The sequence below is a fragment of the Fistularia commersonii genome, chromosome 17, assembly GCF_037954325.1.
Source record: "Fistularia commersonii isolate RoL2024-O1a breed Wild chromosome 17, RoL_Fcom_v1.0, whole genome shotgun sequence".
NCBI lineage: Eukaryota > Metazoa > Chordata > Actinopteri > Syngnathiformes > Fistulariidae > Fistularia > Fistularia commersonii.
This window is the reverse complement of record NC_141300.1, coordinates 9,626,774-9,687,721: the sequence shown is the minus strand read 5'-3', so window position 1 is coordinate 9,687,721 and position 60,948 is coordinate 9,626,774. Positions and strand designations below refer to the sequence as shown.

General features: G+C 38.7%; 3 protein-coding genes and 1 long non-coding RNA gene across 8 annotated transcripts in view; 2 read left to right on the top strand and 2 right to left on the bottom strand.

The window, feature by feature from the left end:
• Nucleotides 1-1,739: 1,739 nt before the first annotated feature.
• On the bottom strand, nucleotides 1,740-8,986 carry tcp11l1 (t-complex 11, testis-specific-like 1). 2 transcript variants are annotated; one of them, XM_086163818.1, is made up of 10 exons: nucleotides 8,701-8,986; nucleotides 8,282-8,428; nucleotides 6,027-6,159; nucleotides 5,819-5,939; nucleotides 5,351-5,571; nucleotides 4,927-5,063; nucleotides 4,609-4,778; nucleotides 4,302-4,483; nucleotides 3,024-3,196; nucleotides 1,740-2,941 (listed from the first exon to the last, which is right to left on the bottom strand). In XM_086163818.1, exons 2-10 carry the CDS (start codon nucleotides 8,418-8,420, stop codon nucleotides 2,718-2,720), a joined length of 1,500 nt encoding a protein of 499 aa, XP_086019944.1. In that variant the 5' UTR covers nucleotides 8,421-8,428; nucleotides 8,701-8,986; the 3' UTR covers nucleotides 1,740-2,717. The 2 variants fall into 2 exon arrangements, with proteins under 2 accessions (XP_086019944.1, XP_086019945.1); XM_086163819.1 differs by lacking the exon at nucleotides 8,282-8,428.
• A 1,099-nt stretch (nucleotides 8,987-10,085) lies between these two features.
• On the bottom strand, nucleotides 10,086-15,954 carry LOC147224997 (DEP domain-containing protein 7-like). The gene is made up of 12 exons (XM_086163816.1): nucleotides 15,777-15,954; nucleotides 15,454-15,630; nucleotides 14,562-14,703; nucleotides 14,380-14,475; nucleotides 14,072-14,247; nucleotides 13,426-13,641; nucleotides 13,124-13,254; nucleotides 12,814-12,976; nucleotides 12,571-12,713; nucleotides 11,933-12,058; nucleotides 10,957-11,032; nucleotides 10,086-10,380 (listed from the first exon to the last, which is right to left on the bottom strand). Exons 1-12 carry the CDS (start codon nucleotides 15,841-15,843, stop codon nucleotides 10,181-10,183), a joined length of 1,713 nt encoding a protein of 570 aa, XP_086019942.1. The 5' UTR covers nucleotides 15,844-15,954; the 3' UTR covers nucleotides 10,086-10,180.
• Nucleotides 15,955-32,451: 16,497 nt separating this feature from the next.
• On the top strand, nucleotides 32,452-35,241 carry LOC147224996 (uncharacterized). The gene is made up of 4 exons (XR_015107421.1): nucleotides 32,452-32,559; nucleotides 33,061-33,154; nucleotides 34,766-34,854; nucleotides 35,225-35,241. It is a non-coding gene; the product is annotated as an uncharacterized LOC147224996 (long non-coding RNA).
• Nucleotides 35,242-55,811: 20,570 nt separating this feature from the next.
• Nucleotides 55,812-60,948, top strand: part of wt1a (WT1 transcription factor a) — a 21,016-nt gene continuing 15,879 nt past the window's right edge. For all 4 annotated transcript variants that reach the window (XM_086163064.1, XM_086163063.1, XM_086163062.1 and 1 more), the window contains exons 1-2: nucleotides 55,812-56,598; nucleotides 60,217-60,339. In XM_086163064.1, the coding sequence (XP_086019190.1) occupies nucleotides 56,124-56,598; nucleotides 60,217-60,339 (598 nt within the window). In that variant the 5' untranslated portion in view covers nucleotides 55,812-56,123. The remainder of the gene's footprint in view (nucleotides 56,599-60,216; nucleotides 60,340-60,948) is intronic.

The following is a 60,948-nucleotide window of genomic DNA, read 5'->3' as shown; positions in this document are numbered from 1 at the left end:
ACATTTAACGTGGTCATAATTCTTTACATATTTCTATAACTATATATGATAATAGGCCTTTTATCGTGCTTTTGTACCATGTGAACAGCTTTAGCTGAAGTGTAATTTTATTTTGTTTTCTTCTCATATGCTCACTCAATCTTTCCACTCCTGCACATCAGAGCGTGCACAGTGGGAGCAAGGACAGCCCCTCATTACTGTTTCTCATAAATGGGTAAGATGTCTTTACCATCGAATGCTAGATTTTTTTATTCCTGTTTTACCTAAGTGGAAGACCATCCGAACCTGGAAAGAAAACGTACTGTGTCCACTCTATTCCCTGGGATCATAGTAAATTTTAAATAAAGGAAGCTACCAGAATTTGATGGATGAGGGTCTTCTCAAGGGATGGCATGCAACCATGTTTTCCCATTAACGTCAGCTGCTGTGGCTTCCCAGCAATGCCTGTGTCTTTCGAAAGGTAGGGTAGGAAACTAAACAGCTGAAGAACACCAGTAGAGAGCCTGCCATTTGAGCACACATGAGGTCAACATGATTGCTATTCATGAGAAGCTGCAGTTTCAGCCCCTCCACAGACAATGCGACAGTTACAGTGAACTAAAAATCCCTGTTGCACTTAATCCAGCTCTGTATTTCTGTAAATCCATTAAATTTTACAAGCTGTGATGTCACGGGAGGTGCTGGAATAGCCCTGACATCACATAGAATAGAAGAATCAGCCTGTGTTCTTCCAAGAAGGAAGGAGAAGCTTTGTTCTGCAAGGTGAAGGACGGAAGTGACGTCGCGTAGGTGAAACTGTAAAGGGAAACCCACAATTGGGAAGCTACAAAGGGGGAGGTACACATAATCTGAACAGGGGAAGATATTTTGTTTTTCTGTGTTCCCAGTTACGCAATGCAAATAATAGAGTTGCCATGCCCTCTCTATGTGGGTTGGAAATTTGGTTTGGACTGGCAATGAAAACACATAAACTCTGGTTGGAGGGCTGCTGCTTTGTATCTTTTCTAGAGAGCCCTGAGTCATTAGAGATTCAGACCATACCTTCCTAATGCCGCTGGAATCCTTCATGGGTTGAAAAGTGATTTGTTGGAATCGTAACCTACTGGCTGTGATGTGTGCCAGAAATGCTGAATATTTTCAACGCACTTGGATAAGCAGTTTTTGTCATATTTTGTCTTATAGCACTGAGTCTTTTTTGGTCAACTTTACATGTAAATCCAACTATATTTATATTATTTATTACGCACAGCATAAAAGGCTCATTTCATCTACCCCTTTGTGACAAAAAAGGGCTGTTAAATATGGAGTTTACAAAACACAAACTGTTTGTTTGGCATGTGGCACAGTACACCAAGCAAGGCACTGTATCATTGTCATCTTTAACGAAAAGTAGTTTGTGGTCAAAGGAAAGGCACTGAAGGGTACAATCCCTTACACCAATGTTCAGTCTTGCTCCATCTAGCTCTCTACATGTGTACTACATGCTACCAACTTGGTAAAATGATAGGCTTCCAAGCTGACAGATTTATGTCACGCCATTGCAATTTAATAATGTGACTGTGAGCAAGTGTGTGTGAAATGACCTCACGTATTACCACTTTTCAGTTGTCGATCTGGTCTCTGCAGTTAATTTAAAAAGCACCAAATGAAGGTTATTTGTGACTCTTCGCAATGCTCCTGTGAAAACCACGTTTTAAAATAATTTCAATGCCGAAAGCTCTTGAAATGATAAAGACAAGTTAAATGTGTGGGACAAACTTTATTGACATTATTTTTGATGTACATTCGAAGACATATATCTATGTAACTGATGCCAATGGACATTAATCGTTTGGAGAATGCTTTATGTTGAAGAAATGTCATGAACACTTATTTCACAATTTTAACTAGACTGAGTAAGTAAAATGTTAGATTCAACTTCGAAATTGCAGTTCAAAGAAAATGACATAAATAACTCACAAAACATCAAAGCGATGCTATTTATATAAGTTAACTTAAATATTAAAAGGAACAACAGCCTCAGCTGGTCCACAACTGTCTATTCTCCCTTCGATGCCCATAATTCATCAAGGGATGTTCATTCAATTCTAATACTGGACAGTACTAATAAAACCCTACAAGTCTAACCCCTTTATCTGATGCTGTTTGATTAAAATCTCTGTAACCTTTGTGAACGGTGTTCATAAAACAAGTGGTCTCACGTTTATGACGAGGTATATTGATTAGTTGCTATGTTTGACTAGAAACTGTTATAACATCCGGTGAAACTACAGGACTATAAACCTTGTACATTTTTCTGATGTAATTTTTTTGATTGATCCGGTATGTCACGGTTAATATCTGTCTGACTACCTGTCAGGCAGCACGCGATTAAAAAGGAGGCTGTGACGTTACATGGAAGAAATACTGTCTGAGATGTCTATGTGAACATGTGTTCCAAACTCCCTTGCCACAGTTTTCTATGTCCTTTTCTTTTGTGAGGTCTAACAGCTCTCACTACTCGAAACGCAGTTTCATCACTTCCATCTTCAATATTTTTTTTTACATCAGTGCTGACTGTCATTATTTTTATTTCTAGTCCAGTTGTCCTTTTTTTTGTTTTTCTTGTTACTCCTCTCTTTCCACCATGTGCGTTAACTCCAGTCGTGTTTAGAAACTGAAAATACATTTCAACATCACAGGAACAATCAAATTGCTACATCGCCAATCCATGCAACCTAAGTCTCAGAGCTGGTACACTCTCCTGAAGAAAGGATTTTCTGGAGAATCCTTTGGTAGAATGGCGAGAAGACCAGCTTGTTGAAGTTGACAAGGCGACTGAAGCAAACAGCGAGCTCTTTCAGCTCCTTACTGACTGGTGCCAAACCTCCTGGAAGAGGTGGAGGGGTCTTGTGTTGACTGGAATCAAGGGAAGCCAGGAGGTAATGCTGTATTCGAGAATCTGAGAAGAGAGGAGAGAAGAGGTGATGAGATGCCAGCTTAGCTTCTGCTCCCCCGACAAAGTCATTACAGGTGCAGCCTACCCATCAGCTTGCGGACTGTGTTGTCTGGCTGGATTGTTGCCGAGATTTGACCCTTGAGGGTGTTATTTTGGTCGGCAGATAATGTAGAGTAGCCATGCTGGCTTAAACATTGACACAGCTCAGAGCTCAGTTTCTCCCCAATGGTCGCTAAGGCCTCTGAAGCGCTAAAAGACCTGTGGAAAATGCAGCAAGAAAAATTCAATTGAGGCAACATAGCAAGTACAATATACACATTTAGTGAAGCTACATGAGGTTGTTTTTAATCACTCGAATATTTGAAAAATCAAGCTATCACCTTTGTCAATGTCAGATGTAAAAGAAAAAAGGTTTGAAAAAAATCGGCACAGCAAGAGTGCTCCAAAAATGAAGAATTTATTTTACATAGAGTAAAGATAATTTGTTTTAGCATGAGGTTTTGAGCAACAATTAGCTCTTCATCATTACATTACAGTCATTTGGCAGACGCTTTTATGCAAAGCGACTTACAAAAAGTGCAATTCAGTCACCAAAGATCCCAAGTACCAGTAGTCGGAAGTTAGAAGTGACCACTCAACCAAATAGCCATCTCAGAACCATATACATACATACATTCTTTCTTCCTCCTTTCTACTATTATCTATTACTGTTATGTTTTTTACTTGAAACTCTGGCACAACAATTTCCTTGGGGATTAATAAAGTTGTTCTCATCCCTCCCATCTCTCTCTCTCATCTCATTTCATGGGGGCTAAGTGTAACTAGATACTTACCAAGTATGCTTTAATAAATGCTTTAATGAACTTCAGATACTTCCCAAATATGTTTGATGAAAATATGCTTGGTAAGCATCTGAAGAAGAGCAAATTGTAGCTTTAAACATAATGCTAAAATAAATCATCTTTACTCTAGCTGAAATAAATCCTCTTTAGTTTTGGAGCACTATTGGTGTTTGGATTTTTTCCCAACCTTTGTTTAGTCCACATTTTTGATCCAGTACCCATCCCTTACTGGGGAGCAGATATGCATGTTTTTCCTTTTTTCTCAAGATGTGATATAACATCATACTATTTTATTTGTTTGTGGAGGAAGAAAAAGAAGAAAATTATATAGGTACCAAAATTATAATTTTGGTACCTTTGGTATTCAGGATGCATGGAATTTCATGATATGCTGGTACATGCAGTAATATGTCTATACAATCCATCAGGGTGGACGAAGTCCCCAAGTTGTATTATCTCATAACCTCATTTTTGTCTACTTCAAAAGTTAATAAAACAGCAACTGAAAGATGTCTACTTACGATGTGTGCATGTCAGCAAGCATGACATCAACAGTGTTTTTAAGAGTATCCATTAGTCCCGGCAGGCCTGAGATAGCCTCCCCGGTTGTAGTGTAGACAATGAGGAGGACAGACGAGAGAAGTACTAACTGATCGGCCTTTTGCTGCATCTCCTGAAACCGAACCTGATCCATTAGCACTGTCTGGAGTGAAGAAAAGATGGTTCGAGGAATAAGATGTGAGCAAAGAATGGAAAGCCAAACGAAACAAACAAACGAACAAAAAACCCCACAACACATCAATGCGCCTCAGAGTTGAAGGGGTTCACCTCAGGGAAGGGGTCTGATGTGTGGTCCCACCTCAGCAGACGCAGATAGGCATGATTATGGACCTTGTGAGGGAGGAGTGAACCGGGGCTAGATGAGGCATCGTCACAAGAAGCATCTCTTAAACATTTCATTGTGTCCTCAAGCCATTTCTCAGTGTAGTCTAAGGCGTCTGAAAAAAGGTTACATCATTTTATTCCTTCAAGAAAAGACTTTTGAAACAGACACTGCTCTTAGATTAACTATTAAGGACATCTTTGCACTATCTCTGTACGTAAAGGTTGACTGGATAATGAAGAGATTCTCAACAGTCTTCTTACTGGGTTGTTTTTCCAGAAACTCCTGGAACTTTTTCCTCTCATACTCAACTGACTGCTGCATTAAATGAGGCCTGATGCTGTTCAGGGCAAAGTTAGCCATGTCCACCTTCATCATGTCCAACACGGAGAATATGGCCCTAAAATAAAAAGCATGTGATGAGAAATGTAGTAAATATTGTCGTGAAATAATATTAAAAAAGAACAAACATCAGTAGGAATGACAAGTAAAATGGAGCTCGAGCTCAACTTGCTATTCGCTTCTGCATTACATTTTGGGGTTGTGCTGGCTGTCTTGGTAGCTCCTAAGATAGTTCTTCCAGAACAAGCCAATTTTGCAGAGTAATAAAATGGAATTAGATTACATAATCTAAAAATAAACAAAGGCCTGGAACCGACAAAAAAATAATAAAATCTCTTGGCTTACTTCAGCAGAGGCACAATATCGGTGATCTCCTTTAATTTATTAATGTCGTCATCTCTACAGGGGGCGCATAGCGAGCCCATCATCCCTACAATAAACTGAGACAGTCCATTGATGTCGATTGCACCATTCTCAGCCTGCTGCTGAATTAAAGGCATGTCCAGAACCTCTTCAATACAGGACCGCAGTCGCCCTTGCCCTGGCAACAATAGAGACAGCAGGCTCTGCAGAAGCAAGGTGATTGAAAACAGTAAAAGAAAGCCAGGGTGAGTAATTAGAGGGGTCAACCAGAGGGTGGTCAGTGTCCCTATGAAGAATCCTGGAGCTATGACCTTCTCAAAATACAAATAACTCCAGGATCATGTTCTAAGAGAGAAGATTTCAGCTATAATTAGAAACAGACTTTTGAAGAGTGATTAGTGGTAGTTTATTTACTGAATAAAATTACCACCTGGTCTGTCACAGCATTACCTCCTTGACCTCGGCCAGCAGTTTGATGGCATGGTTGTACTGCGGTGGATCCTCCTGCAACTGTGCCTCCAAACAATCCCAGAAAGCTTTGTGCATGATTTCCTTCACCATGCGCTCCAAACTTTGAAGGAGTACAAGAGGGACATGCAGGTCTACTAAAGACAGTCCATACTCAAAGGAAAATTTAAAAACCCCAATAAAATCTCACCTTCCTTCTGGAAGCTCTGTCGGTTTAACTTGGAAGGCCTGGTTGACCACTATTTCATGAGCCAAAGCCATGTTGGTGACCCCTTTAGCTGTTTCCATCAACTCCTCCACAGAGACAAATCCAGGAGGACTGGCTGCAAGGGTAGGGAAGTTCTTCTTTACAGACAGTCTTTATTTCTTTCACACAATCGCCGGTAACTTTACTTTCATTTTGAACTCACTTTGAAAAAGGGTTTTATTTCCTAGTTAAAACAGACAGTGTGACTGTAGAGACAGCAGGTACAGAATGCTGTGGTAACGGCTATGTATTGGTAGACAAAGCTGCATTAAAAATAATCCTCTAATTTTTGGCAAACCCTTAAGTGTCTTCCTTGCGTGTTGATTATCTTCAGTGAAAATACATGTCTGTGGAGCCATAATAAAATCTTTTTTTTTGTATTATTGCCCCACTTGTGGAAGGTTTTCTTGTATTTTCACAGCTGAACACCAAAAAAAGGCTTGGTCCTAAAATGTATCTTAAACCAGAACATTGAAACAAAAGAAAAAAGAAATTAGGCAACTATTATAATCATCTGTATTTGTAAGTTAGGAGAAGGGTTGTTTACATACTAGAAAAAAAAACAATGAAATAAATCTGATTTAGTGGTAAAGAAAATATTTGGTGGGGTGTCTAAGACTCGTTTAAAGCAATTGGAGTAATGGTTCTTGTAAAATCACTTCATGACAACTGGATTTGCTAATTTTTTAAGATGTTTCCCCTGTTATCCGAGAGTCTTCTTCAGTTCTAAGCGAGAGTATTTTTCCCCTTTTTTGAGTGAGCATGAACAGTGACAATAAAATTCATCAATACTAACATTCCCTACATTTCCGCTGTGGATCAAGAAGACCAAAAAACTGGATAGTTATGTATAGCAACATCCTCCTGTAGTTTGCATCCTGCCTCCAGAATCATTAAGACTTGATCACACCGCACAACTTTCAATCCACCAGTCAGAAATTGATATACATAGCTAACTGTCTGCATTATCTGCACACATTATGAGGCACAATCAATATTACACTGACTATAAGCTTCTCATCTTACTACTCACTTCTGACCTCCCTATTATGAACCCCCTTGATCCTGTTAACCACTGGATGGCAGCAAATATTCTTCAGCAAAATAACAGTGTGATTTTTGAAAAACACATCATTGGCATCGAGAAGGTTAAAGGTCTCCAAATCAAAAACATTCCCAGAATACGTGCAGACTTTCCAAGTCCGAAATCCATAATTTTAATTTTTTATGAGCTGTTCAAACATCTTCTGGACTAATGAATACAACGATTACGAACGATTCAAAATGCAACGGTTAGCTCTGCTCAAAATCTGAAATAAAAATTAAATTCCCTAAAACCTGAAATAGCTACCTGTTGTATTTAAAGTGTCTTAAATTACAAATTGGGAAATGCTCTGGCCTCACTGCAGTTTTAAGATATGCTCTTCGTGCCAAAACCTGGTTGATCTATCTAGTCACAAGGTTTCTTCCTTGAGCCCAGAGCATTTTCTAATTTGGGTGAGATGACATAGAGCGTTTATGCACGCAAACTAAGGAATGATTTGTCTGTTGATCCTAGACTTTCACAATGCCAAAGTCTTCTTTAAAAAGCAAACTAAGAAACCATAATAGATAGGAGCTACAAAGGATCTGTACAAAGAAATATGTATGGATTGACTTTTTTATACATATTTCTGTTTCTGTTGTTTGTGTTGCGTTTAAATGGCTGTTTCTATTCACAAATACATTCTCATGCTTTTACTTTTTCCCTTCAAATTACTTTTGTACATAGTAATATAATTAAACTAGAATTGCACTGCTTCTTTCCCTGCCCAGTTAAATCATATTAGGATATTAGGACAGTTGTGACACTATGATTTTCAGTATACTATTATTCTAGACAAAAAGACTGCTATTCTATTCTAATCCATTGATGGGAAATGCAACATTCTTTTAATACAATTGGTCATAACATTTCAAGTTTTTTTTAATCTTTTTTTGAAAATGAATGACTTAAAATTTAATTTGTAGTAAGCTGAAGAGTGTGCAACTTTATTATTCATTAGTATATTGTTAACAATGTATTGGAAATCTTTGTTTGTTTGTTTGTTTTTTTGTGGCAATTGTCGAAAGACCAATTGCAGTGAGCCTACCCTTTTATTTTGATGAGCGCTGCCGAAAAAGAATTTTTCAAAGAAAGGCTTATTGTTTGTTTTTACCCTGTGCAGGGAACCCTCTGTTTGGGCTTGGGGTATTGGCTCGAACCCTTTTCCTCACAGACTGCATGGCAGCATCCTGTGCCCTCTCCTCAGGATCCTTGTCTCCTTCACCTTCATGGTGTCCGGACCCATTTGGCATGATAATACCTTCCATCCACCAAGCAGGTAATGTTAGTAAGCAGTGATTAAATGCTAATATAAAAAAATTAAGAAGGTTACAGTAGCTGGAAATGAAATTGGTGGGTTTTAAAATAATGCATCCTTGTTTGGAACAAAGGAGGCTAAGATTACAGTTGGATCAGGAATAGGGAAGGGGCAGAGGGGTGTGACAGTCTCTGATGTAAACACTGAGGTAAACAAGTCAAAAGACTTAACATTTTAACCGTTAGTGTAGTCACCTCCTTGGAAACGTGACTTACCTTTAAGTCGAAATTCCCGAGGATGTAAATAGAAGTCAATGTTTGGATCAACTTGTCTGCCTTTAGCTGGGAGGAGAGACTGTAAACAACAACGACTAAGGACCCTCCCTCATAACCTAGTCACATCGGAAAATCCGCTGTCAAAGATTTATTTCCGGATATACCGCTGCCGGAAGGCGTCTTCGATACCGCTAAAAGCTTTATTCAATCCGAGAAATCTGATGATTATTATGCCGTAGTCATCTATCAATATGCGTCGCCATGTTAGCCGCTAACACAGATGCTTTTCCGGTGTGGGAGGTGCTAGTATGACGTTTCGCTCGAGCCCCTCTTATAGAAATGGGAAGGTCGGATCTTTTCAGAGAACCGGTTATTTTTGCTCAGCTCCCACAGAAGAACCGACTCTTTCGACCCCCATTCGGCTCTTTTTATCTTCACTTCGAAAAAATCAATGCCTTGTATGTTAAAACCCCTTTTGCATTCGGTGTTTTAGGAAAAACCTTATAGCTGCCTAATTTTGTGCATTTCGTGTGCTACAAAACCATTCTTACTTTTGTTTGATTTTTAAATAAACTATTATATTGCACAAAATTAAAAAAACAAACAAAAACAAAACAAAACAGGAACAGAACCAGAATCAAACAAACAGTATTAATGTCAACAGAAGAGGATGGCATTGGAAAAATCAGATGCGTCAGCATGGATGATCAGATTTTTTTTCTTCATGATCATCTGCTGTTTTTGAGGAGATTCTCTCAGAAGAAAAAAGATGCTGCAACATTAGTCTCCCCTCCATCACCTTCACCAGGCATGGAAAAACTGAGGCCTTGGCCTGCCACCAGCTTGGTGGGTCTTCTGCTAGCTGGATGAGGAGCTTCTGTCCTCTAACTGCACTGTGTGGTATATAGTTAGTTATTATGATTTTGCAGTGAGGGCACTCACTGGGCATCATTATTCCCAATATTTTTACACTACAGCCAGATGCTGATTTGCTCACGGATGTCACTCAGTTATAGTACACAACGTGACGCAAACACACACACACACTCCTCGCCACTGTCTGCTGTCTCACTCGCAGTGGAACGTCTGCTCCCCTCTGTTTTCACATAATGGTATGATTGTACTGACCTTTGGGTTTTCTTTTAAAGTATTTGCTCATTTTGAAGAGCACACAAATATTATTCTGAATAGTCTTCATTCATGTTACACGCAATTCATCATGTGACAACACTGAAAAGTTCATGTTTTACCGTCCCCAAAATTATACCATGGCTAATAAGTCATGCAATAAGTCTGCAACGACCACGACAAAGCCAAGAATATATAGAATGTTTATTTAGATTTTGTTCAACACATAAATCATTTAAACAATCAGCAAACAGGGGCTTTTCAAATAGCACATTTTAAACACTATCAACTTATACACAAAAACAATCACAATTGACAGCCAATATGCTTTTCACGGACCTATACCACTGTTCTACAAAGCACTTACAGCAGATTCACCAAAGAACTTGTTGAATATCTCTGGGTGGGCTTGGTAAAACTGTCCGAGTAGGCGCTTTCTCTCCTTCGCTGAGATCTTGGTGTCCAGGTGGATGTTGTTTAGCAAAGCCCAGAGTTCCTGGTTTGTCGTATTCTTTGCAGAGGCAGTATATGTCTTGTTGGACACCTGGCAATCTGAAGGGTGAAAGAAAAATGTGAAAATGAACAGTATTAACTAATTTAGTTTGACTGTCAAGAACTGTCTCTTTTTTTAGTGCTTGTTTATTGTTTTCTCAGTTTTGCTTTTTGCCAATGACCTTTATATGAAAATGTTACATTGATAATTATTTGCCTAAAAATAATCACTTATAATGAATTCTTTTGAGAGGTGGTTTCGGCAAAGTGGATACCTTAAAACTATTAGTGTTAACACTATTTCATTTTGATACTAAGAGTGGCGATACAACTTTTAAGTGGACACTTAAGTTATCTGTAGCTGCTTTAATTTATATGAAATAGCACCAGAATGCAGTGTATTAATATGTTCAATTGATGATAAATATTGACATTATCTAATCTCAAAATAGAATTTTTTTTTTTTACTGTCAAACATTGTGATTAACATAAATGCATAAAATGCACCTTTGCAGTTTTAACTTGCAGTTTTAAATTGCAGGATGTAAAATGAGTGTCCAAATCTGACCCAATTCATAGTTAACAATATAGTTTAAGTTGTTTGGTATAGGCCTGCATTTGATTTAAAACATTTACCAGTAACATCGGGCTGCCTCCCCTGAACCAGGTTGGCCAACTTGTCACTCACTCTCTTGTGCAAAGCTTCTGGTACCTGTGAAACATGGAAAAACAAAAAAGAAAAGAAATCTTGTTAGAAAACAGTGGTTACTATTTACTTTATTATGCTTGAAAATTGCCTTCCTGTTTTTGCTCTTTTAGAATTGTCACTATTGCAAATTAAATTACGCACTTTGATCAAAAAACAGGGAATTACAGCACAAGTCAATCTCAAAGTTCAAACCCATTTAAAAGTCACTTCTAAAACCAATAAATTAAATCCTTTGTATAGAATTGTTTTCATGTTCACCCTTTTTCCACCGACAATAGATGCTGTTCTTAAAATTGTTCTATTCAGGAGTTTTTGCGGTTTGGGGCTATTTAGACAAGAGGACTGTGTTTCCAACCATTTAGAGTGGAACTATTGAAAATCAAGGATGTGTTATAAATGGAGACTGTTACACAATACACACTAGAAGTGCAGAATCACATGCCCTATGATGTCATTGTTTTCCCCAGGGAGGGGCGACAACAAAAAAAAAGCCTGATTTTCGGTCTATACAATCAGAACATGATTGTTTTTCCTTCTTGGTGTGGATGGAATGTATTTTAGGCCAGTAAACACCAGTTATAATGACACAGTATGACTGTAAATTAAAAGATAAATAAAGCTTAACAGATGATGTCGCAGAAAATGTCAAAGTTATCATGATCCAGGCCATAAAATGTATAGCCACATTACTTACAGGGGTTGCGAAATTTGAAAATGTACATATAAATCATGTATTCTGGGTTGTGAACCACACTGAGGATTAAAAGTTACGACAATTTTGCCTTGGTTGCTTTTCGTCTCCAATCTACAGTATATAAAAGTACAGCGCTAAATTACTTGAGTACCCATAGCATCAATCAGGGTTAAAAATGTATTTACTGGTAAGATTAGCTTTATTATTACCTTAAAGATTTCCTTTACATTGCTGAGCATGAAGACCACCATTAGCTCCTCTTTCTCCTTTGAAAGAGCTTTGCTTGGAAAGATTGCTCTGGAGAAAGACGCCTTCACTGCCACTCTGTTCTCCATCTACAGGGTCACCATCAAATGTAAAGTCAAAGCCATTTCATGAGAACAGTCTTTGAGAAGGATGGGTTTTGCAACCAATGTACGTGGTTCTTTTACATTCAGGTCATTTGATTTATGCATCTGTATTGTTTTACATAGTGTGATATAAAGAAAGTGTAAAATTGATTAATTCAGAGTTATCTCAAGACATGTTACCCTATTTTTTGCTTTCTCAATTGTGAATATCTGAGCTATTCAAACTTCTTGTATCATGACTGGGGTGTTTGATTATGCCTCTTAAGACCTATCATCTCAAGTTCTCCATTTATCTATTCAGTGATATTCATTTTCCAGTTTTTTAATTTGTACTTATGGACATGCTTGACTATATAATTTTATGCAGCATACTGTATATGACAATAGGATTTCCTCTTATTCAAAATAGAAGTTAGCGGGATTATGAAAACTTTAAACAGAAGTGGCTAGCGGATGGTACCTTGGTGAAATCCACATTACTGGTCATCACATCTTACCTCCTTGTCCAGTTTTATCGCGTTTGTGTCAGCTGCTACAGCCATGAATGTGAGCAGGCTGCGCAGCTCCTCTCTGCAATTTGGTGGCAGCAGCTTCACAAAGAGCTGCAGAGCCTCAAGAGCACTGCTTAACTTGGCAGTCACTGGTGGCGAGAGTAAAAGGACACGGTGACATGGAGGATAGAAATAAAAAAAATAGGATGAGAGTAATGACATTTTCCAAGTACTGGTATTGTTTCCTACCAAGTAAGTCATTGATGGCTATGTAGATGTCACTCAGGCGCTGAGGCAACAGAGGAAGTCTGTCTGTGGCGCTGTAGTGCTTAACCAGTGCCCCATACAGCAGAAGCTTACACTGAATTAACCCACTTTGGTCATTATGGAGGGCTAGACATAGAAATAAATACTTCATTAATTAGTTGGCAGGTCAAGAGCATGCATTTTTTTTCCTAACACAAAACCCTAAGGTTAAAAAAAAAAAGCGAGCATAGAGAACCTGCTACAAAGGACTTATCCCCTGATAATGCTTATGCTAGTACTTGCCTCCATCTGCAGTGCTGTTATCATTGGTCTCACTGCTTTGCTCCTCCTGAGGAAAACAGTAAGGAAGTTCTCTGCTCACATTTACCACTGGTTGGTCAGGGAGGAAGTCCAGACAATCCAGAGCTGCACATAGCCATTCATCTTGAGAGCTATATAAAGTAACCAATATTTGCACATGAAATTAATACAATAAAAATCCAAGTGGCACCAAGGAGGAAAAAATACGATGAGATTTTTCTTTTTCTATATATATAACTATATCCTTCGCAAGCTGTATGATAGATGTTTTCCCTTAACATTAAAAATCTTGACTGTGGCAAACATACTGAGAGTCTCTGAAGGCCTTGAGGATTTTCCTGTCCAGGTGGTTACTGCAGTAGATTAGGTCTGGGTTACTATGTGCCAGTGAGTGTGAGGGCGGGGAAGAGGATGGATTCTGGCAGCACTGCAGCACCCCTTCCAGGATGGGGACCTCCACCAGGTTCAACAGCATAAGCAGACTCTGCTCCTGCCAGACTGCATCAACCACTGTAGAAGGGAGAAAAAATGCAAACACAAAAAGGACAGCACAACCATCTATTCCAAGTGGATCAATGTAACAATAAAAAGACATATTTCCTTAACTTTGTTATTTTCAATCTTTTTCAGACAATATCACCAAAACATTGGGGAGAAACTACAGTTGTAAATACATTTCCAAAGAGAGATTATATATAAAAAATTAAAATAAAAAGGACTTGAAAGTACTATTGATAAAGGGCTAAGCCAGACTGGCATTCAGGAAAAATCTGAGTCATGATGGTAAAATTTGGACTAAATTAAATAACATAAGTGAAGCTACCAAAATAAAATTTGACAATGATTAGTTCTATAATTTTGAGATAATATCAATCTTATAAGGTATTGGACAGACTCCAGAGCAGACCAGAGGTCACAAACAGGATGAGGCATTGCTTACATGACTGTGGTAAAACAGAGTCTGTTTGTACTTTGCCTGGACTCAGACTCATATTGTCCACCACGGTCTCTTGTGACAGACTTGCAGTAGCATGAGTGTTAATGGGTACGTGAGTGAAATTGACTTGAGTGGTTTTCAGACCATGTGACCCGGTGGGAACTGCAAGCTCATCCTGCCTGAAAGAAAAATAAGAACACAATGCGCAAGCTACTCATTCACTTAAATAGTTACGTTGGGGGAAAATAATGTTCTTATGTTCATATCACATGGCTGTGTTCCATTGAATTTCATGTCACTTGAGCCTATACCTGTCTGAGGGAGCATCAGAGGAGAGTGTCTTGATCCTGTTTCTGAGCAAACCTGTCTCCAACTCATCAACTGATGGCGTGTGTATGTTTATGAACCTGTTTTTGACAATTAAAGACAAATAAACAGCTGTAGGAGAGTAGCACAGACAGACCTTTATTTTGATATTGATATTATCACTGACCTATAAAGAGCACTTTTGCTGTCCTGGAAAACATCAAGCTTCTTGTCTTTGCCAAACACCTTGGTTCCAACTGCCTCAAACACACTGCAGTCAAGCAGAGCCTGGCAAACAAGTACTACTTTCTCCCGTGATGTGGTGGCTCCTTAAGAATAAAACAGAATGTGCCTTTAATTGTTCCACAATGGGGAAATTTCAGTTCACACAGCAGAAAGTGGACAGTGCAGTAGAGTTAGTTAAATAATTCTTTCTGCAAGCAGGAATGCTACCGCAGGTCCTTCATTCCATAGGCTGTTCAACGTGACAAGCACATAAACACTTGTCTTGCATGAAGCGCAATACCCATGCTTCTAACAAGCATCTCCAATGCTGTTTTTGCACTACCTCCCTATTTCCATCTCTCTTTTTCTTTTTTAATCGCCCTCATCCATGCAATACTTAGATTTATATTATGTACATGTTCCCCAATCTGCAACTGCAGCCACTCTCCTGCATAAGACATTCATTTTGAGATATTTTCTTATTTTTATATCACGTTTTATCTTGGGCATTGTATATCCATTTAATAGTCTGCAGTACCAATGTCTCCTATGCGCACTCTTCCTGTCTACAATGCTGCTGAGACAATTGAATTTCCCTGCTGTGTGATCGATAAAGTCTATCTTATCATATTAAATAAGTTAAAACAGTAGCATTAAAAAATGACAGAAAATATAAAAAATATTAACACTTGTTCCAAAAATGGACACTAGCAGCAGCAACAAGGGTGTGTGTATGGATGAGTGGATGTATGTAAGAATGAAATCTATTGCTGGTAGAGCTGGGTGTTGAGGTTTAAGTGATAAAGTTTCTTTAGAAAAGGAAAGCAAGGGGACTTAATAGTGCCACACTCAACCCTGTTCACGACTCAAGTGTTCCGCCACCGCATCCACGGCCTCCGAGCCCAGGAAACAGTCGTTGTAGGACCTGAGGTGAACTCGTCGACGCTTGATTTGCAGAGAAGCCCTAAGGTGGGAGATCAGGCCGCTGTAGGAGGACGTAGACCGCCCCGGTTTCAGGGCCTCACTGTGAACTAAGATGAAGATACATAAGACCCTTAATAGGAAAGCCCTTAAGGTAACTTCGTATTTTACAAACGTTATTCGTTTTGAATAAAGACAATGAACAACTCGGGCAAAGCAGGTAGCAGCCGCTGACGATGCTAGTTTGATAAATTACCTTGAGGACGCACACTCAGTTTCTCTGCCAGGTTTAACGCAGCGGCTCTTTCCTTAATGGACGCCATTTATTTATTTTTTCCTTCTCAAATGAAGGGGAAAAACACAAGGTGAAACGTCGGGGTTGAGAGCAGGGTGGTGGGAGAGCAGTCAAACAAAGCGTCCCATGTTCACGCTTCCACACCTGCCCGGGTGTATTTGTAGCCTCCTAATGGAACCGCTAGATGGCCTCAGTCAACTGAAAACTCACGAAACGAAAAGTTTAATGTTGTTTTCTACCTCATTTGTGTCTCCACAATCTCTCGGTATGTACATGAAAATATACGTTAGAATAGTGGAACTCTATTCCCATTTGTCCAGTCCGTTTTGAGCATTTTAACACGAATTGGTTTTCCGGATAAGAACTTTAATGACTTAAAAAAAGCCTGGGCATGCCTTTAGGACTTCAGATAATACGTGAATACTGCTGCATAGACAAACTTGATAAGGCAGAACATTTAATATTACTTTGAATATGATTATTTTAATCGTAAAAATATACGTGGGGATTCACTGATTGGCACTAGGCCTCCAGCAACGTCTAGGGTGATGTGATATTCTAAGATGGATAGACTGTTAGTGTGTTAGTGTGCGGTGAAGGTGAGTTACTGCCAGGTAACGCGCTAAAAGATAACTTTCGGCTAGTAAGGCAAAAGTTTTGTCGTTTATTTCTATTTCCTGTTAGAGCTTGTTAACAGCAAACTTTCAACGTTTAGGGGTCGGTTGTACAATTTCAGCAGTGTCATGAAGAAAGACTAAAAACACATTTTTTTAGTATATACATTTTCCAACGTCATTTATTAGCTAAAAATGTTAAGTAAGCTAGTGCTAGCTAATTAGATCTCTGATAGGTAAATGAATCTGCTGCAGTTAAAAAGAATGCGTAAGGTAATAATAATACATTTTATTTAATTTCATAATGACAATGGAAGATATGCATCTTAATAATACATAATAATAATTCTGTAACTATATTACCTCTCAATTTTTTTTGGATGCGTGTTTTTTGTGTATGTGTTCATACTTGCTCTGTGTCCTTGAGTGTCTTCTAGCTTAGTTTCCATACATTTGAATAGCAGCTATAAATAAGAGGACGTATCTAAATTTGTCATTTTGTGTGAAATATTTCTGTTGTAGAGGAAAATACTATGTTGAATACAATGAATTGGAAGAAAACACCTTAGCCTTATGGATTCCATCTGTTAAAAAACACTTTTAGAGGAGTATTTCTCTTCACTGCTGATGGCAACATTCTGATTACGTGTGCTATTATCTCAGGCCCGAAAAGTTCACATTCAATGAATGGCAGTTATTTTAATTTGTCTTTTCATGGCTCAGAGATGGTGGTTAATACCTGCTCAACTGAATCACAAGAGAAGCGAAAAATATTGTGGTTTACTCCCTCAGTGTGTGTGCGCCCTCTCACACACACACACACACACACACACACACACACACACACACACACACACACACACACACACACCTACACGGTGCTAAAAAGACTTACACTAACACTTTGACACACTAACACACTGCCATGTTGCCTCCCTCTTCAGCTAGGGGTCATGGTGTCATTTTATGATACTGGCCAATTCTAGCAGGGATCATTTAATTCTCCAACATGATTGATACATGTGCAGGTTAAATGGGAGAAAAAAAGTCTGTTCTATTAACAGATTAGTGGTGAGTGGAGACCTCCCACATAAATAGTCATATTTTGGAGCCTGTGTGTGTGTGCCAGTCAGTTTCTAGGTTATTCTCCGGGGGACAGAGACACTTGCAACGGACCATCCTTGGGACAAAGTAAATAACTTAAGAGAATTTGAAAGCCATTGACAGTGTAATTTGTCCACTCAGTGTTATTGCTCTGACCCCTGTTAGTGTCAATGGGCGGCTTCATTTTTAATCTAGATGGCTTATCAAGGTGTTCTTGGAACAGTAAAGCGGAACTGATGTTAAAAAAAGAAAAGAAAGAAATACAAGACCCTAATGAAGATTTCAAAGTTATTAGGTTAGATTGTGGTGATTGAAAAACATTATGAGGCTTTAATGTGCAAGCCTATTATTTCTATTAAAATAATTTAGCAGTAAAAATTACAGATGAGGGAGTAATTATAAGCTCATAAGTGCAAAAGCTCAATTTTACTGCTTATTAAACTGCCTATTCTATTAACCTTTTCATCTAAAGGATTTCTTTTTCTTGATTAACAGGGAGACGAGGCCCACGGGGACCTTTGCCTGGCCTGAAGCACTGCAATGGATCTGAGTACAGACCAAGAAACACTCTCAACCCCCAATGTTGTAAGTCATGACTTATACCTATATTTATTGTTTTTTTTACTAACCGTCTTCTAATTTGTATGCAATATTGCAATTGATGAAATTATCAACATGTTTTTTATCACTTACTATACAGAATGAGTATTTTTTTATTTTTTGTTCTTGTTCTGTATAGAATAATTATACACGGAATGTACTGCATCTGCCTAACTGTGGCCTTTCTTACAATGAATAGACAGGGTTAACTGTTGTCCCCCAATTTGTTTGCATTGGCAAAAGAACCGCTTGTAGAGGCCATAATGCAAGACCAATTTTCATAAAACTTTATGACTCTTCCAAACTTGAGACTTTGCTCCTGGGTAACATACAAAAAATACCCAATATCTAACTTCTTTCCTAATGGTTCCCCACAGAATTCATATGATGGGGTTATATTTAACACATCCAGTTTCATTGAATCAAGCATGAATTTGAAAGTTGAAATGCTTTTTGTGACCTTTTTCCCCTTTTTTTTTCAAAGTGGCAATCACCTTTTCATTCAGTAGTTAAAAAGGGATCAGGGTGGCATGCTGGTGCAGTGATAGTGCTGATGAGATCAAGAAGATTCCTGGTTCAATTCCTAGAGTTTAGATCTGTGGAATTTGCATGTTCTCCCCCATGTCAGCGTGGGTTTTCCCCCGGTTCTCCGGGTTCCTACACAGACAAAAACATGCAGGAGGGTAATTGGTGACCCTTAATTATCCAGATGGGAAAATCAGGGAGTGAATGGTTGTATGTCTCTATATGTGGCCTTGTGATCGACTGGGAACAGATCCAGGGTGAACCCTGCCTCTACCGCAGTGACAGCTGGGATAGGCTCCAGCCCTCTGCCACCCTGACCCAGGATAAGCGGTATAGATAATGACTGAATGAATGAAACAATGGATCATCTATAATTTTGAAAAACTTAATTTCTCACTGAAATAGCGGTCTTTCTCATAGAAAACAGCCTTCTTAATGTTTGGAGATATATACATTGTTATGACAAGCTTTAGAGTGACCTTGAGAGTATAGAGAATACTTGGGATAATGCAAGGACAACGGATCCTAATCAAATCTCTGTATTAGAAATTAAGATATTACAATGGATATTAACAGTCCCAAAGTAGTACTAGACCCATATAGTTCACCAAAATTCAGACAAGGCTCTTGTCCAATGAATGATTATATGTAAATAATTGGGATGGTTTTCTGTTCAAAATTCAGTACACATGCCTTCAATTTAACTAAGTCCTTTCACTTGAGGCTGGGAATGAAACAGCAACACAACATTTTCACTTAAGTTTTTATTTTTATCATTTTTGGTCTTGCGCTATAAAAGCACTTAATAACATAAAAACAATGTCCTATAATTTTTGGTATGTCTCTGTGTGTTACTATTTTTTATTTTTTTTTTCAGTTCGGGGGAATGGAGATTCCCCAGGAGCAATCCCTGTCTAATACATGTCAAACAGAAACAGGAGGTACCATCTTACTGCAATTGCTGGAATTTAAAACCCATCTGGTCGAGGTTGTAGAGGAGCTGCACATCCGCAGGGTATAGTTGTGTTTTCTCCTTATATTCTCATAATAATCATGACTTGGTGAAAAGACTGTTTGGTTATATAAGTACTATAACTTAGGTAGGAATAGCAACACTGCCTGATTCTGCACGGAAGTCAGTGCTTACGATTACAGCCCTTTACTTTTAATTTCACTGTCTACAGTGAAAAATGAATTTGCCCATGTTGTTTACAAAGTCAGTGAAACCGAGCTGTGCAGAAGTTATCTCACCACCTCTGTTTCTTATCAGAATCAGCTTTTACTGAATTCTTTTGGCTGGCTACAGAGCAGAGTAGGTCTTATGTCTTTTGAGAAAAAAAGCTTTCTTTTGGCTGTCTGGATGAAAGCCAGCTCAGTTTGATGCTATAACATCAAAATGGAGTTCAAAAATGCCATTTGGCCCCTGACAACTAGAAGAAAGTGAATTTGTTTCTTAAAGAGAAAAAAACTAATAACATTATCTGCCCTCCAGCAACCACTTTCAACCAGACAACACATCCAAAATGTGCTTAAAGGTTAGAGGAGCTAAAATGAAATGCTGGTCGTTTGTTGCCATTTCATTTTTATTGTTATAGTCATGTTAACAAACCTAAGCTGTTCTATCAGGCTGATCCTCCTCAGGCGCTGCCTATATCAAAGTGGCACATTATAGTCATGTCCTTCATGGGGTGGAAGGTCAAGAACCAAGAGGATATCATGATGTTGCATGGCATTCTTGAGCAGATAGAGATCATGCTGGTTTCTTGTTTTGATACAGCTCAACCAGGGTTTCCTCTTACATTAAAGTCATGTAAGAGAAAGAGCTACAGATGAAAAGTTGGAATAAATTCATATGATACTTAATAACCCATTTGAAATATCAAAATAAAGACAAATCATATTGTGAATAATCAAAATAACACACAAAACTTTTGAAAAAACTATGAACTACAATACAGTATGAACTCTGTTATGTCCACATCCAGTTACATGATTTTCTTGACTTTTTATGCCTCTTTAAAGGTATTTATTCAATACGCCAATTTCACTGTAAGGAGATGAAAAGTCACGACCTAGAGTATGTGTTAACAGTCATCCAGTATGTTATGGAAAATCTTGTATTGTCAGATGTTGGGGAAAAAAAAATCTATTAAAAGTTTTAGCAGCCTAAGCTCTTATTATCTGCCGATGCCCATTTTGATTAACATGATTAACATGCTCAGTTAAGCTTTTTAGTGCATTCATCCTTACATGTTTATACACATGCACACACGTGCACATGGACAGACACTCACACACAAACATACAGAGTAATTATTCTTCAGTGGGATATAACAGCTTTATCTCCTGTACCCTCCTCTTTTGCAGTGCCACGATGGTAGCATAGTTTAATGGGAACTTATAAAATAAACTCACTGAGTTAACCAGCTCCCACATGCACATAAAAAGTCCCATGGGTTTATAGAAAGAAATTGACTTTTACCTGCCTTCTCTGGGGTAAAAGGGAGGATAGGAATAGCTCTCCACAAATATCACCTCCCTTCTAATGTTCCTCTTTCATGGGGTGCCTTTACAAATGATACGGAGGAATGACCCAGGGAAACTTACTGCAGTTTGCAGTTTTGGCTCAACTCCAGGGCATTGTTTGCCCAAAGAAATGAACAGATAGTGCATGTTCAGTCTGTTCAGGGTTTGAGTTATACAAAAAAGGTCATGCCATGTCTTTATTCCTTGTTTTACTTGTTTATTATGGTAAAAAAAACAAGTTAATTTCACTACATGCCTGTGTATTTATAATGTACTTTGAACCAGAACAGGCAGCCCATTTGCATGTTGTGGAGCAACGACTGTGACAACTTTAGTAGTTTAATAAGCTGTTGAAGGTCAAACCTTGACCTATACGAGAACACACACATTTTGTAAATTCTTTTAGTAATGAAAATAAGAACTTTTTTACTTTTCTATCATGCATTAAAATAGATGGAGCATGATGTGTTTGAGTTGAAGTCCCACATTCATACACTGCAATGTACTTTAAAAAAATGATGTACTTTAGTATTATTAGGTCCTGAGCACTTCTTGACGGATCCTGCTTTACAACATGTTCTTATTTTTAGTAGATAATTCAGTCAAACGTTGATCGAGTATCCAATGACATATTTATTGTTATTATATATGTGATGATTCATTTTTGTTGTTGTTTGCATTTGTTGTAACTCCCTCATGGTTTTAGGATGCAGACATATGCTTTCAGGATGAGATGAGTAAAGTGGTGTCGGAGAAACAGGAAGTTGAATGGGAAAAGGTACAGCCATTACTGGCTCATTGTGTAAAAAATAAGAAGTCGTTATAATTTTTGTAGGCATAATTTACTTGGTCTTTCCTCTAATCTACCAGGAATCTCTTCAACATCAAACTGAAATGGCAGCGAAAAAGTACACAGAGTCACTCACCAATATTAAGAATCAGGTATAGTTGTTCGGCTTCAGGTAACACATTTAACTGAAACTTCAGAAATTATTAATTTTGAAAATTTGCTTTTACCTCTCACACCTCACTGTCCACACACAATTGTTTGGACTGTGCCTGCTCTCAAACTTTCCAAACTGCACCTTTTGGCCATTACCATAAATATCTAATATTTTCTTTGTTTGACTTTTTCCTCAAGTTACAGGCTAAAATAAGAAACATCGAGGAGGAGAAGGTATGAAGGGCTAACCCCCCACAAAAATCTAAATCATTCTCAACAATCCTTTCAATTGTTGTTTTTACTGAAGTAGTAAATTTTCTCATCTCTGTTGCACAATCTTGGCCCTTGGAGAGGATTCTTTTGTGTTATGTTTTGGCATTTATTGCTTTTTTGGCTTTCAAAAGAATGTAACATTTCAGGGGAAATACCAAGTCATTGCTGAGTTAAAGGACAAGGAGATTACCAATTTGAAAGAAGAGCTGAAGCTGTTGCAGGTACTGAAAAATTCAATCTCTGCACACAGACAGACACAGACACACACACACACACACACACACACACACACACACATACACACACACATACACACACAAACACACACACAGCAATATTCACCCTGATTATTACTTTATTTTTTAGGAATGATTTGACCTTTGAATCAAAACTGTATCTAAGGAAGAATCCTGTGCTATCCACAGTTATAGACAGAGGGTGTTAGTGCAAAGGACTGACCCAATCTGATTCTGTCTGTCCTCAGGCCTGACACCACCGTGGTGACAAACAACAGCCCCTACGGTTCATTGCACTTAAACAGCCCAGCCGTGTTTTATAGTGACAATTGAGATGGTTTCTGATATTTTATCCGGGAGAAAATGAGCACAGTGTTTAGATATCGTGAGGCCCTGTTGTGTTAATTCCTGTGACACGGTCTGGTGGATTACTTTAATTTAACACATTTTCACATAGTTGGCACTTAAGATTGAAAGAATTAAATTACTTCCTTGACAATCATCTAAATTACAAATATGAAGTCACTTGGAACGTTCATTCATTTAGTCATTATCTATACAGCTTATCCTGCTCTCAGGGTTGTGGGGGGGCTGGAGCCTATCCCAGCTGTCATTGGGTAAGAGGCGGGGTTCAGCCTGGGACAGTCATCAGTCGATCACAGGGCCATATTTATAGATATACAACCATTCACTCCCTCATTCACCATTATCCCTGGGCAATTTAGGGTCTCCAATTAACCTCCTGCATGTTTTTGGACTGTATGGGTTGAAACCAGAGAAAGCGGAGAGCATGCAAAGTCCACACACAAAGATCCCCCTGCCAGAATTGAACTAAATACCTGTTTTGAAAAAAGTTGGCAAATCTAAATACCGTTATATGATGGGTGGCATATTATTGGTCAAAAATTATTTCCTATAAAAGCTACCAATATTGTGTATTAATTTTTGTTTTAGACAGTTAAAGGCGCAAAGTACATTTAAAGAAATTGTATTTAACACACAGCACTGTGCAGTATATAGGAAGCAAAATCATTGTTTAATAATCATTATTTTACGTGGACAACAAATATCAATAATTACATCGTTTTCTGGGGGGGGTAAAAATAAGCGCTAATAACATTGAAAAAAATGACAATTTATATCAAATTACATCGTGAAAGTTACAGAACGAAAGGTGCTGTATTTTATTTGACAAACAAAAAAATTTGTTCCCAAATTTGACACAGCCAATTACCAGTAGTTGACAGTGTAATGCAATTAATTTATGTATTGAAACAAAAAAGTTTATACATATATGTCCTCTTGATCTTCCTTGTCACAAGAGTCATCCTACAAACCACCATCCTATGCTGTCTGGCTACACTCACCTACAAATACTTTGCAGTCACTGATCTCTCTCTGGTTACCTCGTCTATATTAGATGTAGTAGACCTGCATGGTCCTACCTCCACTCTTATAATTTACCCTATGTTCACTACAGCCATTTCCAACCTGTTCGCAAAGTACCACCATCTGTCCCTTTGTGTTTCTATCCTGTATACCAAATCTCCCAATCACTTCCTCATCCCCTCTATTGCCTGCACCAACATGCCCATTGAGGTCTGCACCAATTACCACTCTCTCATCTGTGGGGATATTCTGCATCACTTCATCTAACTCTTTCCAGAATTTCTCCTTTAACTCACATCCCACCTGCAGGGCATAGCCACCAACAACATTGAGCATCACACCTTCAATTTCCAGTTTCAGACTCATAAGTCTATCTGACATTCTTTTCACCTCCAGACCAACCAGACCTAACAAACTCCTTCAAGATAACTCATACTCCATTTCTCTTCCTGTCAGTACCATGATAGTAAAACTTAAACCCTGCTCCTAAGCTTCTAGCCTTACTACCTTTCTGCCTGGTCTCCTGGACGCACAGTATATCCAACTTCCTTCTCTGCACCATGCCGACCAACTCTACCTATTCCTGTCATCGTCCCGAAATTCAAAGTCCCTTCTCTCAGTGCCAGACACTTGCCTTTCCGCTTCTCTCTCTACTTCCGAACATGCCTTCCTCCTCTCCTTCTTTGACCCACAGTAGCGCAGTTTTCACTGCTACCCTATAAGTCATCGTACCAATGGCAGTTGTTGTTAACCCGGGCCTTGACCAATCCAGTTTGAGATTATTAGGTTTGATTTGCATGTTTGGTTTTGGCAAAGGTTTTACGACGGCTACCCTTCTGCATTTATCTGGGCTTGGGATTGGCTTAGGGAGACACTGGCCTGTGCCATCCTGAGGCTGCATTTTTTTCCATTGTCTGTCTGTGTGTGTGTGTGTGTGTGTGTGTGTGTCTAGTGTTGATTGTATGATGTATGGCTGAAAGTTAAATAGTTTTTTGAAATGACAAGATACTACATACTAGAATGCTTCTTTCATGGACACAATATTCTGGTCTGTCTGCATTCTCACTTGTGTTTTTTTTCTAAAGCTGCTGAAGTACAATTTGGAGAGGAAATCAAGTGAGTTGGTAAGTTTAATTTCCAGTCATGAATTACTGAAAGAGGATAGGTGGAATTAGAAAAATTGAGACAGCTGAGAGAAAAGAAGTATTGTTCAGATATACAGAATGACACTTCAAACTGACACCACACTGTCTCTATGAAAATACAGTATTTGTAAGTGAGAATTGCTCAGTTGAAACCTCTTTCCCTATCAGAGATATGGTAGGGACGTTGAAGAGTGCTTGTGTATTTGAGGGTGTGAGGTAGTGAAGAGAGAGAATGAAAGGAAATGCTCAGCTTGATACATACAATCAAACTGTACTGACAGCTTGAAGAGCAATAAAGTGCTCTGAGGCATGCACCAAACTGATTCCATCATTCCACTGCAGTAGCAAGACACTCACCATGTCAAAACACCATCCTCTCAGTCACTTGGTTGTATATCTGCTGCTGTAAACTATCAAACAACACTCATGTTTAAGGCTTCTTATTGTGTTTCCTGGTCTCAAACCTAACAGTTTGCTCCTTAACACTAATCTTTCTTTGAATATTTATAATTTATGTTCATTTCAGTTTGAATCCTTTTTTGCAGCAAGGATCTTGACTAATTGCCTTTGTTGATACTCTGAACATCATAATGTCTTTTTTTATTTTTATACACCTTAAGCGATTTTTTATTTTTTTGAGAAACACAACAAACAAATCATTTTGTTGTAAATCTCTCAAATTCATGTTTCACTTTGGTTCATCATTGTTATTTAATGAACATGGGAATACAGACATTAAATTGACATTTTATGAATAGACTGAAATTTGAAATCATATCATTACTTCAGTAAATACTGTGTCATTTTGTGTATGTAGTGGATATAGTATTGTATGTTGATTAAATGGTGGCTTACACTCTAACTGACATCCCTTCTGATGCTCACCCATTTAAAAATTATTTTATGTTTATAAACGCAGATTGTGAGTTTCAAAGGAGCCTATGTGTTGAACTACAGTATTTCTTGAACTAAAGACCCATTCATTGGGTCCCCCTCATTGGCAGTCAGAGACAGATAACTTGCAGTTTTCTTCAACTTATTCCTGCTGCCAGCTGGAGCTTCTGCTCTACATACAGACAAGAGGGCTACCATTCTTTAATACTGCCAAATGTTGAGTTATTACTCTTGAAAAAGGAAATATTTCACAGTTGTGACAGATTTCACAATTTATTTGCAATCCTACATGTATTATTCATCTTAATTCAGTGCATGTATTCATCTCTTTTCTTTGAGTTTTGTCTGTAGATAATGCTCCCATCGCTGTCTATTTCATGGCCATTTCACAGGAACAGAAGCTTACTCTGCAGAGTCGGTCAAAAGATAGTCACCTGAACCAGATTGGGAAGGTGGAGAAACGTTTCAGTGAGCTGTCTGGGCAGTGTGCAATGGTCAAACAGGCCCAAGAGGCACTAGAGCAGAACGGTAACTGATAGATGTGCATGGATGGATAAATGGAAATGTATAGTCTTGGTGGTGATGACTGTATGTTATCTAATTAGAACTATGCACATAGCAATATGACTAGTGCAAAAATACACTGGATGTTTCCCAGGAAAAATGTAAAATGATACTCAGTGTTCACTTCATTCAACAGATCAGGTCCCAAGAGAAGACTGAATTCTTTAGACTGTGAATGTAACAAGGTGCTGGAAACAATTTGCAGGGATCTATACTAACTTGATGCAGTCAGATGACCCAGTGCTGCAAACATTTCAACAGAACATTTATTGCTGAAAAATCCTGTTTCACTTCATCCAAAGATATCAGTTCAGGGTCAATACCAGACATGTTACTCAAAGTACTCTACAGGGAAATGTTGACAAAGTAGACTGCGGACATGAGATCTCACAGTTCAGCAACAGCAGTTGCTACTGTGAAACTTTCCGTGAGCTTAGAAAGTATATTCACACAACTGTGATTCTGGCAGACCGTCTCGTTGACGCCACTAGGACTGGATGCATTCATTGATCCATACCACTCACAGCATAGAGTCAGTCTGTTGTCAGTACATGTTATGGATGTGGTTTGTGCTGAGGCCGTGCATTTAACAAATGACGATTACAAAACTTGAATTGCATTGAAGAAGCACTGACAAGTACATTTCAAAAAGGTTTTTACTTCTGCTGATCCTGATGAATATCCTTGAGTGCCTGGAATGGTTGTAATTTTAAAAACAACAGTAATTTATTTTCATAAAAATTCTTCTGATTTCTAAAACATATTAACTCTTATAACACTGCTGATAGCCATGAAAACATTAAATATGGTTTCAATATTAAGATCATACTAATTTTATTTTACATTTTATATTAAGCGTTTATATTAAGCGTATGAGTCTGCATTATTAATAATCATATTTTCCCTGTCACATACATTTTTGCAGCTGATGAGGCCATGAGAATTAATAAGAAACTGACTTCTGTGAATAGAAAACAAGAAGAGACCATTCTGTCACTCAAAAAGGTATCATTAAAAGTGCATTATAAAACCTTTGAGGTGTAGCACCTCTTCAAGTGATTAGAAATGCTCAGATTTTTCACCAAGTAAAAATAAAGTTTCAATTCTTTGAATATAAAATGTATTTCAGCAGTTGGAGGAGGTCAATAACCAGCTGATCAAGGTCAAGATGTCATCAGTCCGACATAACAAGAACCCTTGTCCCTCACACCAAGAGCAGAACTCACAGCTACTGCATCGCAAGCTGATAATGGTGACATGTAATTTATAGCTAGTTAATGTTGGTAAATATTCGGTATAATGTATGTCATAAAGTTGCATATAGACGTATACAGTAGAGGATCAGCAGATACACATATATGTCATGAAACTCTCAAAATGTAATGCAGGGCATTCATATATTTTCAGGAAAGTAAAATGAACAAGAGGCTGATGGATGAGACCGAAGCAGCACGAGGAGAGAAACAGGTGAGGAGACAACCAAACAAATAAGTGCTTAACGTTCTGCTTGACCAGGGGTAATATTTTGTTGAAGGACTGCAAAGAGACTCTGTAACAGACCTAAACCGAAAATTATCATTTTACACTATGACGCTTTTAATCAAATATTTTTTTATTCCCTAAACATGGGCAGAACCCTATCATATACCTGTAAGATATATTGCTAAATTTAGTACAAGTATATTGTAAATTCCTGTTTGTGTATTTGTTTCAGGAGGTGATGAAGGCTCTGCAACATAGTCAGCAGTTGCTTTTGAACCAGACACAGACATTGAGGAGACTACAACTGCAACTACAGAAGCAAGAACAGCACTATCAGGTCAGTGTCGTCCTTTTCGCACAGGCTCCCAGGTGATTAGATTGCAATTGAAGGCAACAAGTTATGGCATTGAACCAACAATACATACTAGAGGTCATATAGAGCTCTCTTGATTGGTAAAGTTAGACTGTTAGACTTCTTTTTCTGACTAAGTCTGAATTAACTAAAATGTGTAGGACGACATCAGTATGATGAATTACCCGAGAAAACAAAGCTATAATATGGTTATTAACAAAATTAAGAGGAAATTGGGAGTTATGACTGACCTTGAATTGCTATGTTGAAATACGATGTGAAAAGTAAAAGAAATAAAGCTATGTGAAAAGACAGAAGTGAAATTTGCTACACAAACAGATATGCTGGATTTTCTCAATATGTAGGTTAATACCTTAATTTCTAGGTTGCAAGCACATCATTTTATACTAAATGAGGGAAAAACATATTTTTTTAGAGTCTGTCAGCAGGTCTAGGTTGTCTGCTACTATTTTCACCTTTAATGGTTGTTCATTGGCAGCTTTTTTTTACACCTAGCTCAGAGATGGGTACTCAGCAAATTTGCTGTATGTTGAAAATGGACACTAAAGGGTTGGGGTCAGTTTCTTTAACTTCAAATCCCATAGTACCAACAAAAGGCCTCACCCAGTCTGGAAATTCCCTGTTTATTAAAGTGATAAGGGCCAAAATTTACACATGGATGAAGTAAATGATGGCCATAATTTCTGTCCATAAATATGATAAATGTAGTGCTTTGTGTCATAACATTTGCATCACTGAATACGGAGTTAAGTTCATCCCACTACTATATGATAGTTGGTGTGTTTTCCCACCATTTATGACTTTACAGTTTATGTTCTATCGTTTTCACTACCCCTTCTTCTTTCCACCTCACCTATTCATTCATTTATTAAAATCATTATTAAAATGACACAAGCCAATTTGATTTGTATTAGCAAGAAGTCCTTTCTGTTTCATTGCCCTGTTTAGGACCTTCTGTTCATGTAATATAAACACATAAAAATTTTGTATTGCATTAAAAATCATGTGGGTGATTAATTTTACTGCAGGCCCTTAAGCAGGAACATGAGGTGATGCGTGAGAAAAGCATAGCAATGGAAGATAAGGTGATCCAACTGATGGCCAGCCACACTTCTGCTAAGTCTGTCTGGGACAAAGAAGTAAGAGAAAATGATAATGGGATAGTTTGGTAGTGTTTTGTATTTATTTATTTACTTTCTGTTTAATGGAAACAGAAGACAAAGTTTTATAATTGCATCAAGAGTGAGCAACAAGACCATCATGCAGTGAAAAAGGCATATATAGAGCTTCAACAGAAATACAAAGATGTATCAGCTCAACTGAAAATGCAGATGCAACAGTCATGTGAATTGAAGGTACGCACATGCTCATGTTTGCTCATATGCGCGCACACACACACACCCTATCCCAGGTGGAGAACGACATCATCAAGGGACAGGAAATCATTCATTTTAATTATTAACTGGTCAACAAAACCATATCAACATATGTTTAATGAATGTTAGAACAAAAGGGCCAATAGATAAATGATAAATAATTATCTGCTTGATAAAACAAAAAAATACAAGTGTGTTTTTTGTTATATAAAATTGAAAAATATGATTCTTCTGCAGAACTAGAACTAGTTCTAGTATGTCTAGTATATATAGGAACTAGTATGTCTATCTTTCACTTATGGTAAGGAACGATACTTCCATCATAATGTCAGTGTTTTAGTGTTTCTGAAAATTAAGATCCTGAAGGCTGTATAGCCTTCAGGATCAGGAAGACATTAAGTAAGGATGTATGAAAATAGTCTTCTGGGTAAATGATATAGTTAAGTAATGCTAAATACTAAGGTATACTGGAAAAATGGGGCTGGTGCTTAGAGTTAAATAAATTGTGTAAATAGTACTTGTTAATGAAGATTTCTGTTAATGAAGAAATCTCCATAGATTGACACAGTACTGCTATATAGAATAGTCTGAAACACCAGGGTGATTAAAGGTGAACAAGAAACAAGATATAGTTTTGTATCTGAAGGGATGTTTGTTTTTATCACACAAATGAGAAATAACATTCAAATCATCACTGATGCTTCACAGCTCTCCCTCACTTTAGTTGAGCAAACTGGAGGAGTGAGACCTCCGAATGAACCCATCCCTAGCTCCATGTTACCCAGTACTGGCAGCCTGAAAAATTCAACTGTTTTTCAGACAAAAAATCCAGACGGTCTGGAAGACATGAGAGCTGAGACTCAGATAGTTGCCGCCGGAGTCATTAGAGGTCAGCCAGCTAAATATAAATATTGAGATTACCATTCTTTGTTGTGCTATGCTGTGGATTGAATGCTGCCTTTTTCCAAATAAATAGCAATTAAATGAGACAAATTGCAAAATTAGTCTGCAATTTATTTTCAGTTGATTTACAAAACAGTTGAAAGGCTTTGTTACTAGCCATTAAAAGCCAAACATGTATCTAAACGTGTATTGCATTTCCTCTCAGGTGAAGAAGCCCACATCCAGAATCAGTCAATTGAGTCCTCCTCAAATCTGTTTACCAGCAAGGAAACACTGGACAACGTTGGTTACGTTTTAAAGATGGATAACTTAACCACAAGTGAAAAAAACACAAACGTGGTTTCAGATTTGATTTGTACTACTAGCTTAATTTGTTGTGATGAGCTGCCTAGCAAGGACTACCCTGTATCTGAATTGAGTCCTGGCCACAGATTGAGCAATTGCTCAGTGGACTTGCTGACCAAAGAAAACAACCACAGTGAAGTGGATAAAGAAATAAATATGACAGTTCCAGTTGTTAAACAGGAGAACAACAACAGAGGAGAAGAAGACGTACGAAGTACAAATGAGCAGGTCAAAGCAACAGATTTGACAGAAGGAGTCAGCGCAGAAATAAATAGAAGTACACTAATTACCCCAACAAATGATAGTGTTGACATTGAAGTATCAAGTAGAGGGAGCACAAAAGCCCCCAAACTTGAATCAAAAGATAGCACAAAGGGAAAGAGCAGGAATGAAGAGGAGGAGAGAGCCAAGACAGACACTGAGCCGCAGACGCACATGACTGTTGATAAAAGGGGCAACACAACACAGGTCGCTGACTTCATGGACAACAGTGAGTCACCACTGGCTGAATTTGAGCCCTGTGACTGTTCAAGCACTTTCTCTATGCAAGACATCAAGAAGGACAAAGAATCCAGTCTTGAAAATAAAAGATGTGAGGTTTTTGGAGAAGAAAATTTGCTCAGCTGTGATGAGAGCCAAAGCAATGACCCCGAACCCAATTCTGCCATCCAAGTGGTGCAGTACCTTTTGGAAACTGGGAACCAAACCTATGCTGAGTCCTCTAATTGTTCTCCAACTGCAGTTGGTCAGGGTTTGGGAAACAAATCAAAATATACTCTGTCTGACAAATCATCAACAAATTTCCCTGCTGAACTTTCATCCACCTCCCTGTTCAATGCCGCTCAGTCATGTGGGGCTGACAACATACAACATTTTCATACAGAAACTGAACCCAATAAACCTTTTGACTGTGTCTCCAACATGAATTTTGCAGATGATAGTGGTAATACAGGTATCAGTGAAGAATGTGTCCAAATGATGGTTAAATCTCAAACAATACTTCAAAATCAGGAAACATCAGGGCAAGAGCAGGGGAGAGAGTCTGATGCACAGAAAAACTGCAAGAGTCCAACATATGTCACCTCCCTGGACCAAAAAGGAATATCAACTTTGAAGGACGTTTGCACTGATATCACAATGGATGAATGTAATTCTAATTCAGAAACTGACATTTGTGATGTCTTGAAACAAGACATCTGTAATGATAGAGAGGATGCAACTGGCATGAGTATGCCTCTCTACCAGAGTAGCGGCAAGAAGGCATTGCTCAAGACCAACTGCTCAGAATGTTATGAGTTACCTCTTTCTAAAGAAATATCTCTGGATGATACTGATGACTTGTACATTCCCAGAAAGAAGATTTACAGGTCATCATTTGACTGGAGTACTCCTATGAGGCAGACAGTTAAATCAGCAACTGCATCTATCCCTGTCCTGCATCATTTTGTTGAGGTAATATTTTTTTAGCATTGGAATTTAGTGGACATTTAAAAAGATATGTAACATAATATTTGCTGATGCAAGAGAAACTAAAAGCTTGGCTGTATTACACATCATCATCCAAATGTTTACCATTAAGTTGAGATTAAGGAAACATGCAATGTGTTTGATAAATTTGGCTTTTCCCCTATGATACTGATGATGCTGAAGGAGGACAGATGCCTTTCCCTTCTCTGTGTGTACAGCAGGAATCTGAAATTTTTTTTTTAACGAAGATGGTATTTAGGCAGTTAGGTGAAAGGTGGCTTTCCCATTAAATGTAAAAAGTTGTCCCTAATCTTTCTGCTACAAACATCATTCATAATTCCAGAACTTTGAAATACAGTATCTGTGCTTTTATTGGTCACATTTGTTATTACACTTGGAAAAAATCATTCCCACAAATGTATGAATCTCAGACTGGTTATATAAACATTAGATATTTAAATGTTTAAAAATATTGGTGTTTCACAGCAATCTTCTGTATGTGAGCAATTGACAAGTGGGTCAGATGGGTCCCTTGGACATTCTTCCAGCACCGTATTCACCAACAGCAGGCTCCACAAAGGTGATCATCGTATTTAATTACTGTTCCAAAAGCATTAAGCCATGGTGAAGTAGACAGCCGCTGCACTTTTGCTCCAGTGAGAACTTCTCACATACTGACCTCTGCTCTGTCTACATCTGTCTTTCAGATCTTATTACTAATAATCATTCATTCTTACCTTCTTGCTATTCTGGCATCTCACCTCATTTCTCTCTTAGTACCCTTGGTGATTACCAGGGCGTCGAATCTGTTGAAAGCCCCCAGTGACTGCATTACCGTGACCACTGTGAGGAAACAGCCAGGAGAGTGGAAACCTATCGGACAGATGACAGCAGACGTCAATTACAGAGGCATCTTTAAGGTTTACCAATGAGACTTACTTTGATTTATAAGTGAAATCAATCAGAAATATGTCCTAGATTTTGCATGGAATCTGATATTCAAACTTGGCATCATCACACCCATCCAAATAGCATCTCAAAAAAGCTGTAACATTGATCTTACAATGACTTGATGCTGAACAGCAGGAAATGGCTGTCGTGTGATGTTAACATTGAAACATTTAAACCTCAGACAGCATTAAAATGACCTTCAGATATTTCTCTATCAAATAAATTATTTTTTGGTAAATTTGGAAATATGTTCCCTCGACTCAGAGCTTTATTTTTTTTCGCAGCGAAATGCGTGTGATTCCACTCTGGGGAAATTTTTAGTTCAGCTTAACAAATGTTTGTTTTATCTGAGGCTGACATGCACTCACAAGACCTGGACATTAACGTGCTTTCTAAACATTTCTTTGGTTTAACATTTTCAGAATATGAGCATAAGCATGTGTAAACTCAGTCATGTAATAGGACATGCAGAATACCTGAGAAACATTTCAAAGACACAAGACTTTGATGGAATGTTAAACCAGATGTTGAGTGAGTGGACATTGTTGATATATCTTGAGCTTATAGACATTCAGTAGACAGCCAGACAGACATGGAATCAATGACGTGTGGAAGAATATCTACCTAATTATGCTTAGGTACCTCTCCTCTCTCACTTACTCAGTCTCTGCTGCCCTTCGCACTCTCTCTTTCTGTATTTCTCGCTCACTTTGTCATCTGTCTAACTCACGCACATTTCTATCCTTTTTTTCGCTCAAAAAAAGTTTCATTCCCTATTGCTTTATTTTCTTCTCACAAGCTCTCATTTTTGGTTTTGTCACCATCACGGCAAATGTCACTTTCCACATTATAAGATCCAGGTGCTGGCAATTGCGGGAGATAAAGTGCAACACACTCAGAGTAAGAGAAAAAAACGGATCTGAAAGTTGACAAATTGCTGCTGCAAGGGTTCAACCTCCAATTTATGCAGACTGATCACTGGGAACGTCACATAGAGTTCAGTCTAGGCCTGGCTACTTTCTCTGAGCTGGATACTGTTACCCATCAATTGCCACTGGTTATTGTCTGCCTCGCCCTTGTTTGTCAGTCAGTGTTCCTTTTACAAGAAACTCCTCAGGAGCTACTGAGGCCAGAGAAAAGGATAACTTCAATATTTTTGTTTTGTTTTTGTTAGATTAAATGTAAAACGACAGTTTGAAATTGTTGGGGATCTCATTATTTTTATGTCATTCTTACGCAGGAGAGCAGAGATTCTGGGTCCATCATTTTCTGTCCAGTCTCAACTTCTCCCAGTACCGCCAGTACTCACTCATGGCAGACTACATCAGGGTATGACCACAAAAATATCACCCTAAGCTAGAACAGAATAGTTACTACATTTTTTTTCTTTTCCTTTCTCATTGATTACCGAACTGTATCAACACATAGAATGTATTATCAAACAATAATGATATGTAAATATTTCAGGAAGCCTTTTGGAATTACGACAACAATGCTGATTAGTTTCAGACTGTGAATATTTTTAGGAGAAATGTCTCTTAAAGCCGAACACATTTCTCAAATGTGTAATAGCAGGGCATGACCTGTCATAATTGGAAAAATTACATGGGTGACATATCATATTGATTGATATTGATTGACTCACAAAGATTTTCTGTTGCGACCTGCCAAATCTCATTCTGGTTTATGCCCTTACCAGGGTTAGCGGCCTTTCTACACCAGCCTCTGGTTTGGAGTGTGATGCAGAGCCTTCCTCCACTCTGGAGACAGATGAGCTACAGTCATCATTCAGAGCTCAGATATCCAGAATCGAAGAGTTTCTCAAAAGAGAGAGCCTCTGCTTGCCCCCCAAAAAGTGTACAGACAACTAAACCACCAGAAGGTGTTCTGGTTCTGTCAGTGTTTCCATCTGTAACGTTATATTCTGTTTCCTGTCGTTCGACCATATTTCAAATGATTCCAAGTTGTAAGTACAGGACAGGTACTGTTGGTCACTTTGCTTTCTAGACAATATTCTGATTGTAACTGTTACTTTTGCAAAATGGAATGACTAGTTTATTGACTGTTCACATTACTTTAGTATAGTGAGTTCCTGGATAAAGCAGGTTGAGTGAGTTTTCCCCCGGATTTTTATTTATATATGAAACTCCAGTGATGAAATATCAAACAATGGAAAAATATAGGTTGAAAATGTGTAAAGAAATAGTTTGTAGTGGAAAGGAATCAAGAAGTGCATTGTATGGAAAGTCATTTGTTTATTGAAATTAGAACACCAGAATTACATTGCCTTATAGTGTAATCCAGCTCAATTCTAATGACATCCAGTAATAAAATTTATTACTTTCTAAGTCACTTTATTAGTAAAAAATTGCATAGGTCACATTACATTATGCATGACTAATGATTGTTTAACCAAGTGCCTTTGCACTTTGTCATATTGGGAGTGGATTCCAGTTTTTTGTTTATCCTAGTTCATATAAATCGGACTGACAATGTATTGTCAGTATGAACATATTACGTTAATTTGACATTGTGTATTTGGGTGAGTTGTTGATGGAATCCCTGACAGGAACGAGTACAATTTACAAAATCAAGAAAACAGAAATATTGAACTTGTTATATACAGCGTATCATAAACTTCACAGATATTATAGAAACCAATAAACAGGAAAGGCCATGCTTGTCTGTAACAGTTAATAGGTAATTAACATTAATTAACTTCACGGCTGACCACTGTTGCATGTCTCAGAGGAGCCTTAGCTATGTCTGAGCCTTTGGTCCACGCCGTGTTGTTCCTGCTGTTGCTGTTGTGTTTGTGGCAATTACAACTTGGGACACAACTGGTTACAAACACCAATTAGCATACATTGAAACACAACAATCAGCACAAACCTCTGATCCTGATTAACAAAAAACAATTAGTGCATGTAAAGTCCAATTAAAACCTTTAATCAGCCTCTCATTAAATTTATGTTCCCTGTGAGCATGGAAAGAACATATGGCCCCATGAAAGCATGCAGCAGCTGACCATAGATAGCTGGCCTCTAATTACTTGGACTACTTTGCTGCAGTAAATGTCCGATGCACTTTAATGAACTGATCAAAAGCTGGAAGTGAGCTGGAAACATGGTGTCATGGAGTTTTGGTTAAGTAAACATTTTTTGAAGGCAAAGGTTCAGTAGAGGCAGAAATTATAGCCTTAGTTCCTCTTGGATCACTTTACAGGACAAGGTGGCAGCTTGGATAAGTAAGTATAGGGAGCAGTAAATTTTGGGTGTCTTCAGGCTGATCCCCAGTGAGCAGGATGGTTATCCTGCAAGCAAATCTGTTCTAAGGCCAATGAAATGTCTTGCAAAACCCTTAGTAGACATGGACAAAAACAATAGCTTTCCAGATTTCAAAATCCCAGTGTGTTGGAGCTTAGCATACTGACTACACTTTCTACCAATTTCTTTTTCATCACATCACCAAGCCAGCAAATAAAGGTTAATTTGTCTTAAAATAAATTATTGTGAACACATGCATTTATTTTACAGTCGTGCCGCAATAGATAACTGATAATTCATACTTTGGGAAGTTTTAAGTAAAAACTGCTTCTCCAAACTTAATCTACAATGGAAATGGCCGATGACACAATAACGGAGGCTTATGCAAACACACGCACACAAACATGCAGTCTGTTACTTTAAGTGTACCTAAGAAATATAGCACTCCAACCCCATCAATAAGTTCTGACAAAGGCAAAAACTTGAGTCCTTACATTTTTGGACTATTTGGTTTTTATTTTTCATGGTAATCCATCTTGTAATAGCAGATTTTTTACAATGGCCCAGTCGACACTCAGAACCATCTGACCTGCTCACTTCAGGGTATGTAGGCGAATGTATCAATCAAAATATTAAACGTAAGATCACAAGTTTTTTTAAAGCAAGTATGAGCTAAAAATATGTTGTCTAGTCATCCATTTTCTTCCGCTTACTCAAGGTCAGGTTGCAGGGGCAGCAGACAATGCAGAGAGACCCAGACTTCCATCTGGCTGGCCACTTCATCCAGCTCTTTTGGGGGAATCCCAAGGCATTTCCAGGCCTGCTGAAAGACATCGTCCCTCCAGCGTGACCTGGGTCTTCCCTGGGGCCTCCTGGTAAGGACATGGCTAAAAGTATGCAATTGATTGATAATTTTTATATTTATCATCTTTAGAAAAATATGATTTCGGTATAATGATAAATTTATCAACACTATATGGTAGTCAGCACTCTCACATCACTGAAAGAAGAATTTCGCATTTCAAACCTAATGACCCACTGCAAACTTTTAGTGTGGAGTCTCAAGTTCTCCCACATCCTCTGAGAGAACTAAATCAAACAGCAGGTTAATTAAAGAATTATCTGTGAGACTGAAGTGAATATGTTTCTTTGTTATATGACAGGTGAATGGGGTTCTTGGTGAATCCTTTTTAGGCCCTTTCAACTATTCAATTTTCAATGGTTTGGTTTAAAACTATGTTGATGGCAGCAGCACAAAAACTAAATTCATTATACAATTTCAAGGGCAGCGTGAATTATAAATAGATTATTATCATCTCAACTGTGATAATTGTATCATGCTTGAGGAGTTTGTAATAAATGTATCACTTGACATCTCGATGTAAAGTATCATTTGGTATAATTCATTATTACGTTTCAGTGAGTCACCATTAGAAATGTAAAAACTACAATTATGAATTTTGATAATCAAAGAATGGCCCTGTAATCTGCAAGCAACTAAATAAAAACCACCAGGAAATTATGTAAAAGGAATGTATTATTTGAAAATCAGCAAGGTCTTATATAGAAGTCTGAAGTAATTGTGAGAAAAATAACTGGATTTTTTTTGTGTGAAAATAAGTACCGGTAACCTTTCACAATGAATTTTCAATAATAAAGAGCTTAGTGCACCTTATTTCCATGCAAGGACAGATAATTTGATCTTCTTCTTTCTCTGCATAGTAAGTGTAAACCACGGACTTGTGTACACCAGCGATTCTTTGTCACACATGCTGCTTGTCATAAATACCGGTGGCAAATTCATTATTTGGAATCTGTTTTCCTCTGTGTATTGACACAAGTGAATCCAAAGTTGTCCCTGTTGACTTATCAAGGGAGAGGCCTCTGCTCCCTTGGTCTCTCCCTTCCATTCTGCTCAGCCACTAAAATTAATGGCGCATGTTTTGATGGTAGCACAAGGTCTCTGCTCGCCTCAACTTACTACACTTACCGATAATGAATATGGGTGAATGTTAATGCACTCATAAAGAAATCTGGAGCACCTGAGTGGCTGTGCCCACTGTCACTGACCCTTATCCTTATTGGGAGGCGGGGAGGGCAAGTGAGGGGAGGTGCAGGAGGTGGGAAATAGAAAGGAGTTAATTTTCTTGCGCATGCAAACACATATTTAGTTTCTCGCTCACAACTAATTTTTGTCTTTTTCTCGCTCCACACACACGCACACATGCACATGTGCACGCACAGCCCAGGTTATGAAGTGTCGGCGCTTCGAAACAGTCAATTACCCTCTGACTGGGGAGGATATCTGCTGTTAATTACTGCCCGGTGTTTTATTAGCAGTGTAAATAAAGAGACTGCTGACATTCACATTCCATCAGTGTGTCCCCAAGCACATTGTGTTGTGTTTGAGGTGGGCTTATTTGATTTTAAAACATCCCATTAGTATCATGGTAAAGTAGCGAGGATGTGTATTTGTGCCAGTATGCATGTATTGTATATTGTGTTTATATAAATACTTATATATCATATGTGTGTGTTAGCACGCAATTGTTTCATTACGAAGCCATGTAACGGATTACCGTACAAGGTCACTTGTCATTGTGGCCCCTTGACGGTGCAATGAGAGTCTCACTTTGGCTTGAGAGGCCCTTAGATTCACCATTCTGGATAAAAAGGGAGAAAAGCTAAGAAAGTAACTGCTGAGAGGACCTTAAAATTAAAAACTCAATTAATTACTTGAGCATTAACTATGAATTGCTGACTAACAGTCAGTAAATTACCTAAAAAGTTGAAAAAAAAAAAATTAAATGAAGTGATGACACCCAAAAAATGACAAAATAAAGTTGAATCAAAGACATTACTTGCACTGACATGTAGACAAAGAAAGAATTAAAACATTTAAATCTGTTTTAAATTTTTCGTCATGAGATGTGTGCATATCAAACCTTGGCCCTTTCATCAGCAATTAAAATGAATCTTCAGTCCACAACATTGTTACACTCCAAGTAAACACACACATGCGCGCACACACACACACACATACACACACTCAAACACACACACTCAGCATCTGTTTCCCCCTACCTCAAATACAGAGGCTTGTACTGTAAAAGAGCAGTCACAAGTTTGAATTCACCCCTGATTTACTGGCACATTTTATTGAAATTCTGTACATGAGAAGGGAGTAAAGCAATATATTTGCCAGTCCTCCAGCTAAATGGGTTTCACCATTAAACATTGTTGAATATCCACGGGTTGTAGGGTCATGTTTTGTCATATTATACCTCTTTGCCTCAAAAGCCATCACAGTAAATCTGGCCGGGAAGTCGTATTAAAGGGAGCAGTAGATGTCTAGTAAGACAGAGGCTGAGTGCAATCCTGGCACTCCGAGTGTACTCCGCAGTCTTTAACTGAAGAAGTGCAGCTGCTCCTTTGGCCCTGTAAAAATACTTAAATGAACAGATTACAGAGGTAGCTCTTATTTTGAGAACTACCTCTTACGCCGCATGTAAAATACAGTTATATTTTCAATAATGTTGCCCCTACGTCTTCTTGGCATTATTCATTCAATACAAGTAGAACAGTTTATTCCATCTAATGTTAAAAGTTGTGCAAAGTGTCCAACTGTCATAACAGTTATACTTCTCCTGTCCTATATTACCAATTTGATATGTAAATTGTGGGCAACCTCTGGCAACTTTCAAAAGCGGTCTACAACAGTTGGTCATGTACAGGTTTGGGACCATGTTTTAGTTAATTGTCTACATACAAAAGTTATGCACTGATAAACTGAAATGTCCCATATAATTTATTATGCTATTTTATGTATTATGGCCTGTTTTTGGTTTTGCCTTACGGCTTCAGCATCATCGGCAATCGCTCCATACAATTTTTAAAAAAGCTACGAAATATTCAGTTTTTCAACCTACATAACATAATAAAGGAATGAATGGATAGTTTATGTCAAATGTTACACATAAACGGTTAATACAAAATTGTTGCTTTGGAGTTATGAGTGAAGAAATATTCTCAGAGTACATGCACTGGTCAGGCCTCACTGGTCTGAGACACACCAAATCAGCAGTGAAGGTCTTTAAGGTGAAATCCTGCAGCTGTTGCCCCAGGTTTCTAAAAACACCCGGCAACATCAGTCGTGATAAATTTTCACCCATCACCCATTTTATGGGAAAAAAAAAACGGTAGTTTTTATTGCTGTGTACAAAAAACAAAGTTAAAACTGTAAATGTGTACACAATGTAAATGTGTAAATTTGCACAAATAAACAATCTGAAATGACACCACTCAGACTCAGTATTTTGCAATCCTTTATCTCGTCACCATTCCGATTCTGAAGTTTCCTCAGCTCCTCTTCCCCCTATTTGTTTTTTTTTTTCCTTTGGTGAAAGCCTCACAACCCTGATAAATAACAGGCTTCACCTATCCTCAGCAGGGCTTAGCATGACTGACTGCACTCCAAGTCCCCCAGTGTGTGTCAGTAACTGTGAATCACCCGTGTTCAACGCGCACCTACACTCACATGTGCGCACACTCCTCTCATCTTTCACCCTGGTGGAGAGAGCAGAGAGGGGAAGATAATCTCCAAAATGTCACCCTCCTGTCAAAGGTCGGCAAAGGTGAAAGGTCACTCCTCGCATCATTTATAGGGTCCCTAAATGCTCGGGCTTTATGCTCGGGCTAACATCCTTAAACAGTGAACAGGCCGAGTTTGATACATTTTAACATGTCTCAATTGAGACGAAAGAGAATAAAAAAATAAAGCTTGAGAGAATGAAGAGCTTCAGTTTTGGAAATCATCTGTTCTTTGACAAATATATCCTACTGTATCTACCATTCTTGTAGTTCATCATTCAAATTTCCAATTGTGCATTACCCATCGCTTCAAAAATCAAAAACAACATAAAAACTAAAGTTGCATCTCTCTAAGGGCCTTCTTTTGCACCTCCTTTTCTTACTTTGCATCTGAGTTTTACCGATTCCGTCTTTACCTTTATCTGATGCAAAACTACTCCTCAACAGCATCAACTTCTATTACCTATTAGAGGGATTTTGCACCGCAACTCATTCCCCAGGTGAACCATGTATACAGTTTCTTCTGTGCTTCTTGTATTCTAGGCTGTGGCTCAGTTGAAAGAGCGGGTGCGCCCTTCCACTCAAAGGGCAGATGGTTCAATTCTCAGCTTCTCCTGTATGTCAAAGTGTCCTTAAGTATGGCACTGAACCCTCAGTTGTTCCAGGCGGCCTGTTTAGCACTTTGCATGGCAGCTCTGCCACCATCAGTGTGTTTGAATACATTTAGTGCAGCCCACTTTTTTTTTACTGTCCTGCTCCCCCTACCTGTTATTTTCCCCCTACATTCTGAATCTGAATTTGAATTTCAAATCAGAGCAGCTTTACATTAACATGAAGCTTCCTATTAGTAGCAACAATGCTTTATCTATTTATAATAAAACTAATATATCTGCTGTATATCCAGCGCTGTTCTTTTTCTTTAATATCATGCCTTCTAACTCTACAGCTGTATGCTTTTCTTTCTTTAATGTTCTTCTGAAAATTAGAACTGCTTGAGTTTCTTATGCAATGAAATAGTGAGCAATATCAATACTTTTTTGAGAGGCTCTTAAGTGTTTCTGTTGAAATAGAATACTCTATTTTCTGTTTAAGCTTCATTTAGTTTCCAAGCGGATGTTTTTGTGATTCAATTCTTCGAGTGATATTGAAATTAACAAGATGATAGCCCAGGAAACTCGGGGTGTAATTTTACTTCAAAGCGTACTGTGACCTAATGTGGGGACAGTAATGTGTGTACAGAACGATTTGTGTCATTTAAAACCATTACACACTCCTTTAATGTGTCAAGCACAGACAAAGAGAAGAGAGGAAAAGGTTTGGTGAAGGATCCAGTCAGCTGTGTAATGCCTTGTGGATTCTGGTTGCGACTGAATTATCCTCCAAAGAGGACCACCGTGGCAGCAGACATACGTTTCTGATTTCCTGGGAAGGCTTTAACTTCTTATGGGTACATGGTCCTCCCACAGACTAACACTGTCACTGATACCAATATATCTACAGGAATGTGTGTGTGTGTGTGTCAACTCGCACACACCACTCCAGAAGATGAAGCCACTTTGTTATTGATGGACTAGAGGCCTGAAACTGGGTCTGGGTCACACAGGCAGGCACACATGCGCAAATATCCACACGTACACAACAAGCGATGTCTGCCCGTGAATCCCTCCCTCTGTGAGTTGCTTGCGGTCAATATGATGGACAACTTTTTTTCACTCCAAGGGATCCTATAAACCTGTCACAGCCATAATCTCTTGCTCCTTCTCCATTTCTGTCCCCCTGTCTCCTTTTAAACTTGCATGTGCTTAGATAACAGTTATTTAGTATTCAAATGTATTAATTGTCACAGAGTTCATATTAGCAACTTACACCTTCTAACCAGAACCGGATGACATTAATTATGCCATTATTATTTTGAATTTTTTTAGCTGACAGTTCTGAAATGTCAGAGATTGATGACCTTTGATTTTCTAACAAAATGTTTGTGTTCTTATTTTGATGTGGAGCCATGACTTGAACTCACAGATAACAGCTGCTAAGAATGACCTTGCCATCTGAGATTTTGTTTCAAGTAGATGGAATCTATGAGGCTGAAAAAAAAACACCAAACAGATTGTCATGAAATGCATGATTGGTGTACCACCCTGACCTTGAGAAATGGCTGTGGCATGAACAAATTAGCATTATTGAATTGCAACAATTCTTTTTTTTTGATGCATTAGAAGGAGAATGAGAAAAAAGACGAATCAAAGAAAGCCTATGGTAAACAGGAAAATACACTTTTTCTAACCTGCATTAAAAGATTGATGATGCCCTCCTGCACCATAACTACACCCCTGAACAAACAATTTTTCAGTACGGTGGACATTACACAATTTGGATTGCATTCCTCATTACTTCACTAAAGTAGGATATGAAATAAGACTAACAGATGGCGATAAGTTGCAAAACTCTCAAAAGATCTATCCTGTACTGAAATTGTGGAGCGGATGCTGATCCCAATACTGTGGGGAAAACATTAGATACTGGAGAACCATCCTGTTAGGTTGTGTTGATTTATCGCTAAACAACAGCAAAACTCACCAGACAAGCTATGTGTTGACAAAATATCTTACGTTCTTCTATACATGTCACAAAAGGAAAATGCTTCCATGTTTGTCCAGCTCTAGTGTCACAGCTGTATCTTTATAATCTGTTTTGCTGCTTCTTTCTTCTTTTCTCAATTTCCCCACCAGATGGTGACTCCTTCAGTCACACCCTGATCAGCTGCTTTCACTTTCCTTATGCTTTGGTCTCTTCCAAGTACTTATATGTATTTGTACCTGTTGCCTCTTTTTTGGTCTTTGGTCCGTGCTACAAACTCCTTGAAACCAATCTCTCCTACCACTTAGGCAAGATATTATTTTGTTGGTCAACTGTACATCATCCGGTCTTCTTTGTCATTACTAGTCTGACAAGTTTCTGTTTGTCAAAAATTCATGACAATCCAACGGTTGACAGGACATTTCACTTCAAACCCTGATGTCATCAACCAGGTGTTGGGCTTGGCCTCAAAGCAATTAATTTATTTACTAATTAAACTTTTCTTTTTCTGGTCAAAAATAGCATTCACTCCCTGGCTTATAGACTTGATAAAGAAATCAGTCTTCTTCTGTCTTTGTATACATATATTGCTAAGAATCATTAAAGGCAACTAATGTCTCTTTCCTCTATATTTTATTCCAGGATAGACTCAGAAAGCAGTTTCAGTGGGGGCATCACTGACAGGGGGGACACATTTGGATGACCTCTGGTATGTTGGAAGGTCAAGACCCATGAGATTACAAGTGAATAAAAGGACAAAGCAATGCAAGCTAGCATGGGAATTGTTTGTTGTCACTTTCCAAAGTGAGGCCAAAGATAGGCTGTTTGAGTAAGTAACTGGGCTTCATGGCTGAATGCCTTCTTTCAGTGTCGATTCGAGAATTTGAGCATTTGTGTGCGTGTGTGTTGATACATTTCTGGTAAAAAAGGAGATAAGGAGTGAGCACTGAGAACACAAGATGGTTTCAGCTTGAGACCATTATCAAGCCTGAAAACAGGTTGCACAAGAAATAATCTAAGTCTGATGGGTAAATCCTCTCATGAGTCCTAATCTGGCAACTTTTTGAAATAGTCTCAAATTGATAAAGTGTAAAAAAAAAAAAAAAAATTCTATCAGTGTTTCTAATTAAAATATTATCGTGACTGGCAATTTTGTATGGTGTTATTAAAAAAGATTACAGCTACAGAAGAATTTACCAATGACTTTTCAAAACAAAATAGAAGTGTTTTTTTGGTATGGAAATAATTTATGTAGACAGAAAATGTTGAAGAACGTGTACTATGTGTGTATAAAGTCGCTGACCTCAACGGGACCTTCACAGGTCATATTGTGCCAGGATGCATTTTTCATTACTTAATCTCTTTTAAAATATTTCACCACAACCTCAAACTGTGAGTTGTTATGGTTGCGTAACGACCATCGCAAAACTGCACATCTAGCAAAGGGGAGCCGGAGCATTAGTTGGACTGAATGACGTTAATACAAACGTCAAATGAAGGGACTGCTCAGATTTCAGTGAGGCTAATTAACCAATTTCTTCTCAAGCATACTACTAAGTCTGTATTTTGCAAACTCAATTCCAGCTTTAGCTGCACAAATGAACAAACTGAAGTTCCAAAGCCCCACATTTTTCCACTGGTTGTGTTTTAAAGCCAAAGCCAAGGTTGTGTTTTTTTGTTTTTTTGTTTTTTTTTTAACCTGAGAGATAAGGCGCTTGCTCTCTGCTGACCACTAATGTTAGATATGGTTGATTTACCGGAATACAAAGGTCAACAGTTTGATTTACTCACTTCCTGTAGCTGCCTCTTATTAGTTCTCATGTTTTTCTATTAATGGTTATCACTGGCAAATTTGTTTTGAGATGAATAGCCGCATTATCTGACCTCTAACGGGCATTAATGCATATTTAGCCATTCTGAAATTCTTTTCAACATACCCAACCAAATATAGGATGGAAATATTTTTCATATGTGTCTTTTACATTATGTAAATAATTGATATATATTTTTTAATTACTTGTCAAATACTTATTTAGAGGGAGGCAATAATGAAAGCCTGCAGTAATCTATTACTTGCTGATTGATGGCGGTCAGTCTGGCCTTTAGTGACCTGTGTGATGGTGGGAAAAATGAGGTTAAAGGTCATCGAATCCAGATCAGAAGAGTTCCTACTTCACCGCCGGACACTGCCACTGTGACCATCTCTCTGTGTTTTTTCCTGTTTCCGTCTCACAGAGTTTTTTTCCATAATGCAGTTTGCTGTGTCGGAAGTGAGCTCGGGCGTTCCTCCAAAAGAAATATGTTGAAATAAAAGATTAGCGAAGGGGGTTCAGCGGGAAAGAAAACAGGTTTGGAGAAAAAATTCAAAGCAGAAGTTTCTCCTGCAGGGGCTGCGTTGACTTCTGAGCTCATTTGAAGTCAATCAGGAAGTGCGATGGCTCACTGGAATGAGTCAAAATGTATCGATGGTTCCCGTAATCTGAGGTTTGTCGCCATATTAGAAGCTTTCACACTATGCAGCCTTTAGCTGCTACATTGAAATAATCTATTTTGCACTTGACGACTGAACCCATACCCTGCCATCATCATTCCCTGTCAGACCATTTGTTATTAAAGCGCTGGAATGTGTCTGGTACTTCATCATGGTGAGCAGCGCTGAGCACTCGGTCTGCAGTGGGAGGCTGCTCACCCCCGTCAACACACACATCTTACAACAAAAACACAGGTACACACACACACACACACACTTCCATCCAGAAACACTGGATTCAATCCACACACTAAAGGGAAACACACACAGAGCCAATGAAGGCGAAGCCGCTGGTTGATAAATGGTGTGAGGGCAGGGCATCGTTTGTCTGGCAGGGCACTGCCAGTGTCAAATCCAGTTCAGTTGAATTTATTTTGCAAACAGTTTTTACCTCAGATGTCCTGGTACCATGACAGACATGTCCAACAACATCATTACGAGCCAGTTCTTGTAATACCACACAAGTATTCCAATACATCATGACATCATGGCAGTACTTACAAATCCCTACTTTAAAGGGGAATGAGTGCTGGGAAATTATGCTTCTTGTTTTTCTCTTTTGTCTTTAACTGCAGGCTCCAACCGCCAGTAGGTTCATCACAAGATGGTTTCTTCTTTTCCCCACCTCGACCTCATTGAGCAACTATTGGTGAAGTAAAGATGTTTTATTAATATATTTCCACGATGTGTCGAAGTCCCACACTTAAAATTTAACATCAAAAAGTATGCATATATTTCCGTCCACAAATCATGCATTTCCCAAAAAACCTGTTAATGTGTTGCATAAAATGTACATAAAGGAGATATTGATGCAGGTTAAACCATTTTATGTTTTTGATACACCAAAGTCAAAGGTATGCAGGGAATTTTGATGTTTTCATTACAGCGTAAATCGGAAAGCACAAAAAAAGCCATTAAAGTCTATTTTCTCTTTATATAAGCACTACATTTGAATGATGGATTGAAATAAATCGTGATTGCCCGCGGTGACACTGGATGTTAATACCCAACAGACATAAAGCAATTAATTTACAGTCATCACTTTTAAGTGAAACCCCAAACTTTTGACTGAGAAAGCATCCAGGTGGGGGTGGATGTGGGAAGTTTTAAAAATCCCTGGTTCAGGGGATTGAACTTCTTGTAGTATTTAATGTGAGGACAAGCCAGGAATGTTTTTTGAAATACTTCTGAATGACCAGCCACTGAACCCGGTCCTTCATCCGACTGATATCTGCTTCAGCGTTGGTCTCAGTGTTGCTGCCAGTATGTTGTCGGTCCAACTCCCTGCGAGTTACTTTATTGTGCGGTTTGGCTGACTGACCGAGGCCATTACGCACAGGTGATGAGAAAAGATAAAGACGGAGGCAAATGTTAGATCACGCGAGTCTGTGCTGTTACTGACAGCTGACTCAAGGGGACCTCTCAGTATTTTCATAAAAATATGTATTTGCACCCATTTGTTTCGGTTGCTATCAGTTTAATGTCAGCCTTGTCTTTTGTTGTCATTTTAATCAATTTTTTTTTTTTTGATCATTATCATTGAGTTGCATTGTACAGGAGTTGTATGACTAAACCCTTGAACGCAAAGTTTACATGTCAGTATTGCTTGTAACACTTTTGAACAACCATTTGTTTATTATCTCGTGAAAAATGTCGAATCTGGTGAACAGACTAGTTGTCTTAAATGATGGATGTAAACCACTGGATGAGATTATTTTAGCATATGTGATATCACACATTCAAATACTACAACTGGGATTAAAATCTACTCACACATGTTATTGGCGGGAGCTGCCATGCAAGTTTCCCACCTGCTAATCTCGAGCACAACATCCTTAGCCGCTCCGACCTCCATCACTTCCTGCTGCAGCCTTGACCCAGTTACTTACTTTCACCCTCCAATCTTTGTTGCATTTTATTCTTTACTCCTTCTCTTTCATCTCAAATTCTCACCCTTCAAGGTTTTGAACGGACCATGAGTTGAATATGTGTTTTGCATGATTGGCCTCTGGTTTTTGGATTACTCCCTCGAGCGGAGAGAAGTCGATAACTTCAATCCTTGTCTTTGCTCTTCAGTCAGTCTATTTCACATGATGTAATTTTCCCAATGTCCGGAGCCCTTGAGCCTGAGATCCGTGGCCAGTCGCTCCCCTGAGGACACCCAGTAGTTTAAATAAGGAAAAATAAACATGCAGATTGTAAGAATAGTGCTTTAATATAAACTTGAAAAAATAAAGAAGTCTCTGCCCCGATAAATCAGAATTTCCAGGGTCGGGTAAGCATTTTTGGTAAGATGTTTTTTTGCATTTTTGTCAACCGTAAAATATAAATAAGTAAGAAAATAAATTAATTAAAAAAAATGCAAGGATAAGCACCAAAATTAACAAAAAAATAATCCCTTAATTAATCAGGATGAAAACTACATGTTTCTTTTGTGCTCATTGATAAGATAAATTAAAGGAGTGCCCAATTAAACTAATTAAATATTATGATGCCTAGTATGATAAATATAATCCGTATATTCATATAATTCAATATAAATAAAGATATAATAAAATTAGATAAAAATTAGAACATAAAACTCAATAAAACAGAAACTGTATAACATTCCTTACAAAAAACCAGTAAACATGCTATGTTATGCTATAGTGCTATATTACGAAATATGCTATATATATATATATAATAATGCTGTATTAATAAAAATCTCATTTGTGTTCCTCTTTGCAAAACATTTATTTAGCAAGATGCAGTTCTTGATTTGCCTGCTTGGAGCCCAAATATTAGTTTGAAGTACTTCCTGGACCAGCCAGAACGTGTGTTTATCAGCACGGAGTACTTCTTCCTTTGCAACTTTAGTTAGGAATAGTTGTATTCTATCCTCTCTTACATTGCTTTCTTATTGTCACATATTTTTGATCAAGCTTATTTCAACAAAAGCCTTGATATCTTAAATAGAAATGTCACAGACCTGTCTCTTCCACTGTTTTACCTTAAGGCAGTCTACCATCATTAAAACCCTTATGTCATAACTCAGAAATGTTATTATTACAATTCAGAGAGATGAAACTTTCACAGGAAATACATCACTGAAGTTGTTCACCTCCAACAAGCAGTTGCAGGTTTATTGACCAACATAAATTAAATAATCGCGATGAAGGTATTTTTCTTGTAGGATGGTATGATTTTACACTTAGGTGACTCCAGAGATTGACCACCTTGGAGCGTCCAGAGGCATACCATTACTGGCAGTAGGCTAGTTGAGAGAGGACATAAAGACCTTGAACTTTGACCTTTGACGTTGAAACCCAAGAGTTCATTCTGAAATAAAAGTGGAGAAATCCTTTTTGATACACTCCTGAGATACGGTTTCAACATAGTGTGTTTGACTGTTAACCGCAGTTTGCAATATTGTTCATCCCGGAATGAACCAAAATTCCCCTGGTGTATTTTAACCCTGCTTCATTGGATACTTGGGTCAGGGTGTGTCTTTTACAAGCACTGATGTGTAACCATCCTTGCTCCGGCAGCTACCATCTCCCACTTTTTGTGGATGGAGTCCAACATCCGCTGATTAAGACCCAAAAGCTCCCTTTTCTATCATTTCCAATGTGGACGGTGTTTATTCCCCGGAGTTATTCAGACTCCAGGCCCGTCCAGTTCACCACCTGTTTGCAGGGGTTGTCTCTCTCTCTCTCTCTCTCTCTCTCTCTCTCTCTCTCTCTCTCTCTCTCTCTCTCTCTCTCTCACTTGCTTTCTCTCTCGTTCGGATTTGTATGTCTCTCCAGCACCGACCGAAGAAGAAAGCGCTATTGCGGTGTTGAAGGTCATAGCAGCCTCATACCATTCAGTCCGAACTTGGAATCATATTAAACAGGATGTCCTTTTTTTTTGTTTTTACTCTTTTTTTCCTTTTTTTTTCTGAAAAAACATCTGTGTACAGTTATTCCCCTAGGTGAATTCTTAACCAGTCACTCATTTCTCATTAAATTATTATATTCTAAATATCACAAATGAGTTTGATAATATTATCTTCATTTTTTTTAAACATTTTGAACAACATATTCATTGAAATTGAAAACAAATACATTAAACTGAGAGGTGTTTGTCTATTTTGACCCATCCACTCTTGTATATGAGGAGAGCAGGATATATGAAACAGCTTTCAGTTAAATCCAATCCATTTTGACATCACTGGAAATTACCTCTATTATTAAAAGATTTTAAAATAGCAATTTATCAAGGAAAAACTGAAATGATGATGATGATGAATGATGATGGCAGTGATTGAATAGAATATATGATTGTGGGAATGTTTGACAATATTTCTGAGTTATTCAAATAAAAGCATGAATGATTGATTGAATAGGTTATTGTCCTCCCATCTGTCCTTCTATATTAGGTGAATGCATTAATACAAAAACAAATTCTTGATATCTCTAAACCTTTTCCATTTTCAAAGTGGTAAAAGTAGAGCAGGGTTAGCATTTCTTCTTCACGGCAAGAAGGTCACCGGTTCGATTCCAACATTGGGTCTTTCTTTTTCAACGTTCTCCCTTGAGTCTGCATGGGAGGAAATCCTCCGTGTTCTACATTTTTCCTCCCACAGACCAAAAACATGCAGACGGTTCATTGAAGGCTAAATTGTACAGGCGTATATATGTCTATATGACGTTTGAATGAGAGTGTGAATGGCTGTAAGTGACTGACAGGTCCAGGGTGAACCCTGCCTCTTGCCCAAAGGCAGCTGAGATAGGCTCCACAACCCTTAGCGCAGGATGAGTTACATAGATAATTAATGAATGAATAAAGATAGAAAAATAACGAAAATAAAAAGATTGACTCATCGCCACGCCATCGACCGGCCTTGTGGAATCAGGCCCATCTTAACTTCTTTGTCGTCAGTAACAAGCTGAGATGGGAGGATTCGAGACGGACACGCAAACACTTAACACTTAACATACACTATACATACACGCTTACTCATTCACACAGGCCTCAGCTCCGCCACTCACAACCTGTTGGAACTCACTGAATATGTAAATATACATAAAAGGAAGAGGGATGGGTTGTTTTGTCACTGGATTAATGAGTTAATTGCTCACAATCATATGATGTAACTCCGGCTATCAGCAGATTAATGACACATTCATGGAAAGGTGTGGGTTTGTAAAGAAAAGACGTTGGGGGGCAAAATCAGAGCACCTGCTGGTAGAGTTGGAGACTTTACGATGAAAAGAACGAGAGGAAAAAGATGTGGTGACCGATCATTGGGATCTCTTGCTTTTTGTTGACAAAGCAGTTTTCTTGTGAAGGTAATTTGGTACAGTGGAGCTGGAATGTGTCCCATTGGCTTTGGAAACCGTCCATCTTCAGACCCGATTGTTTGACTAGTCAAACGCACAAGGGCTTGGTTGTTCATAATGGAAGGTTGTTTTCTTTTTGTGTTACTGAAAAAAAAAAAAAAAACGGGCAAGCACTTTGGATAGAGGAGGAGCAGTCAGAGTTCAGAGCGTCCATCTTGCTGCTGCTGGCTTATTTCATAGATGGAGTCCTATCAGAGATCAGAAGGCTTATCATGATGGATCAGTGTACACTTATCAGCGAAACACAGCAAAAGACACAAACACGTCTTTCTTTTCAAATGTCAACGTAAGCAGACTTACTGACAGGCAAAGGCTTTAAACTGGACCTAAGCTCAAATTCGATTTTGTTTTTTTTTAATGTCATCACATCATTACACCTTTTTCGTTAAATGTTTAGATTTGGTACTGAATATTTCCGAGTTCCTGTACCGCTGTTGCCTTTTTAGACCTTTTAGATGCGCTTGAAGTCAACAATATCAGCCTGCTCCCCTTTAGGGAATGCAGCCATCATTCGTATTATCGATTCCACCTGCATTTTTCTTGTCTTAATAAGTCCCATAACCTGCAGGTGAAACTCCAGACACATGCAGCCAAGTGTTGGATAAAGATGATAAAGATACTGAATGGTGTCTAAACGATGGACCAGTGATTTTTATTAGCCAAGAGGCACAGATGAGTTATTTACCCAATATTTTCCAACACATCATTATTCACACTTCCCCCAGGGGATGTCTCAGTGACAGAGACACACCCTCTTAACAACACACGCTGATTATTTTCACTGCATGTTGTCGCGTTGTGCGTCCGCCGTGAACCGATTTGGTCCACTCGAAGTCCAAGGCTCCTGTTGACGGCTGAACAAAGTGCTCCGATGCGTTGATTCCTCTCCTCTTGACAAGCAGTTTTAACACCGTCCTCCTCCTCCTTCTCCTCCTCCTCCTCCTCCTCCTCCTCGCTCTGTTCCTCCCAGAGTTGAGGAGTTGAATCATGGGTCAGCAGTTTTTCGCGTTAGATAGAGAGCCAGACTAGATTTCCAGATGGTGAAGTCACCATCTATCTCCGCTCTTCACTGTAACTGAGATGGACCCGGAGAGCGAACACACAACATCCAATCCGCGTATCGACCAACGCACTTCTACCTGTCACCTTCATGCCAACGTGCCAGGCCAGACACGTTGCAGTTGTGACTGCTTTTCAGAGGATGAGGAAGAGTGCTGAGTGGACACTTCCGTTAAAAGGGGGGAAACCCACTTAGCTCTAATGCTCCTTAATGTGTGTGTGTGTGTGTGTATGTGGGTGTGTGTTTTGTGTCCTCATGGATGACACTTTGGCAGCATCTTCAGCCTGAATATTTGTCTTCCACTGGAAGAATATCCAGACTCTATTATCCCAAACTAATCACAGCACATATTCAAAGCTGTAATCAGCAAAGGAAGTGTGTGAGTATGTGTGTGTGTGTGTGTGTGTGTGTGTGTGTGTGTGTGTGTGTGCGCGCGCACTGAGGTTTTTGAAACAGAAACATTTCTGCCACACTTTCTTTATCTCAGAATAGAAGTTTGAGGATTTCAAATTTAACTTTGACTGTTTTTTTTTTTTTAGACAAGCACACAAATCAAAACACAACGCTAAGGCACTCGTGCATACATGAAGACCCTCCCTCGACCTATGTAATTCCCCGGTTTATCTAAAGTGCGCGCAGTAAAAGTACTTGTGAAAAAGTAAATGAAAATTATCATTATTTATTTCTCTATGAAAGGGAATATATTTTTGACTGAAGTGCATGTGTGTTGCTATGGTCACAAGACAACAGTCACAGTCAGGAGCATCAGTCAGCAAGAGATAACCATAAATAAAGCCAGCAGTGTGAAATCAGGAGCGGGTTATGGTACTCAAGTACAACACATGCAGTCTCTCTGTCATACACACACACACACACACACACACACGTCTGGGCTGACGATAAGTGAAAGGAATGTTTGCTGAATCACGGAATCCAAACATTTTCACAGAGTGCATGATGTGCACGGAAATAGGTAGCGATACACATGAAGGTAACACGGAGCTCTGACCTTCCACATCTCTTCTCAAAAACAGAGATGATGCTACGCGTTTAAACACGTGAGTGGAAAAAGAAAAGACAATATAAGTCAATTACAAATCATTTGTCAGTCAAAGGTCCTCACCCCCCTCCCTCCCCTTGGGGTGAGGACTAGGACATCTGCATGCAGATGAATGGTGTGTGAAGTTGAGAAGTACATGTGCTGCAACAATGCCAGCAACACAGTGCACGGTTCATGTCATTGGGGTTGTTGAACAGAAAAATAATAAAACTTCAGTGGATTAGTTCACATGAAGACATCTCATGCTGAAACGGTCTTCCATCATGACATTAAGATATTAGGAGAAACGTTACTGTCATGTTAAAAAATTAGATATAGAGAAAGTGAGGGGGGGAATAGGATTTTGAATGGATTTAAAGGTGAAGAAAAATGGCATTGTAGTTGAATTTCCAACCCCGTTTTGTTTTTGTAGTCTTTAGAATATATATTCTTTTAGGTGGTTTTCGAGGCCACTTTTTTTTTTTGTTTGTATGTGTTTTTTTTTCCAGTAATCGTAATTCCGACTGATTCTTGGCCTCGGATTTAAAAAAAGAAAAAGCTTCACCTCTTTCTTATTATTGGCACGGTACGCGGATTAATACTTTAAAAAAGCGTTAAAAGCAAAAAAAAAAAATTGAATAAAATTAGAGAGGTTTGTTTTTGCGTCGTGAAGACGCGCCGGGTGATTTAGGGAGGAGGAAGAGGAGGATAAGGTCATCGTGGGGGGAAAAAAGTCTTAAAAATACACCGTAGCCCCATGAGATTGAATAAAAGTTATTTTTTTCTCCCGCCGTCTCTTTAATCGCTCTAAAAGAACAAAGAAAAACGAATTTGGCATAAATTACCGCGTGATAAATATTAAAAATTAACTTAACAGCGGGTTGTTAAATAGGAGAAGCGGAATAAAAAAGGTGTTTTGTTTTTTTTTTAATCTGAGCTCACATCTCATCACACATCTGAAGATGTTATTCTTGATTTTATTCATATTTGTGATAGAGGAACGCGATCCGCTCCGGACACTTAACGTCGGTGCGCGCTTAACGCAAGACTAAGGAATACTAGTAATGTACAAATACAACTATTATTACTGATACTAATATTACCACTACTCATTCGGTTATTCATTGCGCTGTCAAAAAAAAGACATGATAAATAAATGAATATGTAACTGAATCTAAACGAGCATTCCAATATGTGCGAAGATTTCGATTTTACAACAACAATAATAATAACAAAATGATAATTGTAACTGTAATTATTTAATTATATAGATAAATTATAGGTTTTGAGGGGATTGCGAAGGCCCTTGTTTATTTTGTTTAAATGTCATTTGATTTTAGAAATATGATAAATTATTTATGTCATCTTGTGTAAAATACTACAAATGATATTCAAAATAATATCAAAAAGGTAAAAAGGTGTGTTTCAGTACATAATCCTTGTCAGTTTTGGGTTTTCGGGTTTTGGGTTCAAGTCCTGCTCAGGGTTTCTTTCCTTCCTCTGAATCCTTCTGGACTCTTGTGTTCAAACTGTTGGAAAAAAAAGTGACCTTTCTCGCATTTCAGATTTGTTTCTGGTATGCGTGCACATCAGACTTTGCACATCGTCCTCTGGGAGGATGCAATGAAGACGTGACAAAAAATACATTTTTGGGAGTTTATTTTGTGCCTTTAGGGCCGTTGAACAGTACAGTAAATGAATGAAGTCAGAGGGCCCTGTCCCTCATCACCTCCTGACTCCTCCCCCAAACCTCGATAGATATCCACACGTGCACCCCCCAACACACACACACATGCACACACACACACACATACACTGAGAGAGCATGGAGGGAAAGGGGCTACTCCTCCTCCTCACTCCTCCACTCCTCTTTCTCCATTCAGAGAGACAGATCCGACACAAAGTCTCTCCTCCCTGAATGGACTCCCATCTCTCCCGCCGCCGTCCAACGGGAAGCGATAGTTGCGTCTAGTTTTTCCTCTTTTCTGTAAAATTCGTCCCCCACCCACGCCATGAAGTCCAGAAGGTCCCGATGATGTTGTAGATAATCGTCCGAGCAACAACGACTTTGGAGGACTCGCAGGTTCAGGCTCTTGGGTGAGTGAGACACAGGCCGCCGCCAATCACACACAGACTTCCCTACTTCGTGCGTTTCCTCTCGGACACCATGAGTTCAGATGTCCGTGACCTGAACTCCCTGCTGCCGCCGGTCCCCGCAGCCCCCAACCCGAGCTGCCCGCCACTCCCCGTCACCTCGGCCCCTCAGTGGGCTCCCGTCTTGGACTTCCACACGGCCGCCTCCCCATACTCCTCCCTCGGAGCCCCTCACACCTCGCTAGGGCCACACTCCTTCATCAAGCAGGAGCCCACCTGGGGGTCCGCCGGCGACCCCCACCACCTCGACACAGACCCCCACTGCGGCCTCAGCGCCTTTACCGTGCACTTTTCGGGGCAGTTCACCGGCACGGGGGCCTGCAGGTATGGAGCGGCATTCGGGGCGCCACCTCCGCCGCCGCCCTCCTCCAGCCAGCCACCCGCCGTCGGACCCCCGCATCACCACCAGCCCCCCAGCAGGATGTTCAGCAACCCGCCTTACCTGACCACCTGCATGGACACGCAGCCTCCAGCCCGCAACCAGACAGGTAGGCCAGAAGCAGCGGAGGCCTTTCTCTCTCTTGCCATAACCCGAACCCCCTTCCTCAGAGATAGCGCTGCCTTTTTTCGGATGCGTCTGAGAGCCAGCTGATCGCATCGGCGCATCCCAAAGCAGAATCTGTCCTTCTCCTTGGGAAGATCTCGCTCGGCGAGATGCTCGCTCGGAACTCGGAGAAACAGGTGTGAGAAGTGGTTGCTTAGCATCTTGACACGTCAGCGTCATTCATTTCTGCCTGATGGATAAAACTAACTCCGATTAAATCACTTTACACGTAATCCAGCTCAGACATTCACAAAAATTCAGACATGAATGTTTGGATTTATTTTTTAAAAGGCTTATCCTTTTATATAATTTTACCAGGTTGTTGATAACTGTGACAGGGATAGGTAACAGGGATGATTTTTACCCTCTTTTGATTCTCGAACAGCTCAATTTGACACTTTAACTGCCTCAGTTTCTCCTTCACCCCGCGGAAGAAAAGTAAAGATCGAGGTTCGTGATGGTTTAGGAGTTCAGTTTGAGCAGAAGCGGTGATCTTTGCGTGAAACGATTAAATAATGGCAACCTTAAAAAAATCCCATGATGGCTTTATCGTTTGTCAAAAATGTCATTATTTAGCGTCACGAAAAAAAAACTCTCAGGAGGAGATTAAACAAATCTGGCTTTAGAGGGTGAAACGCTTGTTTTCAAAAACTTTAAGCACCAAAGTTCTTGAATGCCACTCAGAGGTCTTTGACCAGGGGACCGGATGTTGAGCGGTCGCCTTGAGGGGAAAATCTCCATCGAAATGAAAGTGAAGGCTTGCGAGGGATCGATATCCAGACGTCGCTGACTCAATCTGGAATTGTCATTTCATCCCTGTTGAAAGAATTTTAAATGTGAATCAATGTATGTGATAACAAATACATTTTATTTTGTCAATCCCTAAAACTAGGCACATACTATACATATTAACATAGAAATGTGAGTTACTTAAAAAACATATTAAAAAAGAAATATTAAATTGAAATCAGAATTTAGCTTTCTGTTCAATAAAGGATGCGAAATGGAAAGATGTGTAAAAAAATATACAAGAAATGGATAAGTACAGAATATGTTTATAGTCAGACTTCATAATTGAAGTAAAACGGTTTAACATGAATCAAGGATATTTTTTCTTGAAACTGTTTTTTTCATTCATCTGTGCTTTTCTGAATCTTTTTCAATCCCTGTTTTAACTAAATTTACAGGTAATAATTTGAAACATTTGCTGTAGGGTTGGGATTTGAGAGAAAAAGATTCAATTTTTATTTATTTATTCATCACCGGTTGCGTTCTCACCTATTCCCCCGCTCTCTTACGCACGGGGTAATGAATCTGTTTGCGGTCGGCCAACAGATTAATTAGTAATAACGCGCTTATCAAGCAGATAATTTAGGAATAACATTATAATCAAAGAACTGAGCCGACCTCTAACCTGCTTTATCTGCTCTCCGCTGTGGCTGGACGAGCTCAGACAAACAAACTGGCAGCAGGACTCGGGTCACACAACAGAGCTGATAGCAGCAGGGTCACCCAGGGACCATCACCATCCCTGCTTCTCTCCACTCTTCTCCTCATCATCCCTTGTTATGTGCATTTTGACTTGAATGACTTATTTGCTTTTGTATTTTTTGTCAAAATACCTGATACAAATTTCTGTGAAACTGAGCAACGAGGCTCAAATTGTTTCCTGTAAACAAGTAAACAAAAGAAAAGAGGTTTTTAAACTTTCTATTTCTATTTATTTTATGTATATATATATATACATATGCATATATATGTGTGTGTGTGAATGTGTGTGTGTGTGTTTTATATATATATATATATATATATATATATATATATATATATATATATATGCATACATATTTGACTATATATATATATATAAAATGCATTTATTTTTACAAATAATGCCTCTTTGTTTTGAATGCATAGGTTATAAATTCAAACTGCAAAAAAAGAAAGGCGGCCCGTGCACAGAAATTGATCAGTCACATAAGGTTATAGGTTATGGTAATAGCATATGTATGATGTTGCATTTGAAAAAATAGAAATGTTCTCCTTCCTGTTGGTTATTACTCAACCTTGTTATTATCATGACTCTCACTTCCGATTTCAGCTAAATAACTTAATAGTTCAGAGCATTTCCTGGTATGGCTATTTCATTTTGAACGGTTTGTCCGAAAGTGGACCCTCGCCGTCTGCTTTTTGTAAATATAAGTCCGGACATATTTTCATTTGACTAGAAGTAAGATTTCTTTTTTCTGTGTCAAATAGATTTTTCAGATATGTGGCTGCTGGAGACTAATACTACAAAATTACTATATACATATGTAGCTACTATGTTGCAACTCTACATATATTATGAAGGTTAATATATTGAATATATATATATGTAGATATATATATCTATACTGGTAGGCGGACAATAAAATCAATTTTGAGTGAAGCATTCTGTTTTCAAATATTATCGATTTTTACTTTAGTCCTCTCACATTTGTCGAATTCTTCCTGTATTCTTAGATTTGGGGTTTCCCGGTTAAATAATAAATAACCTCCCCACCTTGGTGTAGACACACACACACACACACACACACTGGCCCATATGCTCCATTAATTTAGATGCAACACTTTCACTGACTTTCCTTCGTGGATGGCTGAGTGAAAGGTGGGGAGGAGAGATGGAAAAAAAAAAACTTCATTAAACATCACTATTCATCTTCCACTCACCCCTTTTGTCCAACTTAAGCATGTTTGTGTGTGTGTGTTTGAGAGTGTGTGTATCTGCGGGTGATTTATAGTTGTGTGTTGTGACATTTAGTCAGTTGTGTCATGAGTCAGATCTGGTCCCACTGTCAGGCCAAGTTTCCTAATAACTTCACTGGAGGTCATGCTGGCATCGTAGTGTTTGGTACAATCCTGCCATTTGTCTGAATTACTCACTTTACTTTCACTTTATTTTTCGTGTTCATTTCTATGGCTATATCATCAAGTGATGGTAAAGAATGGCCGTTCACTGTATTGGGTGGGGGGGGAGATGTTTGCGACCCAGGACTGATTTAAGTGTCTGTGTCTGCTAGAGCTTAGATTAAATGTTCCAACTTTCAAGAATGATTTTTCACATTATCAGCCAAGACTTAATTTCAAGATATATCAAATTATCTATATATTATATTTCGGATTTTCTTCTCAACTTCAGAATCCAGTGAAAATCCACACAGGTTTTCAAATGATGTTTAGAAAGTATAAAATTGATTCATCTTTTAAATATGAATATAGTAGTGGATAGTCTAATTCAAATTTTGCATTAAAAATAATAACACGCTTTCTATAAATTTGTTGTGATATGTATTTAAAATATATCTAATTCATTTTTCCAGCTCTTGTTTTCAACGTGGCAATTATTAGAGTAGCGCCAAGAATGATCCGTTTCATGTCAGAGATCATTTCTAATAAAATCTAAAATTTCAAAAACTACCAATTTCAATGAGTGAGGTGTCACTGGTTCATCAGACACACACTCACACACACACTGATGTGATGAGTGTGAGTTTTAATATTCTCTCATCCGTCTTTGCAGGTTACGGCGCGGTTGCGTTCGACGGAGCTGGTAATTACGGTCACACCCCAACACACCACAGCTCGCAGTTCCCCAACCACTCCTTTAAACACGAGGACACTTTGACCCAGCAGAACACCATGGGTGAGTTTGTCACTCTGCGATATAAACACGACATGTTTAAATCCAACCAGAAATCAAAATTTATTCTAATAAAGCTCTGCGCCCAGATAGACACTAATTTGAAAAACAAAAATGAAGCCGGAGTATGTGAATGCATGGCAGCTCAGTGGCCCCTCACTTAGGGAGCGTCTGACGTCTCCACGGTGACCTTGCCTGTCGGAGAGATAAATCAGCCACATCCTGACCCGAGAACTCCCTTCTCCGCCTCTCTTATCCCCCTCTTTCATCCAGCCGACCATCCCTTGAAACCCTCCGCTGCGCGCGTTATTAGTAAATATGTAAAAAGTTTGTTTTTCATGGAAGCGTTTCCGCTGATTTTGTACAGCGAGGATCGCCGGCAGGCCTGGAGCAGAGAGGGATGTTGGAATGCAGGGGGGAACCGTCGGGGGAGCAATCAATTCACTTCTGGGGGAAGCAGAGAAAGAGAGAGAGAGAGAGAGGGAAAAAAAAGAGCACGGGGTCTTTATTTGTGGAAGAAATGAGCAAAAAAATGTTCGAGAAGGGCAGCAAAGGGCAAAGGTGATATCGCGGAAGATTGAACACCTTTATGTGTGTGTTAATGTGTGTATG

Excerpts from the sequence above, each read along its gene's own strand:
- tcp11l1 (XM_086163818.1), bottom strand. The coding sequence starts at position 8,420 with ATGCCAAATGGGTCCGGACACCATGAAGGTGAAGGAGACAAGGATCCT. Across the intron at positions 5,940-6,026 it reads ACAGAGCTTCCAGAAGGAAG|TTTGGAGCGCATGGTGAAGG; the intron begins GTGAGATTTTAT and ends ACTCCTTCAAAG. Across the intron at positions 4,484-4,608 it reads CATCAGACCCCTTCCCTGAG|ACAGTGCTAATGGATCAGGT; the intron begins GTGAACCCCTTC and ends TCTTCACTCCAG.
- LOC147224997 (XM_086163816.1), bottom strand. The coding sequence starts at position 15,843 with ATGGCGTCCATTAAGGAAAGAGCCGCTGCGTTAAACCTGGCAGAGAAA. Across the intron at positions 15,631-15,776 it reads ACTGAGTGTGCGTCCTCAAG|TTCACAGTGAGGCCCTGAAA; the intron begins GTAATTTATCAA and ends TCTTCATCTTAG. Across the intron at positions 13,642-14,071 it reads CTCTGTTTTACCACAGTCAT|TGGTTGATGCAGTCTGGCAG; the intron begins GTAAGCAATGCC and ends TCCCTTCTACAG.